This window comes from Arvicola amphibius, chromosome 1 (assembly GCF_903992535.2).
Source record: "Arvicola amphibius chromosome 1, mArvAmp1.2, whole genome shotgun sequence".
Taxonomy (NCBI): Eukaryota; Metazoa; Chordata; class Mammalia; order Rodentia; family Cricetidae; genus Arvicola; species Arvicola amphibius.
Window position 1 is genome coordinate 147,045,290 of NC_052047.1, and position 71,089 is coordinate 147,116,378.

The 71,089-nt window shown below is 51.9% G+C and overlaps 2 protein-coding genes across 7 annotated transcripts in view; one reads left to right on the top strand and one right to left on the bottom strand.

Annotated features, from left to right (window-relative positions):
* Nucleotides 1-17,815: 17,815 nt before the first annotated feature.
* Nucleotides 17,816-48,255, bottom strand: Tpcn2 (two pore segment channel 2). Of its 6 annotated transcripts, none has more exons than XM_038310259.2 (25): nt 48,131-48,255; nt 44,433-44,497; nt 43,552-43,628; nt 43,006-43,183; nt 41,872-41,988; nt 38,753-38,859; nt 37,982-38,057; nt 34,187-34,286; nt 33,386-33,451; nt 32,479-32,543; nt 31,884-31,984; nt 31,378-31,459; nt 31,154-31,237; nt 26,166-26,285; nt 25,977-26,036; nt 24,954-25,082; nt 24,154-24,203; nt 22,604-22,703; nt 22,021-22,092; nt 21,404-21,477; nt 20,958-21,039; nt 20,751-20,833; nt 20,156-20,237; nt 19,330-19,424; nt 17,816-18,555 (listed from the first exon to the last, which is right to left on the bottom strand). In XM_038310259.2, the coding sequence occupies exons 1-25, from the start codon at nt 48,186-48,188 to the stop codon at nt 18,477-18,479; spliced, it is 2,202 nt and encodes a 733-aa protein (XP_038166187.1). In that variant the 5' UTR covers nt 48,189-48,255; the 3' UTR covers nt 17,816-18,476. The 6 variants fall into 6 exon arrangements, 3 of the variants coding, with proteins under 3 accessions (XP_038166187.1, XP_038166177.1, XP_038166206.1); XM_038310249.2 differs by having other exon boundaries at nt 31,154-31,240; XR_005282986.1 differs by having other exon boundaries at nt 18,509-18,555; nt 20,096-20,237; nt 31,154-31,240.
* A 22,117-nt stretch (nt 48,256-70,372) lies between these two features.
* The window catches only part of Mrgprf (MAS related GPR family member F), an 8,103-nt gene continuing 7,386 nt past the window's right edge, over nt 70,373-71,089 (top strand). The window contains exon 1 of the mRNA XM_038317418.1: nt 70,373-70,427. The gene's annotated coding sequence lies outside the window, so the exon portion shown is untranslated. The remainder of the gene's footprint in view (nt 70,428-71,089) is intronic.

The following is a 71,089-nucleotide window of genomic DNA, read 5'->3' on the forward strand; positions in this document are numbered from 1 at the left end:
CTGGAAGCCTGATAGAACATTTGATAAATATAAAATAAGAGCTTACTTAAAGGGGGTGTGGTGGGTTGTGTCTCTAGTCCCAGTTACCTGAGACAGAAAGATTGCTAGAACCTATGAGTTCTAGACCAGCCTGGACAATACAGTGATACACACCACACACACAGACACACACACACACACACACCAAACTGTGAGCCAAAAGTAAATCTCATCCCTGAAGTTCCTTGTCAGAAATCTAATGACAACAGTGAGAAACACAGCTAAGTGGATGAAGACCAAGCCCCCGGGCCCAGAGAGGGTGCGAGGACCCCAGCTCCAGAGGATGTTCAGATAGCAATGCCTGTGCCGTTTGCAGGGACCATGCAGACATAAGGACAGAAAGAACCTAGCTGCCACCCCATCTTGGGTGAACACTGGAGGGGTGAATAGAAGGCAGCAGTTCAGGGTCATGGGCAGGCCAGACTTCCAAAAGCAGATACGAGCTTACCTCAGAGCCCGAGGGAGCCCGTGGGCCACCCCAAGGGCCCTGTCCCTGGTATCGGAGGAATTTGCACCACCACTATGGCTCAGCCATGGCCCAATGGATAGACGGAATCAAGATGCTGGACTGAGCTATCTTGAATTTGAAATGCCACACGTAGCAAACGGTTAATGATCAACTGGTCACCCCTGTTCAGAAGTCCTGGAAGTCACAAGACTATAAAATGTGTAAAATGCCTGCCCTGACCATGCCAGACATGACAACTAGGATGACGAGTATTCCTTGCTTTCTCCTCTGCATAACTTTGCACTCGAATGCAGGCCATGAGATTTGCTGTGGGAAGATCTTCCCACCACGAGCCACTGTCCTGGAGGAGCTTTCCCACGTACTCTGCTCCTCCCTGGCCAAGACCTGCTCTCCCCATGGCTGTCACCAAGAGGACATGTACCCTTCCCCAAGCTGCTAATCTGGGGAAAGAGCAGAGTGTGTGTCTTGTGTCTTGGAAGTAACAGAAGAGCGTGGGGACCGGACAGGGTTCATCCCACGGCTGCCCCGCCTGACAGCGCCGGCTACTGTAAGAGCTGCTGACTTCTGTCAATTTATATGCTAATTCCATAAATGATTCTTCCCACATTCAATCAAAGCTGAGGAATGTTCCAAAGGTCCGAACACACTGTACCCATGAACAGACAGGGAAAGACGTGCAAAAAGCTGCCCATGGGAGTTTCAGGGAGTGTTCACACCTGCCTAATTTTAGGCCCACATGTTCCTTCAGCTGACTTGGCCAGAGCAAAGTATTTGGGCATTGAGAGCCTGCAGGTGCCCATCTTGACCATGAGATCCTATTTCCCTGTACCCTCTGAGAAAACGGAGTGCAGAACAGAATGGGTGTCAGCAAGGGAGAGATGGGGAGGGAAGATGATTGGAGGGAGGGATGGAAGAGAAAGAAAGGGGAAGAAGAATTAATTTAGTTGAGTAGGTAGGTGGGTAAATAGGAGGAGGCAGGAAGAAAGGAGGAAGGGGGGAGAGAAGAGAAGAATTAATTTGGTTGGTGAGTAGTGGGTGAAAGGCTCGCTGGAGGGGTAAATGGACGGAGGAATGAATGGATAAATGTTGATGGAGAGATGGTTGTTGGAGACATGGATGGATGGATGGATGATAGTTGGATAGATGAATGTTGGGGAGATGTATGGGTGGACGGATAAAGAAGGGTTGATAATGAAGGTTGGGGAGATGAATGGATGGATGGATGCATGTTAGATGGATGAGGACAGGGAGGGAAAGGATGGTGGGTGGGGGGACAGGTGGGGAAGAGGCATGTGGATGGGTAGGTGGAGAAAATTAATCATCCCCCAAGAAAGCTCACTGTCTCCTTAAAACTGGACAAGGATCTCAATCAAGGGACAAGGCCAGGTCGCCCCCCAGTCTTGTGTTTGTCTTCTGAGCACTGTTCACAGAGTTCCCTCCTAGGACACCCGTCCCTCCACATCCTGCATCCAAGCTTCACCTCCAGTTCACGCCCTCGGGCCCAAGGACGCTGGTTTCAGACCCAGCCATAGGTGGGCAGCCACGTACCTCATACTCTCCTCCATGCCAAGACAGTGCAGAGGACACGTGCACCAAGCAGGTGACGGCACCATCCTGAGTAGTCTCGGCTGCTACTGCATGATCAGAAGTGGATAGAGACCATGGCAAAAGCATAAGAGTGGATTATACTGAGGCTCCCCAAGGGCCGAAGTGACCCAGACAGGGATTAGGAAGTGTGTATCAGCTGAGACATCAGACATGCTCAAAGAAGGCACATCGGTGGCCGTGGCAGCCATGACAAACAATTTCACACCCAACGGTCTGAAAGCAACAAATTCCTCCGTAGTCCCAGAGGTAACCAGACTGAAAACAAGCCATGGCAGAGCCACGCTCCCTCCAGAGAAAAGATCCCACCACCTACCTCCTCAGCCTCTAGTGGCTGCCTGTGTTCGTTGGCTTATGGTCACATTCTCAGTCTCTCCTCCAGTGTCCTCTTGCTCATGTCTTGTCATTGAGGACACTCGTCATTGGCTCTCAGGCTAACAAGGACGATGCAGAATGTCCTCTGTGTCCTTCTATTGTCAGCCACACAGCCGCACAGGCTGGCTGAGTTACAAAGGAAGGTTTATTTGAGCTCATGGCTCTGATAAAGGGACAGGCTGCACCTGGCATTAACCCTCTTGCTGGTGGCATCCCCAGGTAACACAAGGCATTCTGTAGAGAGGCATGGTACTTGTAGGTGTGTGGGTCTGTCTTTGATAAGGCCATCAAAATTCCCTCTCAGGTCCCTACTTTGACTTCCATAAAGCACCAGAGAAAACCTCCCGCTCTTGACATCATGCAATGGGAGCCATGAACTCAGGGGATGGGCAAAAATCCATCATGGGGTTAACCTTCATCACATGACAAAAGAGGGTCCTGACCATGGGTCCTGTGGGGTGAGGGCTTGAACAGACCACTCTCTTCTATTGGACACAGGGTCTCACTAGGTAGCCCTGGTTGGCCTTAAATCTCCGTCCTTTGCCTCCATCTCCTGAGTGCTGGGATTACAGACGTGTGTAACTGTAGGACACCTCTCTTTCAGACCCCATTTTGCATAATATAAATACGAATATAATCTGACCCTGAAGCACACTGTGGGACAGTGACGAGGCAGGGCACAGATGAAGGCATGTGGATGTGGAGGGACATATCCTCAGGGGACCCAGGACTACTGTGGCAGAAGCTCAATGCTGGGTCTGAACCAGGGAAGGACATGATCCACTGGCGTGGAAAAAGAGAGGGCAGGGGAGGAGAGGAATCAGAGTTGGCGGGGGGGGGGGGCGGGGGCTGTGACTGAAGAGTGTCTCAGACCAAGGGGCTCAGGCAGGGAGGCTAGGGAGAGGTCTAGCTGTAACAAGCCCTACAGGATAGGGCATGGGAGGGAGCTGCAACGTTGGCGCTGGGGCCTGGCATAGGAGTCAGCATGGAAGGCCCTTCTCCTGAAATGGGGGAGTGGGCATGGCCACGGATGATAGTCTACCATGCCTGGGCTCCCTGGTACTCTCATCTCATGGGGCCAGAGTCAAGAGATAGAAGCCAGGGCAAGCACCCAGCAGACTCGTGGCACAGGTACCTGGGCATCAGGGTCTTCCTAACATGGCACATTCACCCACTACAGTGCATCCCAGACCATGTGAGAGCTTTCTATATCTGCCCCAGATAAGCTTTCACTATGGGGATATCCAGCCTTCCTTCCACAGTGTGGCCATGCTTCTGCCATGCTGGGGCTAGACTTCCTGCCACAAGAGCCTCACACCTTGGTCTCTAGAGTGCCCCTCCACTTCAGGCTTCCCCAACACCATAAAGCAGATCCTTAGACGTTTGGAGAACATACTTGCTTGCTGGAGTCACCTAGTGGTCACAGCTCACCAAAAGCTCACATGGGTGACCTACACTTCCCAGGAATCAGCCCAACTGCCACAACTCAGATCTGCACAGTCCATCATGGGTGTTCGTCCCCAGCCATGGTCCCAGGCCTCGAGTGTTCCCTCTCCCCTCCCCATGGTTCCCTTTAGTCAGGAGCTGGGGTCACCTAAACTGTCCCTTGCTAATCCATCCTGTTCTTTTGTGCCTCCCTTAGATATAGCTCGGAGCTCACCTGCCTGGGACCACACAGCAGGGGAGAGCTGCACCCTGGCAGCACCTCGGCCTGTCCCCACCAGGCCAATTCAGAGGACAGGTGGCTGGGACCTGCTCCTCTCTGTGCCCACAGGCTCAGAGAATGGCCCGGAGGCATCTTCCCACGGAGGCCTGGGAGACAGGGCCAGCAGGGCTCCGGGCCGGGGTGATGTGGTTTTGTACTGTGGATCTGGATAAACTGGAAATGCAAAGGTCTGCACTGGGCACGCGGAGCCGGGCACAGGAAGGGCTTCAGAGAGCTGAGAGCAGGCCCAGGCCAAGCTCTAGCACGGTCACTGGAGCCACTGTGCACACCAGACACTCCCTCCCCCTCCCCGCTCCCAGAGCCCCTCCACAGCAGGATGCCAGGGGGGGCTAGCCAAGCACGGCCTGTGTCCACGTGGTATATTAATCAAATGCACCCTGATAGTGATCAATGAGAGCCCTTGGCAGTACCCTCCTGGCCTGGCTCCAGACTCACCTTCCAGCTTTGGGAAGGCCGAGGGTGGCAAATGTGATCTTTGGCAAGGGATGGGGCATTGTCTCCTGGCTGTGGGAAAATCATACCGTACAAACATTTCCTTAAAATGAACTTACGAGGAAATGTCCGTGATGGCCTTATTAAAGATAACTACCCTGACTGAACATGACAGAAATAAAGAACCCATGCAGGCTCGAATCTGGCTAAGTGGCCTCAGGGGATCATCCCTAAACCAATGAGGGCACAGACAGTTGGGAGAGACCCCTTGTTTGGTTGGAGCACTCAGGAAAGTTTCCAGAGGGAAATCTAGAAGCCTTTGTACGCCCTCCCATCCCAGAGTTCTAAGACAGAGTGAGTTCATGAGATCCCCAGGCTGGCAGAGACAGGGTGGCCTGTATGTGGGAGGCACTTTGGCCTCCAGGACCCTTGCACAGGAATGTCAGGGTCTGGCTTCATTTCTGAACCTGCCATATGGCCCTGCATCTTGGGACCCAGGCTAGTAACCAAGAAAGAGCCAGGGCAAGGTCTGCCACCCCACAGCTCGCTGCCTAGAGCCATTTTTCAGAGGTGTTTCCCAGGAGCTGACGAAGGAAGCGGGCTTGGGACAGGGCCAGGCAGCCGTGTCTGGGGCTCTTGGCAAAAGTGCTGCCCTCCTAAGATCAAAAGTCCTTCTCTGGGCTCCCACTGGCTTGCGAGCCAGGTGAGGGAGGCGGGTGGCACTCTGCAGGCTAGGCAACACTAGGGTTGTCTTTCGGGGCTGGAGGGGGGCTGACCACAGGTGTGCCCCTCTGATCCATGGGAACCCTGGCTCGAGGGGCTGTGGCTCATGTTACAAAGACCCACAGTGGGGCCCCTTCAAATGGGCACTCCCTGAGGACACTGCTCGACTTGTTTGGGGATCATTAGCTGTGTGACAGAGGGGCCCAGACGAAGGACATGAGAAAGCTTCAGAGTTCACAGCCCTGCCAGCTGACTTGGTACTGTCCATGAAGGCCCAAGGAGACACAAGGGGAGTGATGGGAACCCCACATATCCCGCAGGTGGAAGAGGCCTAGCAGAAGAAAACGCCCGTTGTGAATGCCATAGGCTAAGAGCTGGCTACCATGTTCTTACACTCATTCAGGGTGATCTCTTCACCATAGACAAACTGTTAGCAACCTCTTGGAATTAACACTGCTAGGTCCCCTGGCCTGCTGGCTAGAAGCAGGGAGAATGGTCCTGGGTGGTGTTGGCATGAGGACCCTAAATTTTTCACTGCTGGTTTCATATGCACTGCAGCCGGGACCAGCTCCAAGTACGTGATATAGTAGGAAACGGAGGCAATGACCAGTTTCATCTTGGGTACTAATGGGGCATTATGGGGTAGACCAGGGTTCAGAGAAAAGAAGGTCACCTTCAGAAGACACGGTCTGACACTCAGAGGAGGGGCAGCCACTATTTGTCATCTACAGATGACTGCAAAAGTACAAAAAACATGTGAGCCACCTGGCAGAGGAGACCCAATAGCAACTCTTGGCCACCTCTGAACCAAGCTGCCCAGGTCCCCCAGGAGCAACCAAGCTGCCCATGGTCCCCAGGGGCTGTCTGCTATCTCCATCTTCTTTACGAACCAGCAACTGGCTGGAGTGGTAGAGAGATCTGCACCAACCATCTATGAAGCAGTAGACGGCTGGGGCTGAGAAGGGATGCCACAGTCACCCTGTCCTGTTGTCTCTCATCTGTCCTTCCCACACCTGCCACATCTAGCAAATGTACATTCATAATAGTGCAGGGGCAGGAGCTCTCATGTGAGCCCAGAGGATCTGCCAGCAGGTAGACCCTGCTTTCGGGAGAAAACACCTGTGCTGAACCATGCTGAGCCAAGCATGTCCACAGGTTCACAGCCCACCTCAGAATAAGACTTTGTGCATCAGGGGTTTGCAGGTGCGATCAGCCAAGCTGGGGTCATACTGGAATAAGATGATCCTAAGTTCATCATTGGCATCCTTGTAAGAGGGGGAATGCCAGGCAGAAGAGGTCAGCAACAGCACAGGGAGAGGCAGGTCTGGCCAGCTACATGTCCAATGGGAAGATTTACCCGTCATCAGCCTGGCTGGATTCACAATCACCTGGGAGACACACCTATGGGTTTTGAAGGGGCTTCCAGAGAGGTTTAACCACGGGGAGACCCACCCTGAACGTGGAGGGCACCATCCCATGGGTGAGGGTTGTAGAGTGAATGAAAAGGAGAAAGTGAGCTGGTCACCAGCGTTTATCACTCTGCTTCCAGAGCCACTCCCACGGTAGCAGAGCTTCCAGGGACCGTGCCTTCCTCTTCCCGAGGGACTGTATCCCTTCAAACCGTGAACCACAATGACTTCTTCCTCCCTTAAGTTGCTTTGGTCAGGCCACAGCAACAAAGTCAGTGATGTACCAAGGGACACCAGCAACATCCAAAGCTGAAAAGTCTTTCTGCATCTTCAGAGGCTGCAGGTATCACCCCGCCTTAATCTTGAACTTCAGGCTCTCAGAATGTGAAGATGAGTTTCTGTAGCGTAAAGCCGCATGCCTATTTGGTTTCAAAGAGGTTATCCCAGGAGGTCAGAACAACACCCTATGGGTCAGCTGCTGCCCACCATGTGGACTCCATCCCTGTCACTTTAGTGACCACTCGGGGATAAGGGAAAACAAAACAGAAGCCGGTAGTCCACCATGGTGTGCCCAGAGGAGGGCTTCCTTCCCCCACCCCTCACCAGCTTCTCCTCCACTCCTGCCTGGCCTGGAGTTCCCCTCCATTGGCTACCAGCCACCAGCACTGGCAGGAGCAGAGATCACCACTCTGCATGCCGTGGTCACGAGGAGTCCCTGCCCTTTAGTTATGTGGTAGAATGGCTTGCCAGGGGAAAGCAAGGCCATCTGGTCCCTAGTGCTTCCAAACACATTCCTGGCATCTCACAAAAATGCTGAACGTATCTGACTACAGCAGTGCTTTGGACTCTAGGGACCATGAACCCTGCTTGTAGGAGGCAGTGACTTCACACCTCCACCCTACCCCCTGCCCCCACTGTGTGATCTGCCTATCACATCAACACCAGCATGGTCTCTCTGCTCATGCTCAGTCAGTGCCAGGTTGATTTCTAGAAGCATCAGATGTACATAGAAGGGAGGGGGCATTAATGTGGGAGACGTGTCGAGAAAGGCCTGAGCCTCAGTTCCTTCCTTTCAAACAGAAATAAGGATATCTTCTTGTGCATGTCAAATTGCACAGACAGAGTCCCCATGGTGGCCACTGTCACCCCAGGGTCTGCTCCAACACTGGCCTAGCCCAAGGCCAACCATTTCCTCATTCAGGCTCTAGTGTCTTCTGCCCTCTTCAATGTCCATAGAGAACAGAGAGTATGTCAGAACATGGCCAGATTTGTACCCCAAACTGGACCCCATGTAGCTGACCAGCAGTACACACCCATTCCTCCATCTGTCAATCTGCCCATTGGTTTGGTCGCTATTTACTGGGCATCTCTCTATATGCTAGCACCTCCCTGGGCACTGGAGACTTGACCAGAAGCAAAATATAGCCCCATCCTGGTGGTGTTCATATTCTAGACAAAGAAAGCCCATGATAGAGAACCCCCAAATACACATATCAGTCAAGAGGAACATGGAGGGGTGGCCTGCATATCCACTGAGGCCAGCTGCAGAGCACACAGGAAATGCTGACAGTGGCCCTCCTGTCCCCACACAGGTCCTCAGGGTCCTGTAGGCAGAAGATGGACAAGTATATGCAAATGTGGGAGGAGGGACAACAGAGAGGACATAGACATGGGCCTTGGGGGCCAGAGAGAGCTGCCCAGAGGAGGAGGCCTTTATGAAAATTATAAGGAAAACCACTTGGAAAACCACCAGCCTAGCACTAATGTGGGGAGATGAGGGCACTGGACAGGACCCACCCATTGCCACTGGAGCTCTGCTGTCCTCTGCTGGCCAGGCCAGGGATTTCAGGTGTCCTGGTCTGGATTCTCTACCATTGCCTGGACAACCTAGGCCTGCCACAGGGCCTCACCTGTATGCAAATCAGCTCTTTGCACCAGTTCATACTACCAGCTGGACCCTATGAAGGGCACCTATCTCGTTACCCAGGCCAACTCTGGGCATCTTGTGGTTTTACAAGGTACTGGTGATGTCAGCCCACCCTAGGCCCCACTAGGACTAACTTTTCACCAGCGGCCTCTGGATCTGCACACAGGTGCCTGCCGCCCCAGTGCACACCTCAGCCAGGGGAGGGACACTGCTCAGACCACTCACTGAGACAGGTGAACACAGGGCCAAGTAGCTGTATACAGACACAGGGGGAAAGAAGAGCTGCCAGGAGCCCCAAAACTGCCATGGCAAGTAGTCAGGTCCCCATCAGCCAAGAGCCCACAAGAAATGCACCCCCTTCTCTCCTCTACCGTCCTACCGGACTTCTGAAAGTCACTTCCCAGTGATGCTACACACCATAAAAAGCCTTTCTTAAGAGTGCCAGAGTGCCTACAGCCCCAGAGATCATGCCAATCCTAACTTGTACACTAGGAAACAGAGACAGCAGAAGATAACAGAACAGAGCCTTGGCCTGGAGAGCCCCCCAGCTCTTGCCCGAGTGCCACTGATAAACAGACCTGTCTTCTGAGGTCCGCAGATTCCTGAGGCTGACAGACTGACCCATGGGGGCCAGAACACTTCCCACCTAGGAAGGCAGTGCTAAGAACCGGCCAGCACGTGCTGCTCGGGGACCACTCTGGGTCAGGACAGCATGCTTTCCCTATGACACAGCCTCAGAACAAATCATGGCAGAGCTCTGTCCCATGGATGCTCGTGATCCCAGCTCCCCCAGCTTCCAGTGCTACCACCTCAGAACAAAGAGATAAGCCAATGGGGACAGAAGCCGCTTACCTGGATCACTACACAGAGACACAGCCAGAAAATGGCACTTAAGCTACTCTGTCCCCACTGACTTTCAGCTCCAGCCCCACTCCAGGAGTCTTGGTGGCCTGGGGTCCATCATCAGCATGAGATGATGCTAAGAGGCACTCACCGAGGGCTGTGCTGCCCCAAGTCGCTGTGACAGGCCACCACAAACTGGGGGACTCAGGCCAGAGACTGTCTCCCTTCACAGCTCACAAGGCCAGTCATCCATGCTTGCTGGCATCTGGGCCCTGTCCTTATGAAGGGCCTAGGGGAGGAGCCTTCCATGGCTCTGGCTTCTAGAGTCTCGGGCCTCGCTCAAGACAGAGCTATATCACGTGATGTCCACTTCCATCTCCACAGGACTCTTCTGTCTCCCCTCACAGGGACACCAGTCGTCATTCATTCTGTGAGACAGACCCTGTACCCACTGTGACTCCATCTCAAGATCTTAACTACCTCTGCAGATTCTATCCCCAGGTAAGATCACACAGTGCTTAGGGATTAGGCACTTTTGGAGGTTACTTGAGCAGGGGGTGGGGAACATGGCCACTCTCAGGGTGTATCCCCCAGGTTTGTGCATCATGGGGAGCAGTTCAGCATGGGGACTCCCAGATCAGGCTTATGAGCCAGAAATTGAGGGTGGGGCCCAGCAATCTGTCCAGCAAGCTCTCCAGGAGTTCTGGTGGATACTAAAGACTAGGGGACCATGACAACTTCCACATTCCCAGCTGTCACAGGGGGAGCCTGGCAGTGAGGTGGGGGCCTTATACCATGGTTTTCTTTCCTGGGGCTAAAGCACCCGGGGCAGGTGGCATACTTGACCATGCCTACCACACCCAGCTGTGCCAGAACAAAAAAACAGCTGCCCAAGAGGCATCTAAACGCCACCAGCATAGGTCTCCTCCCCTCAAGTCCACTGCTAAGCAAGGAAGCTAAGCCCTAGCTAAGAACTGGACAGGAGCCCGTCCAACATCACAGTCCAGCAGACAGGTCAGAACCCTACTGGCACATTCTTGGAGTCCCCAGAGGCCAGGAACCATGGACAAGAAAACCAAATGGTATCACCAACACCCCTCAATGCACACAGCATCCACAGCCTCAGCTGTGGCCCTGGGCCCACTGAGACACCATATAACCACCATTGCCAACTCTTAAAACATTATTCTCACTTTTGTATAATGATAATAGTTATTATTCATCATCACTGAGTCAGGGTCTCATGTGACCCACACTGGCTTGGAACTTACCCTTGAAATCCCACCCTCCCACTTCTACCTCCCAAGTGTTGGGATGACAGATGTGACTACATCTGGCTCTTAAACAGACATCACACATATGACAGTGTATCAGGCAGGCTGCTGGGTGCTCCCAAAATTCTGAATTCACTCTTGTGTGTGAGGCATGATCGAAAATCAGTTCCAAGAGGGAACCTGGGATCCTGCTGATATGCAAAGGTCCCAGGCACAGAAAAGTGCACAAGCCTAAGCTTTGGCTCTCATCTCTATCCTATCCAGAATGTTCTATCTTATACTAAAGTAGCTCATAAACTGTCATAGTTGGGATTGGATTTGAGGGAGGTGCTAATTCCTTCAAACATGTTTTCTGGGTACTTGGAGTGTGTTGTTGAATGGCTAAGAATACTGAGAAGCACAAGTCCAGGCCCAGGGGCCTGTAAATCTACCCTCACCTGGCAGGCTCACCTCTGTGGCTCACCTGAGCAGACACCTGCAGCACACAAGATGGCTCAGTGGGTAAAAGTACTTGCCACTCAACCCTGATGATCTGAATTCTATCCCAGGAACCCATGCTAAAAACAATAAAAAAAAAAAAAAAGAAAGAAAGAAAGCCAGATGTGGCAGTGTGCATCTGTGATACCAGCACTCCTACTGAGAGATGGGGGGGGGCAAAAGAGGAGAATCAGCAAGAAGTCTGTGGGCTGGCCAGCCTACAGCATGCTTTGCAGTGCTCCAAACATGAGACCTGGCCTCAACTGACTCCCAAAAGTTGTTCCTGATCTCCACATGCATGCTGTAACAAGCACATGCCCCCACCCCTACTCTACTACTACTACTACTACTACTACTACTACTACACACACACACACACACAATCAATAAAATACATTTAAAATAGGGATTTCCATCAGAACGTGAGATGTGGCTCTTCCAGGCATGGGCCTTCTGACATCTAGAGATCTGGGCTGTGGAGATGGCTCAGCAGTTAAGAGCACTGTTTAAATCCAGTGAACCCCAGCACCTACATGGTGGCTCACAAATGTCTGTAACTCCAGTTCCAGGGAATCCAATGTCCTCTTCTGGTCTCCAAGGATACTGCATGCACATGGTATAGACATGGATTCAGGCAAAACACCTATACACACAAAGTAATAAAAATTTGAAGGGAGAGAGGAGAGAGATGGGAGAGACTGAAGAGAGTAAACAGGCCAGTACCGGATCCCGGTTCCCAAGCCTCTCATCCACCAGAGAGAGCTAAGGGAGGGGGAGGTGGGCAACAGGGATGCCACAGCAGCAGCAGAGTGGAGTGTGTACAGGGCCAGGGGAGGGGTGTTGCCAGTCAATGTAGCAGGCACAGATTTGGGGAGGCGAGGGCAAGGATGCAATAGTGAATTATCCTAAGCCCCAACAAAGGCTCCAGGAGAGAACATGAATGTTCAGACAGGGACTCTATCAGTGTCCAGTCAGGCATGGGGAGAAGCCCAAGGTGCCAAAGGCAGCTGTCAACATCTGCCATCTTCATCACCAGGGGAGCAAAGCCTCTGCCCCAAACCACCTCCCACCAGTTCCACTGTGGCTGCCCTCGGGGGAGGGGGGCTCCAGGAGGTGCAGAAGGAAAAGGCAACAGCCTGGGGTCCTACTAAGAGCTTTGAAGGACTGAGGAGATGGCTTAGGCAGTGTGATGCTTACAGGCAAGCACGAGGGCCTGAGCTCAATGCCAGAAGCCATGTTATAATAAGTAACTAAGGGATGGTAGCGCGTACTTGTAATCCCAGTGCAAGGGAGCTGGGAGGCTACTTCTTGAGTTCCAGCCTAATGAGAGATTCTGTCTCAAAAGCAAGGTGGCTAGGTCCTGGGGAATGGATGTCTGAGGTTATCCTCTGGTCTCCGTATGCATATATGCACATATACATGCACACACATGCACCCACACACGAGCCACACAAACCCCTTCCAGGACTTAGATATCAAGACACTGGAGCCCCATCCTCTCAGTAATCACAACTGGACAGAGTCCACATTGATCATGTGCTTGGGTGTGTATGAATGGCTTCATCCCAAACACTGAAGAACATGATAAAACAATGCAATGGGATTAAAAATTCATACTTCACAGAGAGTTGAGGCTCTCCCATCATGAGCTACCATGCTTGTCACCAGGAGAGGGGGGAGGAAAGGAGGGCTTCTCCCATCCTGCATCTAGCACATCTAATGAGACCACCATGGATCAGCTCCGACAAGAGTCCAGGGTCTAACCCATTTGGACCACACAGCATCAGCAGCCTCTCTTCTCTCTGGCTTCAGTTTCCCTATCTGGAAAACAAGGGTCCTGACCTTGGTTTCTTGGGTACCTCCATACAAAAGGATGATCTGGGTGAAGCTGTTGGTGCAGAATTGCCATCCCTAAGTGCACCAGGCCCCTCCCCCAGCCCTGTCCTTGTTCTCTTCAGTGGCAAGCAGAACTCATACAAGACTACCAGGGGGTGTAGGGTAACATAACCCCTGCTGCAGAGCCTGGCTAATTAGCCTGGCTGATCCTGGCCTCTAATCACAAGTGAACAGTTTGGTATTGATGGCTCCCAGCCCAGGGTAGGAGGTGGGGAGACAGTGGACCCCAGCATCCCCCACCAACATCAGGGATGGTAACAGTCCACCCATTACCAAGGTCTGGAAACCCAGGCACCACCCGCAAGAAGTCCCTGATCAAGGCTGGGCTTCCTCACCACCTACCACCTCCTCCAGAAGAGGGACAGATGGGAGACACGCTCTGCATATCTAAGACCAAGGCAGGAAGCAAGTGGACCCGGGCTGTGGCCACCTCGAGCATGCAGCTTCAGGTAGTAGCTAAGCCGTGGGATTCAACCTCTACCCAGCAACTCCGAGTCCCTCTCCGCCCCTGCACAGGACATGCTCCAACCAGGTTCTCCATGTACAACTGGGAGGCTTGAACACAGATCCTCAGCCAAAGCGATAGAGAGGACGGTTTCCTGCTAGGACTCCGCTGACTGAGGCACACATCCCAACCTCAGTGGGGAGGGGCCCACAGCAGCACTCTTCCTTGATGAACCATTTGCTTCGTCTGACCTCTGGGGAAGGGTCTGAGGTAACTGTGCCTCTCCAAGACTGCTTTGAGAATAAACCCAACGGAAACTATGGACGTTCCTTCTGTTGGCTGAAAATAAGCAAGAGGCAAAGGAAGAAGGAAGCCAGCCACACTCCAGGAGGGACCCCTTGGCCACCTCCTCAATCAGAAGTTCTGAGGCAGGGTCCTGAACAATGCCCACACAGTCCTCCTCTTGGTGACTGCGAGGCCTTGGACTTGGGTTTAGTTAGGTAGAATGTTCTTGGGCTGTCCTCTGTGGAAGACAATGCATCTGTTAGCTGTGTCCAAAAGAAGAGGCCATAGCTGGGGCTGGGGCTTGATTGGTGGAGTACTGGTCTAGCAAGCCCTGGACTTGATCCCAGCACTACCTAAGTTGGGCTTGGTGGTACAGGACTATAATACCAATATTAGAGGGGCAAAGAAAGGAGGGCCGGAAGTTTAAGGTGAGTACAAGACCAGCGTGGGCTATATGAGAACCTCCACTTTCCATTAAAGGCCAGAGGTTCAGGGCCAAGAAGGAAAGGAAGACCTGGCTCACCTAGAAACAGGTGCTGCTGGGGCCCTGGTCCCTGCATGGATTAGCCCAACTGCTATAGGGCAGGTGCCCCACAGGTGTGTGTCCCACTCCTGCCTGGTGAGGCTCTGACTGAATGACCCAGAAGAAAAGCTCAGGCCCCAAAGTGTGATTAGAGGGCAGGGCAATGCCCGCCCGCTGCCCCCAGCGTCTGCTGGCCACTTTGATGTGAGGCGAGTCACCTGAGCCCCACGCCTCCTCTAACTTTTAAGAGCAGTGGTGTGCCCAAGCCCCGCGGGCTTTCTTTCTGAAGCAAGGTGCTGTTCTAACCTGTGAATAAAAACCGCCAATTATCTCCAAGGCTGGAAACTCAATCCGGGCTGGTCTAGGGAGAAGCAACTGCATCTAGGAGGAGCGGACCAAGACCACATCAAACGCCCTGCTCCTGGGCCCCAGCAACATATCAGGCATCGGTCCTGGATCCCAGCCAGCCACCGAGAGGAAGATATCAGGAGGCAACAGGAAGATGCCCAGTGGTCACCATCTGCTCCCACAGGTGACACTTCTGGAGAGAACAGCAGGATTCCTGCTCCAGCTAACACTGCTCTGACCCCAGGTGCAGTGGATGATATACCTACTCCAACCTCCACCAGGCTACCCTGACCCCATCCAGATGCTGCCCCGACACTCTCTCCTGCCACCACCTCCGTTCCACAGCTCTGATCGGTCACACACCACCACTCTAAGAACCCCCAGCCACACCCTCCCCAGAATGGCCAGGTCACCCCCAGCCACACCCTCCCCAGGAGGGCCAGGTCACTCCCCAGCCACACCCTCCCCAGGAGGACCAGGTCACCCTCCACCTCAGCAGTAGACTCGGTACCAAGCACACAGTCTGTCCACACAGCCACCCTTGGAGGAAAACAGAAAACTTAGCCCAGCTCTGAAGCAAAGCTGCCTGAGGACCCAACCCCGCTCCCTGCCCAGCATCTCTCTTGTTCCCCTTTCTGTCCCATGTTAATGTTCAATATGGTACAATAAAGCCAAACACATGACCGTGCATCAGGTCCAGAACCCAAGGCTCCTGCTCCCCAGCCCTATCTCCCCAAGAGATGAGTCCATCCTTTGGTCACCTCCTGTGGCACCTGGGCAGGGGCTCTCTTGTGGACCCCAAGATTACTGGCATCTCAGTAGCCTCAGGGTATGGCACCAGGCTGGCCCCGGTCGCACCAGGACACCAAGATCCACGTGAAGTGATCCGGTGTTCTCATGTCAGCCTGCACAGTTCAAACCACATCGAGAAGACATCTGCAGCTCACCCTAGCTTACTCAGTGCCTGCCATACGCCGTGGGGCAGCAGCAAGACCTGGGCATAGTCAGCCTTCAAATATTTGTGACCGTGAGCTAAAGCCAGGGCAGAGCACCCAGTCACAGAGGCCAACTGCACTGTTAACACAGACAGGCCAAACTACCAGCAGCACCCTGGAGACTCAGACCAGGGCTCATGGCTTGGTGTCTCAGCAAGGGGGGTGCTGAGGGAGAACTGCCCATGTCAATTAACAACAACAGTAATGATAATAATAAAAAGATAAAAACAGAGAAGGCTAGCATCTTCTCCCAAGGTGGGGTTTGTTTTGCTTCACAGAATTGCTCTATGTAGCCCTGGCTATCCTATGTAAACCAAGATGGCAGCTCAGAGATCACTCGCCTCTGCCTCCTGAATATTGGGATTAAAGGTGTACGCCACCATCTGGTAAGAATTTAGAAATGCATGTGATCCCACAGCAACAAAGCAGGTGAAACCTCGCCGTAATAGTGCTGCTGTTTCTAGCCAGACAGCAAAGATCCGGAGCAGTGGTTTACAGTTCCTCATGTTGTGGTGACCCCCCCCCCGCCATAAAATTATTCTGTTGCTACTTCATAACCATATTCTGCCACTGTTATGAATCGTAATGTAAATATCTGGTATGCAGGATGTGATATGTGACCCCTTTGGGTCTCTATCCCACCATGAGCTCACTGTTGCCCTGACAGGCTCAGCCTCCTGTGCCACCAGGGTCATACATGTCTCCTGCTGACCCCAGGACGCCCTGGCCATAGGGACAAAAGGCCCCTAGTGGGACTCAGACCCTAGCACCAGGCTCTTCGGCCTCAGTCACCCCCCACTCCCACCTCTTTGGACAGCCATCAGGGCTGTGACACCAGCTCTGTCTATGCTTCGTGCTTCAGGCTCCACAGCTTTTGTACCCAGTACCAAGAGGTGACCACAGCAAGCTGGGGGGAGCCTGCAGAGCCACTACAATGGCTCCCTGAGAAGCGCAAGCCCACACTCCTCAAACAGGTTGCTCCCATGGTCATCTGTGCTGCACAAAGCCCCCACAAGGCCACTGGTGACTCGCAGCATTTGAAATGGACAGGACAGTGAGCAGAGGAGGTCCCCATAATGTCGCTGGGGTTCCTCTGGTCCCTCTGCACACACTCCAGTGACGTCATCTCAGCTACCCTTACTGCAGGCAGGGCAGTCTGAGTGGAAATCATCTCCCAGCACCCAGCTCTGCCCAATTAAAATGACCTGCAGGGTAGATTTCTGCACAAAAGCAAGGGTGGGTGGCACTGGGTGGACTGGGCAGCAGAGGCAGAACCAGGGCACTGCCATCCACTCAGCAGGCACCAGACCAAGCTTACTCTGAGGTGCTGGCCAGGAAAACCAAGGAGCAGCCTCTGGGGAGTCCCAGAGGCCACCAGGCATTGGTAGCATCAGCAGAGCCATCTCACCAGCAGGTGGCACCCACGGCTTAGAGTCAAGGTCAGGAACAGAGACACCACTGCTAAATGTGGCCCATCTGGTCCAGCTCAGGACAATTGGGTGTGTTCTCCAATCCAGCCTCCTTGGGAGGGGCAGGTCTCAGACTGTTGTCAGGAGTCCCAAAGGCCCCACAAAGAGGATGTCAGGAAAAGAACCAAGATTCCCAAGTCACTCCTGAATTAGGGCACCCTGAGCCTCCTGCAGGGAGCCAGCACCTCTCTCCAGCACTCATCACCTGAGCACTGTGCTTTCCTGGCTTTTTTTTTTTTTTTTTTTTGAAGATTCTTCAATTACACTTCTTGCAGATTCCTCTCCCAGACCACGGGAAAAGCCAGAGGCTCACAGCCCCAAGAGAGCAGTACCCAAGCCCCTGATTCCTTATCATTGCCCATGGCAGACATCACCTGGAGCCAGCCTGCCGCCTGAAAGACCCCAAGAAACTCTACCACCAACCAACCCCCAGAGTTGGCATCTGAAATGAGAAAACCAAAGGCCAGTCTAGTGCCCCGAGTTAATGGATTCCCCTACCTTCCTGCCCCACCTCCCTCTGCCACAAACTCTGAGGACACACAAAACAGAACCACCTCTGGCTTAGACTTTGTGCACTAACAGATACGTCTCACACAACCTGATGCTCTTGTGTGGTCCACAAGCTAAGCAACCCTACCCGACGGCCCTGGGACAGAGAGAAGCAAGGACAGGGTAAGAACAAACTCATTCTTTACAAAACAGAAAATGATTGGCACTGCGACCCCCAGGCGTACCCGACCGCATCCACAGACACCGTGAAACACAACAGTGACATTCTGGACGTGTGAAACCACCCTGATGCCCCAAAGACCTGCCAGCTAACCCCCCACCCCCCGCAGGCCCTGTGCAGGCTTGGGTTCACAAAGGCCACCGATGCTGAAGACACAGACAGCCTGTGGGGGACAAGAGGAACGGAGGCCTTCTCGCTTCCTGGGCTTGGAGGTCCCTGCAAAATCACTCTTTCTCCTTAGTAAGTCTCACCAGAGCAGCTTGGGAGAGCAGCAACTGGAGGGAGGCTGCCCTGCAGTGCCGACCACCGGCCTGCCAAGGGCACAGACTGCACAGTGGCTACTGCTGAGCACCCACGTCCGTCCCTGAGTGGTCTGTCCCAGGCACCGTCTTTTCTTGCTTGGTCTCTACCAGCTGCTGCCTCCACAGCGTGGGCCCCAGGCCAGCATCTCTGTCCTGCCACCCTGGCTGGGAGGCCGTTCTGATGTCACCTGTACAGCTGCAAGTGCGGGTGCTTGTGCAGCTTCTCCATCAGTTCCTCCTCCTTGGGCTCTTCTAAGATGTCCCTGCAGAGTAGGGACAATCACACAAAAGCTTCAGAGAGAGATGTGGCTAGGTCTCTCAGGGGCTGCAAGCAAAGCCAGCAGGCATGGTCTACGAGTGCCCAGGACCCAGTCCCCAACCAGGAGGTACTTTCACAACGTCTGTGGCAGAGCAAGGGGACATCGGCATATAGGTCCTGCCTCAGGAAGATGCAGATGTTAAAACCTTTGTGTGCAGTGATGAGCACACTAGAGGAGGCTAAGAAGGGTTGGATGTAGAGAGTACCATGTACACAGCCCGGACTCCACCCCTGCACCAAGAAGAGTTAAATGAAAGCCTGGAAGCCTCGAGAGTCCTTCTCACACCCACTGGCATGACTACAGCTGGCACACAGCCAACGCTGGTGAACGGACATGGAGCCCATGACAGATGGCCGTGGGACAATAGCCACTCTCCTATGCAAGCAGAGGACAACCTCCATGATGCCACAGAAGGAGAAGGTGTGGCTCCTTCAGGCCACCTGGCTGTGTCCCATGGCATCAATATGAAGCTATAAGACACCAGAGGGTAGATGGTCCCTGCTACATGCTAGACCCCAAGTACAGCAGAGTCCATGTCCCTGGTGGAAGCAGAAGTGTCCACAGTTGTGTTAAGCTGTGAGCATCTCTTGCCAGCTCAGCGGCAGCCCAAGGGAATGGATGGGGGCTCAGCGCCAGCCCAGGGGACTTGGTGGAGGCTCCACCCCCACCCCTGCCCTGTCAGCTCCATGCCTGGAGGCACACTCCCAAGGCCCACACCTGAACATGAGCTCCACAGACATCTGATAGGTGATCTGCCGGGTACCACCAAGGAGCTGCTTATGACTTTGAGGGTCCCATCTGTGGAGAAAGTTCTGGAGCAAGAGGAAGGACATAAATATGGCACCAGCATCGGAGCCAGAACCCCATCGTCCAGTCTGCAGTCACAGTACAGTCACTGTGGGGAGCAGCTCACCCTGGACATCTGGATGCAGAGCCTATGAGATCTACACCCGTGAAATAACAAAATGCCCGACTCCATCCTTAAAACAGCTTGGGGTCCTGAGAACCCCAAGACCTTGTACTTGCTAGTTTTGTGTGTCAATTTGACACAAGCTAGAGTCATCAGAGGAAGGAGCCTCAGCTGAGGAAATGCCTCCATGAGATCCAGCTGGAAGGCATTTTCTTATTTAGTGATCAATGGGGGAGGGCCCAGCCCATGGAGGTTGGTGCCATCCCTGGATTGGTGGTCCTGGGTTCTATAAGAAAGCAGGCTGAGCAAGTCACTAAGCAGCACCCTCCATGGCCTCTGCATCAGCTCCTGCCTCCAAGATCCGTGCCCAGCTTGAGTTCCTGTCCCGATTCCCTTCGGTGATGAACAGTGATTTGAAAGTGTAAGTCAAATAAACCCTTTCCTCCCCAACTTGTTTTTTGATATTTTGCTGTAGCAATAGGCACTCTAAAACAGATGAGCCAGGGCAAGCAGCTCAGAGGCCCCCAGCCAGGTTCCCTTCCACCTGTAGTCTTGGTGGGTAGTGGGACTCACCCACCAAGACTCTAGACAGCTCAGTAGGCAATCTCAGGCCTGGACAGAGATATCCGGTACCTCCAGGAGCAAAGCCAGAAACAGGTTGACCCAGATGACAGAGGACACCAACCACCATAGCACAAAATACACCGTTGACCACCTGTGAAGGACAAGGAGACCAGGACCCATTTTGAGTGGGGTGAGATCATTCCAGAACGTCAAACAGCTCCCAACGCACATCGGTGAGGGCCTCATCAGACTCTGCTGCTAACTCCAGTGTAGAGTGTAGTAATGTCCCCATAATGCCAGGACTTGGAGGTGCCAGAGACACCAGAGGAAGCCTAGCATGAGGTGAAAGTTAGATTTAAACCCAGACCGCTCTGCTGAGCTGGTCAAAGTTCTCCAAGCTACGAGCTAAATGAGCTACCTTGCTGTTCCCCTAGGACTCCACCCCATGGAAATCCCCAGAAACCCCAGACGATAATATATACCATTTATTTCTCCCACACTGGCACCCCAGAGTGCACAAGCCCAGGACTGCTATCTCCCAGTATAGTGTGGATGAAGGCTGAAGCCTGCCTGGACACAGCTTGGCCAGCCTTCCAAGATCAGGGACTAAGGTCCCTTCTCAGTCTGCCCAACTCAGAGCCAGCACTGGGGCAGACAGACTTACGGGCCTGAGTAGCGCCGATAGGCGTCCAGGAATACCTGCCAATTGTTCACCACCATCACGTTCCACAGCGTGATCAGAGCGGCCTGTGGGGCGGCAGAGGTAGGGTCCAGGAGGGCCCAGGACAAGGCATGGGAGGAACCCAGGGAATGGGCAAGGCAGAGGGGTATTCCAGGTGAGCTGGACCGGGCAACAAGGCAGAGGACTTACAGCAAAGTCATCAAAGTTGTTGGACCAGTAATCTAGCTGCTCGAAGCTTCCACACGGGGCTGAGCTGTTGTTAGGTACCAGGCTGGAGACACAATGTCCCTTGGTTAGGAGCTGTAGCCAGGGGCCTGCGCAGCCAAGCACTGACCCACTCTTCAGCCCAGCATGGACTTTTAGGTCCCAGGGGAAAGGCAAAGGAAGATGCCACTTTCCAGCTACACAGGGAGAGTATATGACATGACTCAAGAGGCCCCCATCCCTGCAATCTTAGACTCCAGGTTCTGAGGATGGCACTCTACCCCCAGTCCACCACTGCACCACCATAGCCTAGACCCTCATGAAGGGGACCCTCAGGAGACCCAGGACAGGACACCTACAAGAGATGTTTAGGGAAAAGGCCCTAAGAGGTGCCCATAGGCTAATGCCCTCAGGCACAGTCAGTCCCTTACCTGCTGTTGCCAGGAGGCACAATGACACCTCGGAATAGGTCGATCCCAATGATGGCGAACACGTAATATGCCACCTGGAGGAGGAGCCACTGTCAGTGTAGCCACAGGGTCAGGCTGAGGCCAAAGGAGGGGAGTCAGGGGAGCACACAGACGACCCTGTCCTAAAGATGGAAGCCAGGGAGACCGGAAGCACCAGGCTAGCTCTCCACAGTTGTAGGTCTGCTATCAGAGAGGACAGACCAGGCCATCTGGCCTCAGCTGAGGCTCAGGCACATCTCGGCTTCTGCCCAGCACACATGGCTACAAGCCTTGAAATATGTCTACAAAGAACATCTTTCAAAATCTCAAGCTTGGGCCTATGGGGGCTGTGTGGGCCTTGGAAAGGCCATTTGTGATCTTCTCACTGTTTCTCACTGTGGTGCAAGACCCAGGAGTCATGAAGGACTGGGAAGTTACCACAAGGACCCTGGAATAGAGTGGAAATAGTAACCCCAGGTCATCTCTGGAAGGAAGGGACCAAGTCTGGCATCCTGGCACGGCTGTGAACTTCACCAGAGCAAAGCCAGGCCAGACACATGCCGCTTAGACTCCACAGAGCCAACCCAGCCAGGACTTACCACCAGGATCCCACCAAATGCCCTCAGGTTCTGGATCAGGCCTAGGATGGTGCTGGTTACTATGGCCATTGGCTGTGGGTAGGAAGAGGGTTTAGTCCGACTCTTCCTACCCCGGAGACAACAGTGCACTCCACAACACACAACTTCGCCCTGATTAGGAGAGTTGGGGGGGGGGGGGGGAGGGACCAGCAAGCTACCCATAGCCATCCACACACACTTGGACACCACCTCAAGGCCACCTACACTCTTACATACATCACACTCCCTTACATGCTGTACACATCCACCACATAAGAAACCCTACATACCCATACACGTTCACACCCACACACAAACTCACATATGCCCAGCCTCCAGTGGGGGCTGAGTCACAGGTCCCTTTTAGAGCCTGGCACCAAGACCCTGTGACCACCCTCTGCCTGCCAGCCCACTAAGACATGATTTGCATCTCTGTGACCCAGAAGCTAAAAGAAATGGAAGTATGGGCTCTTGATCCAGTGACCCCACCCCAGCAGCTCAAGAATGCTAAGAGGGCTTGAAGGTGTCTTCCCTGGTGATGAGTGCCCCTGCCCCAGATCAATACCTTCACGTTTGGGATGATGCGTAGGAAACGGAACACAATCAGTGTGTTCACCAGCCGTGTCATGTCCCACAGTGACAGTGGGCCATACTGCTTGGGCTTCCTAGGAAGACACAGAAGCCATGTTAGGAGGTCCAGGGGAACAGAGCGGCTAGGTAGCAGGGGCGAACAGACAGCAACAGTAACTGTATGGACACTAGGCAGAAAAAGCTCCCAGGAGGTGGGAGACTGAGCCTGACCATACCCTTCTCACACCTAGTGCCCAGGTAGCCAAAGCCACAGCCACACCGTAACTACAGCCATACTTAGCACAGCCACAGCCACGGTCACACCTCCTAGCAGTTACACCCATGGTCACACCTCCCAGAGCAACCCCATAACATGAAGGCAGAGATGGTATTCAATACCCAGGTCTCAGATCTGCCGAGCTCAGTTCCGAAAGAACTGACAGGAAGCTTGTTCCAACCTCAACCTATTATCTGTCCCATCACTGACCCTGTCCCTATGACTTCTGGCCCAACCTCCTATCCTATGATCTAGTTCTGACGCCCCAACTCTGTGGTTGCCAGTCCACTCTGGTGTCCCCTTGGCTTCTCTGAAGCCATTCTCGCCCCAAATGTCACCCTCACAACTCCCAAGGTGACGGGACAAAGCTTGAAGAGGGCTTGGCTCACATCAGAAACAGGATCACTGCTCTCTCACGGCTCCTGCCTGGCAACATGGGCGGACTGTCCCTGCCCATTTCCAAGCTATCCCAACAGACACCCCAGAGGCAACTCTGCAGGTCAATGCTGAACCCCCAGCCCTAAGAAGTTCCTCCCAACTGTGTAACTGTCTAAGTCAAGGCAGGGCAGGGATCCAAAGTAGACAGAAGTGGCCCCAGGCCTGTGCTAGCCAAGTCTTGGCTCATAGGAGCCTCTCACAACAATCTAATGTGCCATCCTCGGCACAGGGCAGCCTCACCCACCAAGGCACCAGTATAAGCCTAGCACCCATTGGCTATGCCAAAGGTCCTCGGACCCTACCCAGAAGTCTGCCAGTACAGTAAGAATGGGTCTCAGTGGGCTCAAACAATGCCCTAACACCTCAGGAAGTCAGGGACACCCTTTTACAAAAAGTAAACAGACACTCAGAGCACAGGGATGAGCGAAGGCCATATGCTGGGCAGGTACTAGCAAGGGGATCTTCCCACACTACAGCCAAGGGACCCAGCCCAATCCGTTTTTGACCCCAGACTCCCCAGACCTGAGCTGGGCCACATTTTTCATGCTGGATGTCAGGGGAGAAGGGACATGGCCACTTGTTAGAATACCTTACAAGGGAACGCCACTGCCCAGCAAGCCACTGCAAAGGGGACTGCCTGAACGAGGAGCGGTGTCCATCTCTGCATGTCCCCCACGCAGGGCAGACTCAGCCCACAGTCCAACAGCCCTATGGTAGAATGGCACATGCCAGTGTCCAGGGGCTCTGTGTGGTCCTGGAATCTGTCACCTGGATGCAGTGAGACAGGTCACTGCTCAGGTGGTATCCCCAGGTTCTCTGTAATCACATACCATCCTGAGTGCGGCAATTGGTATACAGCCAGAGTAGAAATCTCCAAAACCTAAACCACAGAGAGAAGGGGGCATTGTCCAGCAGTGCCAACCCGGGTGGCACCTCCAGCAGTGCCATCCTAGGCAGCGTGCAACAGAATCCCAAGACTTTAGTGCATCTCCTGAGCATGCAGTGGAACTCAAGAGCCCGGGCCTGGCCCCATACATCCAGATGTCAGACTTCTGCCAGCCAGAACACACTGGCTTCAGGAGTCAGGACTTCAGAAGCCACTTAGTCATAGATGGACCAAAATTCCTGGCTCAAGTAAGTCTCTCTATGCATGTCCTCAGGGGCCACTGGTTCTCGAAATGTCACTTGAGGTCATTGCTGTAATACCCACACCAAGTGTGAGCCCATCACTCCCAGAAAGTGGGGAAAAGAAAGTTCATGAATTCTCAAGGGCATCCTAGGTAGCTGAGACCCCTGACACTCACTTTACAGGCTGCACCAATGGCACTGGAGGGCTGTGCCAGGGGCTGCATTAGCTGCCGATAGCGCTGGGTCCTGCTGGCCCGCCCTCAGGATGAGAAGTGGCAGGCCAGCCCCTGTAGCACTCGCACACAATGGGATCAAAGTTCCTGCATCCAGTCATGCACTTCACCCTAGATCCCTCAAGCCAGGAGCCCAGCTTCCTCCTGGGGAGTCCATAATACTACCTGATATATCTATACTACACTATAAACCCAAAGGGCCCAGACAAAGCTGCCAGCCAGGCTCACACAGCTGCCAGGAGAGGTACCCCAGCTTGCATGGACTTTACCAAGAGGACAATGGTGAGGAGGCCATCAAACACGTTGCTACAGTAGGACAAGTAGCCCCGCAGGCCCAGCGCAAACACCTTGAACAGCAGCTCCAGCACGTAGTACAAGATGAAGACGTAGTCAAAAATCTGAAGAGGCAGAAGAACCCAGCACCAGCCTTACCTGATGCATCCCCAGAGCTGGTCCTAGGACACCAAGGCATGTGGCCACAGCATTCCCCCCACTTCTGCTGCTGCCCTTCCGGGACCCCGTCCCCCATGCTTACGGCATCGCTGGCATTTCTGCTTCTTTTGTCCTATTCTGAGGTCCACAGACACCCCAGGAATGTAGATCTGCACCTGACCCGCGCCTCCCCAACCAACGGGCAATGAAAGGGAACATTCTAGGCCAGCTCTTGCCTGAGGAACCTGAGCTTGCAGAAGTGTCTCCCCAACGGGACAGAGAGCTTGGGGTGAGAGCTCATCAAGGAAGATGGCCTCTCCCAGGAAGGAAACACAAGCAACTCTTCCTCTAAAGGGAGTTATATAGACTCCCCCTGCCACACACACACAGGACAGACCAAGGGGTGGCTCACTCCCCAGGTGTAAACAGTTCTGTTCACTCTGAACTGTGAGACAGCCTCCACAAAGCCACAAGCAGAATCTAACATAAACAACAGGCTTCTGCTTAAAGTTCCAAGTGGAACTTTAAATCTGACAGACCCTTTTAACATCAGAAGAGATCACGGTTAATTCTTGGAGGCAAGGCCCAAAGCCTGAAGCCACACAGTCCACAGGACCCAGTTGGCACTGCAGCCCAGCTGGTCTCTTCTCTCTACAAGACCCTCAGTCTCCTACCCCTCTAAGCAGGGGCCCATGGGACTCCCCACCCAGACACTCTGCCCATCTAACCAGAGCCTCCACCCCCATGAGGGATCTCTGCTCTGACTCAGGCCCTCTGTCCCCGCCCTGCTCCTCCTCCTCACGGCTCAGCCCCTGGCAGAGCTGACAGCTCCACAGGCCAGCAGGCGCCCCTGAACTCACCCCCAGGACAAAGTCATCACGTTCCCCGGGCAGCAGGTCTGAGTCCAGCACCAGGAACACCTGCAGAGCCACAGAGGAGGATGGCTAACCACTGTGGCCAGTCACAGTGTTAGCGGGGAGGCGAGCGCAAGGGAAGGCTGGCTGCAGGAGAGGGCCTTCCACACCACCACAGGGTAAGCCCCCACTCACACAGATAGACAGGAGGTTTCCCAGAGCTATGACGCTCCCCAGGTAGTCGAAGTAGCGGTGACTGAAGATGAACTGGACGCTCTGCAGAAACGGAGACTGGTACTGGGGCTTCGGCGGGTGCTACAAAGGGAAGCCACACTCTCAGAGCTGTGGTGAGGCAGGAGACATCCTCCTACCTTACCTCCTGCTCTGCCCCATGTAGCCTCAGAAGTAATCCCAAACACACAGCCTAATCACTGTGACCTTTATAGCAGTGGTCTTATAGAGCCACATTAGTCATTTGAAATGTATGCTTACAGGGGGAGGGGGCACTGGAAAGATGGCTTAGTGGTTAAGGGGACAGGCTGCTTCTCCAGAGGACCCAAGTTCAATTCCCAGTACACACTTGGTGGCTTACAACTATCTATAATTCTAGGAGATACAACACCCTCTTCTGGCCTCTGGAGGCACCAGCACACATATGGTGCACAGATATGCATGCAGACAAAACACCCATACACATAAAATAAATAAAATAGTTTAAAATATAAGATGCATGCTTGGGAGCTAGAGAGATGGCTCAGCAGTTAAGAACACTAGCTGCTCTTGCAGAGGATCCAGGCTCAGTTCCCATCACCACCATGGTACTTCACAGTCATCTATACTCCACTTCCAGGTGACCCAGTGCCCTCTCTGACCTCCACAGGGACCAAGCACACAAGAGGTATATACACAATGTAGACAAACCCCTCATGCACATAAAGGCCTTGTCGCTGAGCCTGATGACCTGAGCTCTACCCTTAGGACCCATATGGGAAAAGAACAGCTTCCCATAAATGGTCCTCTGACCCACACATGCACTGTGGCATGCGTGTACGCACATACATCACACAAAAGGTACATAAAATACAGTAAAAATTAAAATTGCACCAGGCAGTGGTGGCACACGCCTTTGATCCCAGCACTTGGGAGGCAGAGGCTGGCGGATCTCTGAGCTCTGAGTTCGAGGCCAGCCTGGTCTACAGAGCATGTTACAGCACAGTCAGGGCTACACAGAGAAACATTGTCTTGAAAAACAAAAATAAATAAATAATCAAATAAACAAGCAAAACTGCAAAGGCATACCGAATGGGCAATACTTTGTGAGACATTCCTAAAGCTGTCTCACCAAGTGCTAGGACAACAGAACAGCAAACCCAGGGGCACTGCGGCCGTCCAGAGTGGACAAAAGTGGAGGGCAGCCTCACAAGACCAATGTTTTCTGGGGTCCATGACTTCCTGTGACACCCCTGGCACAGGTACAGAGACAGAGTGGGAGGCGGCACAGCAGACTGACACAGAAGACCACAGGAGTGGTCTGATACGCTCTCATCCACCCTAAGGAGGCAGAGAGGATGCTCCTGCTTCCCCCTGGGTACCATGGGATAATCCTTCTGTACACTGTGAGTATGTATGACTCTCATTGGTTAACAAAGAACTGACTGAGCCGGGCAGTGGTGGCGCACGCCTTTAATCCCAGCACTCGGGAGGCAGAGGCAGGCGGATCTCTGTGAGTTCGAGACCAGCCTGGTCTACAAGAGATAGTTCCAGGAAAGGCTCTAAAAAAAGCTGCAGAGAAACCCTGTCTTGAAAAACCAAAAAAAAAAAGAAAAAAGAAAAACAAAGAACTGACTGGCTGGTAGCCAGGCAGGAAGTGTAGGCGGGACAACCAAACTAAGGATGTTGGGATGAAGAAGGGCAGAATCAGAGGAGTTGCCAGATGCAGGGAGAAGCAAGCTGGGCATGCAGTATTGAGAAAAGGTACCAAGCCACGTGGTAGAGTGTAGGTAAGAAATATGGGTTAATTTAAATGCAGGAGCCTGAGATATTGGCCATGCATTTACAATTAATATAGGCCTCGGTGTGTTTATTTGGGAGCTGCTGGTAGGACAGAAACTTCCACCTACACCCAGGGGTAGGAATACCACCACACATACCACTGAATTCTTCAGTGACTAGCAAAGGCCACATTTCAGGTGACAGCTCCAAGTGAAGAATGGTTAAGGCTACCAGCGGGGTGCAGTAGAGAGTTCATCACCAAGAGTGGTTCGCATGGAAAGATCTCAACCTTGATGAACTCCATATCAGGGACAAGCATGCCTAGGACTGCACGGGGTGCTGTCCATGGGACGATGTCAACACACTGTGCTGAACTGAATGATTCCTCTGGGGAGGGTCCTCAAAGCAGCTGCTACTTCTCAGCACCAGCTCCACTGTGAATACAGTGCCAGTCAGCATCCCTATCTACAGCAGCATGGGGTGGCTCTCAACAGACGGCGCAGGACAAGACAGCAGAGTGCAGCCCCTGCAGCTTCAGGTATCGTGCAGTGGTGTGGCGTCAGGACACCTGGTGACCCTGCAGACATGTAGTCCCGGCACCCTAGAGCTTCAGCCTGACCTGCTGACAAGTGAGCTGGTGTGCAGGGGCTGACTGCCCAGAGGCCCTTTAGCGCTCTGCACACCCCGGCCTCTGCGGCAGATAGTGTGGTCCCTGTAGCTCCCAGTACAGATGCTCTCACTTGCAAATGGCCCGCAGAGCGGCACTGGCTCAGGCAGGCCAGAGGTCTGCTCCCCAGAGATCTGGGTCATCTTCTGCACAGGAATCTCAGCCACATTCTCCACCGATGTCTGGAAACCTTCCCCAAAGAGCTCTCGACCACCTTCTTTCTACAGGTATGACCACACTTCTCCACGGAAGTCTGAGTCTGGCTGGGGAAGGGCCCCTTCTAAGGTCATTTTTGTTCAGGCACTGTCCTTCGGCCCCAGGGCTCTTCCTTCTCTAGACAGGTCTTTCATCACCTCTGAGACTTCCTCCTAGGGATGGGGCCTTGTTTACGCTCCCCTGTGGTTTCTGCCTGACTGGAAGCACACTGACACCTTGTTGAGAGAGGTTCAGCACCTCCATCATGTTCAAACTTAGCAGAACATAGCCATACACCCTTGTGCAACTGAGAGCTGAACCAACCAGTGCCCACGTGACAGCGGCTGCCTCTGGGGAAGGAAGGGAGGGGGTTTCTAGTCTTTCACATCTACAGTGGTGACTACACTCACTGAAGGGCTTTTGGAAGCTGCACAGCACCTGCACCCACCAGCATGCACTCAGCCCTCTGCTGACAAACAAGCAGATCACGCAAGCGGCCACGGCATCAGCCTACAGCAGGGCACCTCTCTGAAAGGGCTGCCCCTAAAGTTAGCAATCCCCAAATAACTGAACTCACTCACTCAGTTTTGGAGGGAAGAGGGACAGTATATACTATCAGGGCAAGGACCCAAGGCTCTCAAAACTTCCAGATTTGAGCACACATCTCAAGACCCAATCCTAGTCTTCAGATCTTGGACCACCAGTAACAGCATGGGCCACAGAGCAGATAAGTAACTGGGAAAGCCAAGTGTGTTCGTGCATTGCTTTAACTCCACCCAGCATTCTTGAGCAAAGGCAGTGAGTTTCTGTGAGTTCAAGACCAGCCTGGGCTACGTATTAAGTTCAAGGACAGCTATGGCTACACAGGAAGACTCCATCTCAAAGAATCCAGAAAGCAGCTGGGAAAGGGGCCAGAGGAAGGATATGGCTCAAGTGCTAGGCTGTCCCCAGCCTGAGCCTGCTCTACTGAGCCTCGATTGCCAGACACCGTCTGTATGTCTTTCCTCAGCAGCACTGCGACAGGAAACACCTCCTCGTGGGTAGATGCCAGAATACCCTGGCAGCGGGAGAGAGAGGAGTCAAGTTTGACAGCTGCTATGCTCCCCAGAGGTTGGCAAGCCCCAGCACAGGGAGAAGGGGCAGCCCAGCAGGCACTGGGCAAGACCAAGGAACAGAACCTACATGGAGACGGCGCTCTTGCCAGGTCTGACTGTACCTACACTAAAGGACAGCAAACCTAGCCTGTATGGATACAGTGCTCCCTGATGATACATCACCTTCACCAGACTCCTGTGTCCCAAGGTGGGGGCAGAAGCAACACCCCAAGGACATCAGCAACAAATGCATGCCTCCTGAAGGCCTGGGGAGGCCTGAGGACAACCACCCGTGATGGCGACCAGGTCACATAAGGCGACAACCCTCCCAGGGCAGCTAACAGGATGGGCTAATCCTTCATGCACCACACAATTCTCCACCCAAGCCCAGCCCTACTTCTAGAGAATGTGATGCATTTGTAGATACTGCCTTTCTGGGGTGACTGACCGTGTGAAGGTGGGGTGCTGGGGAGGGTCTTATTCCACATGACTATGTCCTTGTAAGATGATTTGGGAACACACACACAGAGGATGACCACCTGAAGCCACCATGGGCCAGCCACATGGAGAGGCCTTGAGAGGTACTGGGCCTGGAATGTCTCCGTGAGGTATTAAATGTCCACTGCTGTGGCTAAGGTGTGCCCTAAGGCAGGCTGAGCAGCCAGGTCACACAGCCCTGGAACTGTCAAGGCTTCAAGCAGCAGGACACATCTGACCCCGCTTTAGCCTGTCCAGCTTGGGACCTGCCCTGGTCCTCTCAGGGAGGGCTGGCAGGAACAATAGTCCCTCTGCCTGCCTGGGTACCTGAGCTATGCTCAGAAAGGCTGCTCATCCCAGAAACCCACACTGGAACATGCAGACATTCTCGCCCTCTGAATGGGGCTGAAGTGGAAGCCAAGACTCCCAAGGGACAGTGCACAAGCGTCCAGAGTGAGAGGCAAAGGCCTTGGAAAGGGGCAGCATTTAGACCTCCCAGAGGAATGGCCAAAGGACTTTGTTTCTGACAGAAGAATGCTGTGGAATGTTCCTCTGGTCAGGCTTGCCCAGGCCATTTCCCCAAATGATAAATGTCTCCAGCCAACAAATTCAGCCCAAATTTTCAAGAGCCAAAGGATTCCCACTGCCAACCCAGGGACCCCAGGGCAGGCAAGTCCTGGCAGTGGTCATTAGAAACAATGGGAAATGGAACCCCACTATCCCAGACTGGACAGGTGACACAGGCCAGACCTAGTTACCTCTTTGATCACACCCTTGTCAACCTCATCAAAGAGTTTCTGGAATTCATCAGCCAGCATCGGGCGGCCTTCATAGGAACGCACCTTCTGCGGAAGAAAAGCCAGGTCTGCCATTGGCAATGGGAGATGCCCAATGCCTGGGCCCCTCCCGACCCATGGGCAGTGAGCACTGGGCTGACGACCCACCCAACGAGAGCTGGGGCAGACCCAGGAGGAACAGCAACCTGCATGATAGCCTCTTTGAAGATTCTGTGCAGCTGCGTTTTCTGAAGTACTCGCAGAAAGTCCTCAGGATTTACCCCAATTCTGTGGCAAAGAAACCCCACCCCAGTGAGCATGTCCAGCACCAGTTGCCCCAGCCTGAACTTGGCTATGAATCCACCCTGCTGTATGCAAAGGAGACTTGGTGAGCTGCCAACATGGGGTGAGCTAAAGGGTCCTACAGGCCCCACCTGAGATCCCCTGGAGACGCCCCTGGAAAGAGGGACAGCAGGTCAAGCCCAGAACTTTCTCAGTGACACACCAGGGCTGTCTGTCTCCTTTCTCTTCCCACCTGGCAGTGTGGATGCCTGCCTTAGTAAACAGGATAACGGAAGCACCGAGGGCTTGGCAGTTTACACAGCTCCAAATGGACTATCCAGTCTGGCGCCAGTCAGCAGGGGCTACTCGGGAAACCCCTAGTGAGCACCCAGCTCCCCTTCCCAGAAGGAGGACCCCACCCAGCACTCACGCCTCAGGGGTGGCTCCAGTCTGCCCTGCCGTGGATGCAAGGACTTCATAGGCTGCACGGGCCCCCAGCCGCCGCCGGAACAACGAGGTCTGTAGAGACTTCTGTAAAGAGGACGGCTCTGAACACCTAGTTCTGGCTTTTCCCACACACATCACTATCCTTGTCCACCCTGCCCTGGGGAGTGAGCTAAGGGAGAGCCTAGGGAGCCAGCCCTTCACTCCTTGGGCACCACTATAGGGGACAGTCCTCAAAGGACGGAGCCCAGCTAAGGCAAGGCAGGGATGGCTGCTGACCAAAGCTCACTACAGAAGCCTCCAAGGTCTGCATTTCTTTTCTGTGTATTTAGGGTGCAGATCAGATACCCCAGGAGCTGCACCCCATGGGTGTTTCCCTCTTGGTATAAAAAGGCAGGGTAGCCATGGCAATACCTGTGCTACTGAATTGACCCATAGCATAGACAGTGTGTCTGAGCTGGTCCACAAGCAGTGACAAGCTGGCTCCCCGTCCCACCAGGGTCAGGTGACTCAGGGCCCAACCCTGCCTTGGCCTCTGGGGCCAGCTCCGGCACAGCCCAGCAGGGCTCAGGGTGGCTCACCATCAGGTAGCCACGGAACTGATTGTAGATGATGGCCGTCAGCAGGTTCATCAGAAACAAGCTTCCTGTGAAAGTACAAAACAAGCATCTGACCAGAGGCCAGTGGGGTAGAGCCTGCAGCAGCTACGCCGCAACTGTCCCTAGGCTCAAAGGTTCAGCCAGCCTGGACACGGTGGCCAGGAGCACGAGATGAGCAACCACGGTCACATTCCCAGAGTTCCCTTCTGCCTCATTAACAGGGGACACACACAACCCCAGACTCCTGCATCTGTGTCCACCCAATGGGTAAGGCCAAGCATCCCTAGTCACGGATAGGAACACAGACAGGGGCAGCAACTGTCACATATCGGGGGAAGAGCAGAGAGGGCAGGCTAAGATGGAGCTGGGGTGGGGAACAGACCGAGTTAAGTTACAGGTGCAGAGGGGCATACGCGGGCGCAGGATGGGGAACTGGGGTGAAGCTAAGGAAGTGGGCTAGGCTGGGATGAAGGATGTGTCCGTGGTATCGAGAGGGGCCCTGCTGAGGAAACGGGACAGAGCAACGAAGTATTTGGGAGGCGCGGTGAGGTAAAGATAGCAGGGTGGGAGCAGAGATGGAGCCACAGGTGGACAAGCTGAGATGAAGGATACACTGGGAGCAAGTTGAAGGAGCAGGCTGAGGTGAGGCCATGGTGGGACAGGCTGAGGTGGAATTACAGGGTAGGACACACTGAGAAGTCAGGCGAGGGTGAGGGTCTAAGGGATGAACTGCGGTAGAGCTGTAAGGAGAAAACTGGTTAATGTCAAGTTAAGGGGTGTGGGGGAGGGGAAGTTATAGGGTGCAGGCAGACGGAGGCAAAGTTCCAGGAAGAGGCAAGCTGAGGAGCATGGGGACCGTGTCACACATGGGTGACCCACCTGCACTTACCTATCAAGGTGAAGATTATGAAGAAGAGGGCAGAGACCCGGTTCTGGATATACGCAGGAATCATCACTGAGACAAAGGAAAAGTCACACTTCAGCACCTGGCCCCACTTCCATCTTGATCCTGCATCATCTTCCTTCCCAGAGGGACTGAGGACTTCATGTTCCATTAATGGTACCCTCTGGGATAGATTTTTCACCCCTTCACTGTGACCACACCCCAAGCTACACAGCTCCCCCCAGTGACCAACTTAGGGTCAGGTGCACAGCACTTCTGGGGTGGAAATCACAGGCTGCCCTCAGGGGAGGTCTCCTAGAGACCAGGATAAGACCAGCAGATAGCAGGCTGCAGCTTTCCCATCCAGGCCAGCCCACGCTAGAGTACCCAACCACGGCCAGGTAAGACCTGGGATCTCTCACACTTGGTGCTCCTGCATGGCACACAGCTCACAGCAGGCCTGGGTGGTGAGAGGAAGTGTCGCCAGGCCCCAGAGAGGCCACCATAGGAATGACTGACCAATGCCACCGCACCACATACTGCCACACACTTCCAGTGTCCCCAAGGAGTAAAGACAAAGGGAACCAAAAGAGAAAGAAGGGATTGGAAGGGACCAAGAACACAAAGGGGTGGGAGGAAAGGTAGAGGGAGACCCAGTATCATATCCCCATGCTAATGAAAAGCGTTCACACACTCAGGGCAGGCACCAAAACTCAGCATCCCAACTGGTCCTCCCAGCTCCCACACTCCACACGCACCAGGCCAGGCTCTCTGTCCTCCTCCCCAGCTCCCACACTCCACACACACCATCTGGGTTGTTGGAAGTCGTCAGCAGCACCAGGAGTGAGGTCAGCGCCTCTGGAAGGTTCTGGAAGTAGGTCAGCCTCTCCTCATTCTGTGCTTCATCCTAAGAGCAGATGAGGGAGCCACCTGGACCTCTGTCCCCCAGCTGAGGTCTAGTCTGACACAGTTCCCCCTCAGACCCACAGCCAGGACCACACAGAGGTTAGGGATGGGAGTGGGATAAGCACCCCTGACCAGCATCTGCCCATCACTTCCCAGCAGGCTTTGAACTCAGGGCCTGAAGGCACACATGCAGGCTTCTGACCACCTTGGCCTATCCAGAAGGAAACCCTGAGCCAGTCTAGCTGAGCAGAGCAGTCTGGCAGCCAAGCAACAACATGAAGGACCAGTCAGCCTCCTTGGAGCTGTGTGTACAGTGAGGAAGAGCTGGGGGCGGGATGAACAAAGACCCAGACTGGAAAGTGTGGCTGCCACGGGGTAGTGGGGTGTCTCTAGTGATTTGGGTGGGACCCCCTGGGAGAGACTCGCTGCTCCTGGTCACTCATGGCACTTAGAGGCCTTATCCACAGAGCTGTGGCTGTCAGCAGGAGTAGTCATGCCTCGACTCCCAGCCTCTGTCCTCCCTGACACAGAGGGCAGCAAATATAAGCAGTGTATCTGCCTCACAGAAACCTCGACTCCAGGCTCCTGAACTCAGGGTTGTCCCCTAAAGCTCCCCTGTGCCTACGAAGCTGCAGGCTCCAGCCAGAAAATGGGCTGGTGACATACAGGAAGCAGACTGCATGTACACAGAACCAACTTTTTCCTAAAACAACTTCAAAGACAAGTTCCACCAGCCACCCAAAGGCCAGCTCCACCAACATCCCAGCAATTAGCCACCTGATGCAGTCTCTCTGCCACACAGGATCCGGGACAAGCATTAACCATAGAACCTACTTATCTCATCTACAAAATAGCACTGCCACCCATGAGCGACCAGTGGGAACAGATGCCACAAATGACCAGAGGTGGGGGGACATGAATGTCACAAGAAGCAACAAGGTTGAGAGACATGCTGACATGCTGGGCACGGGGAGGCAAGTGCAGCTACTGGAGGACCAGGGAGCCCTCACCTGGGTTCAGGACAGGACAGCAAACACCTTCAAAGACACTGCTCAGCTAAGGAACCCAGAGGACAAGCCATCTCCCAGGGACATGTCCAGGGACAGTATCAGAGGACTGAAGTAGCCCTCCAGGGCCTGAATCAATCCCCTAACTCTCTGAGTGAGCTCAGGGAAGGTTTCGTGTTGGCTGAGGAAGGTTCTAGCACCTAAGTCAGTTTCCAGACAAGATAACTAAGGCTGGGGGACAAGGGAATGAGAAACCTCCAAGGCAGGAGCTCCCAGCCTGGCCCTTCTCCCAGCAGGTCTCTTGCAGCAGCCCCACAATTCCTTCCACAGGCTGTGTAGGCTCTTCTGAGCCATGGGCCTGCAGCAGCAGAGGGAGCACCCTGGCTATGGGGACCTGGTTCCTATCCAACTCACTGCCAACACATGGCCACAGCCCTGATGGGGCACACAGCCCGTGAGGTACAATCACAGCACTGATGCTAGGGAAAAAATGCCCCAAATCTAGCACCACGTGGCGAGGAAGATGTATCAAGCGAGCCAGCTATAGACAACGCCTACAGACGGGCTCAGACAAGGTTAGCTACTGTGTCCTCAGCTATTAAAGCCTAAAGACACCAGGCTGGGCCATGGGGACATGCAGCAGGCTTTCAACCTGTTCCCCAGGCCAGGCTGGCAAGGTTGGAGATAACCAAGGACGGGGAACTCAGCGTGGGTCGGTCCTCACATCCTCCCCATCACAACAGAAGACAGGGAATGGGATGATTGTCAAGACCACGGGATGCTTGCCATGACCATGACAGGAAGACACCCTCAATTACACAACCCTCATCCTGCTCAGCTTGGTTCCCCTTCCCAGGGCAGAAACCCAGTCTGTAGGAGGAATCTTCTGGTAGCTCTGGATATAGCACTCCTGGGGAAAGGCCCCAACATTCACCTTGTGGTTGAGGCTCTAACCACCGCCAGCCCCCACACTGCCTGCCTGCTTAGCCCGGGCTCTGAAAACAGCAGTGACCATAGTCATGTGACAGTTACACACAGATCTCGGGGGTGTGGAAGGCAGTCCAGTCCCTGCCCCTGTCCACCACAGGCATGATACACAGACCCAGGCACTTGCTAGACACATCATGGGACACCTACAAACAGAGATGGAGACATACTACACAAGGACACAGAAATAACACAAAGACACAGACATGGAGACACATCCAGACTTGTACATAGAGACATAGCCATATACATACATGGAGACACACCCAAGATATGCACACAGACACACCCATATACACACAGAGAGACACACAGAAACACACTCATACATAAACACGGAGACACACCCAGACACAGACATGCATACTCACATACACACAAAGAGACACTCACAGACATGTACACAGAGAGACATCAACAGACACACAACACATGGGACACAGGCAGGCAGGCATACAAACGGCACAAACACAGACTCACAGACATGCACATGCCACAAATGACTAAGGGTGGAAGACGCGGATGTCATAAGAAGTTACAGGGTTGGGAAACCTTCTGGACATACCCACACTGCACATCCTGAATCGCCCACAGACAAGAGTTATCCAGAGAGTCATGCAGCCACGACAGGCACACATGTGCAGAGACACTCACATGCAGGAACACATGGGACCACCCCAGCACCCCATGGTTGGAAGGCACTATCTTGCCTTCTCCCGCCCTGGCAGCACAACTCCATTATATCACCTCAGTGTCACGAGGTGACCAGCTGTGATCACACCAGCCACCCCCAAACAGAGGCAGAAATGCAGGATGGACCATGCTGGAGGACAGTGACCTGGACATAACCCTTGCTAGATGTGAGGCGAGACATACAGAACTCATAGGTGAGCAACCAAGGCAGATGTCCCCACAGATAGACAGGTAGACACCTCTCCATGGCATCAAGTTGCTGGGTCAAAGCCTCCACTGCAGCTGTGATGTGGGAGAGTCTTCTGTTTGTGTTGATTTCATTCATTAATAAAGAAACTGCCTTGGCCCATTTAATAGGCCAGCCCTTAGGTGGGTAGAGTAGACAGAACAGGAAGAAGGAAGTGAGGTAGATGGCTCAGACAGTCACCATGCCTCTCCTCTCTGAGAAGGACACAGATTAAGATCTCTCCTGGTAAGCGACCACCTCATGGTACTACACAGATTACTAAATATGGGTTAAAGCAAGATATGAGAATTAGCCAAAAAGAGGCTGAAACTAATGGGCCAGGCAGTGTTTAAAAGAATACAGTTTCCGTGTAATTATTTCAGGTGTAAAGCTAGCCGGGTGGCGGGACGCAGCCCCGCCTCTCCATCTAAACAGCTGGGCAGGGCAGGGGCCCAGAGTCAGAGGCCAGGAACTTAGCCAAGCATTGCTGGGGCTTGGAGCAGGCACCAGGAAGGGCAGCCCTGGCTGAGGCATAGTCAGACTGGAGAGGACTCTTCAAGCCACCCTCTGGAAGAGCCTGTCATACAGGGACATGGAGGAGGTCACCAGCACAGAGGGCAGGGGTGGACAAAGGCTTCAGTGATGGGAAGTTTGGACAATGCAGAGACAGCCCCTCAAGAGGTGTCATGACCCACTTCCTGGTCTGTCACCCTTGGTCATCCTGGCTGCTCCAGACCAGGCAGGCTTTGCAGGGGCCTCACCTATGGTCAAGGTCAAACTCACCTTCTCACCAATGGTGAACAGCAGCATCCCAATGATGGTGAAGAGGCACAGGTGGATGGTCAGCAGCAGCCCGACGCTGGGAGGAGGGGTGGTGCTCAGCCTGGCACGGCACAGGCCACACATCCCAAGAGGCATGACACCATCCTGCCCATGCCCTCGGGTATGAGCACAGTGCTCCCTCCTCTCCTTGGAGACACTGAGTATTTTTAGCCCTGGGATAGGGACCTGAAGCCAGGCCGACCCTGGATCCTCTGTCTGTGGTGGGACACAACCCAAGGGGCATGCCAGCCAGGGACCAGGACACAGAGGACAGAGGTCACTTCTATCTTTTGGGGCCAGACAGGCAGGTGCCCTACCAGAGAAGGCACTGGAAGCAGAGGAAGGGCATGGATGATATTTTTTCTGGCAGGAGCCAAGAGGGCTGGGAGAGGGCTGGGGAATTGAAGCTCCATAGCGCTGAACCCAAGAGCTACAGGGCTTCCAGGTCAGCACAGCTGCAAACAGTGTAAGAGGCAGCTGAACTAAACCTGCAGGTGCAGCCAACCAATGAGAGAACCCAGAGACAAGAAATGAGGCATTGCTCAACTCAGCAACGGGTGTGGCAGATATGAGTCTATAGTGTCTGACCAGGACCCCAAACACTGCCCACTGACTCCTGCAGGATGCTGGGCTGGGAGTACCCAGAGGGCTGCCCCAACCATACCCACATAGCAGTGGGCCGTCCCTCTGGTCCCTCTGGCAGAGCTTGCAGCATCTGGCCCCAGTGCTCACCTGGCCATTTCTGGCAGTGACCACCGTATGCACTTCAGGGTCTTCTTCATCATGGAGGAATTCTGAAGCAGGAAGAAGGGACGGAGTAACCGGCGTACCCGCAGGAACTAAAAGACAAGAAGCCAGCCACTGAACCAGGACCACCCATCCCTTCCTTCCAGGGATCCCAAAGCCTGGAGAAGGGAGTGAGTAGTCCTGCCAACCACTCCAGCCAGCCTAGGCCTGCTGGCCACAGCTGACAGCTCGCAGCATTCCTGCATCCTGGCCTGATGCCTCCCATCCCCTGCTCACTGTCCTGTTCCTCTCCATCACAGCACCTGTCACAAGGCCTATCAGCAGCCTCTTTCTAGCACCTGGTAACACAGGACAATGGCCCATGCGCACTTACACATGACAGGATCCTAAAGGACCCTTGTGAGGCTTGCTGGTCCTCCTGGGCTGCGCTCACACAGAAGCTTGGGACAGAACGAGAGGGCAACAGGAACCACAGCAACCAGAAAACTGCTCAGGGCTCTGGTCAACCCGGATGCCCTGCCTGTCTCCCGTGACTGAGAGGTCAGTGCCCTCAGCTCCCTGGACCACCACATACCACCAGAACCCAGGTCTCCAGTCCTCCAAAGCCTGGACCACCTCCAGGCATACGGGGACACAAAGGCTACTTATGGTCTTGCTGGCTGTGTGGGCCTAGCAATTCCACGGACTAAGGATGAGAGAAAACACAGCCAGGCGACCATCTCCAAAGATGGCGACATTGAGAATCGGAACCCAGATCCCAGAGTGGAAGCAAGCACCCGGTGATAGTGCATGCGGTCACAACCACCAGTGCCTGGCAGACCTTATGTCACCCAACCCTTCCACCATGAGGACTTAATTGGGCAGAAGCCAAACCTGGTCTGGCAAACAGGCCAGGTGCCTGGCCCTCCCCATCAAGCCACCCGGCATCTGTGGGAGTGCTTCAAGAGGGCCCTGATAGCCACAGAGGTTCTGAGTCACAAGCCACCTAACCAGAGACGGACCTCGTGTGACAGACAGCCTTAGGTGAGAAAGTCCCTCAGGAAGGTGGCAGGCAGGGTCTGCTAACTGAACACGATTCCCGAGAGCAGAGAATGTCATGGGAAGAGCTGAAGAACTGGGAACAAGGAGTTTGGAGGGCTATGGGGACAGGTCCCTCCAAACAGGCACAGGGTGCTGGGGTTCAGGCTCCAGAAGTGTGTAACCAGCACATCAACTCGGCGGGTCCTACAAACACCCTGAGCGTCTGACCTCAGCTACACATGAAGTAGCCACCAGGACAGGGGTGAAGGTTCTACCTGGGGCCAATGACACACTCACTCTGCAGAAGCAGAGCCTACCTAGCACAAGGCCCTACATGGCTCCTGGTGACAGATGGCACTGTGCCCTTCCCCAGGTGGGACACCGATCCATCCCTGGACAGACAGCTCTGCCCTTCTGTCCACGGTGTCTTACCAAGCACCCCCACCCTAGAGCCTGGAAATGGCCCAGTGAGCAGGTCTCACTACCTCAGTATGACACATGCCACTGGAAGGCAGAGGAACCCTCCTGTCCAGTGGCTACCAGATCTGGAGCCTGCAGGAAGGGTCCAGACTTTGAGGGTTCAGGCTCATGAAGCTGGGTTTCAGTGACCACATGGCTACATTCATCTTGCCATGCTTGGCCTTATTAGTCTGGAAGTACCCACTTCCAAAGGCAGAAGCCACCGAGGACATACACTGGTCCCACAACATGGAATCCTAACTTGTCCAAAGGGCAAATAATCAACGCCAGCACACAGAACAGGACACTGCCACTCAGGAGTGATAAGGAGGCCCCAAGTCCTCCAGGGAAAACTATAGCTGTGGGGCCAGGGAGTGACTCAGCAGAAGAGCATTTGCCCAGCATGCACAAGGCCCTGGAAGGGCTGACACAGCATTCCAGCTATTGGGGGGGGGAGGGGGCAGAAATAGAGAATTCAGCTCTAGGGGTGAAGGTCTTAGTATCCACGACAAACCTGGCCAGCTAACAAAGATGAGGCACAGCAACAAGAGCAGGCTGCTGAGGGTCATTATAAAGACTACGTAGGCGGCCAGGCCGCTCTATGCCCCAACCCTGGCTCATTTACCGGGTGGACTCTTTTGTGCATCACAAGGAGCTTCTTTTCCTCACCTTCCTCCCTCCTGGCAGCACATAAGAATCCTGGCAGAGGCACAGCTAGGAACCAGCCAGGTGTGGAGACTCATGGGAAGCTTCAATGAGAAATGATGGCTGTAGGGCCATCTCCCTCCTGTTCCAGGAAGGCATGGGTGCCTCTTCCTCAATCAGAAGAGGAGCTGCATCTTACAGGGGGTGAGGGGACGACACACAGGAAGTAGAAGGTGCCAAATAGCTGTAGAACTGTGCCTCCGTGCCCCTCAGTATCTGCTGGGTATGGGGGCAGGGACTCACCACCCACCACTCTCTCCCATCAGCTCCCCGTGGGGCCTGGAGGAGGCTGCAGGCTGGTGGTGAGAAACAAGCTTCCCTTCTTCCCATCACTGGCTGTCCTTATCAGGCAGGACCCACCCAAAGGGCAGAGGACAAGTCAGCTCTGCAGCTGGGATCCCAAGTGCTGTTTCCCATCAGCCCTCTAGGCTCCACTAAGTCTTAGTCCCGCTATTCAGTTCCCATCACATACTAACAGATCCATGAAGGCCCAACCAACCTGCCCCTGCCTCAGTGCCCGCACCAACTCCCAGGGTCCCGAGTGCTTCCTCGGAAGCATGGCACTATGGTCACTGCTGAGTCAGTGGATGAGGCTTGTTAGGACTAAGCTCAAACAGCTACGGGCACAGTGATGCCCTGGGATGGCTCTCTTATCAGGGACCTGACAAGGAGAGTTCACTGCAACCTGAAGGATAAGTAGTCACAGCAACTTGGACCCTGCTTCTAGGTCCTCTCACCAATGGGACACCACAGGGGAAAACTTGACTGTCAAGCCCCAGTACCTTTCCTACAATGGGGGAAACCAAGGCCCTCCAGGACATGAACAGCACTGGGCAGATGGACACATGGCTCAGGGCTCAGGGCACCTGTACATCATACCCACAGGGCTGCCTCGGTCTCGGAGCTGACACGCCACCTACCTCCTCACAAGCCAGGCTCAGTGAAACGGTCCAGTCCACCACAGACACAACCAGCACCACAAAGTAGGCCAGTAGCCACAGGTTCTCCTGTAACTGGGCCTGGCCCACCAGGTAGCCCTGCAAGAGATGGGGAAGGATGAACAGCAAGCCAGGCAGACATAGGTCTGTAGCCAGGCAGAGGACATCGGTGCACACCAAAGGCCATGGGCAACAGAGTGGGGGGGTTCACAGTCCAGTCTCCGTGCACGGATGGTAGGGAGTGAGGAGCTGAGCAGGGGTCAGGAAGCATGCATTCCTGCCAAGGCTGCTAGTGACTCGAAGCTGTTACTCAGGGGTGGCACTGAGCCTCTCCCGGGTTCCTCATGGGTATCACGGGTCCCACCAGCTTTGTGTATCTAAGTCACCGATGCGTGCCGAGCAAAAGAGCAAAAGAGCATTCCAAGACAGGAGGACTAAAGGACAAGCACCAGGTGGGCTTGACAGCCACTCCAGGAAGGCAATGCAGGAGGGGGGTCCTGCCCATCCTGCCCTCTTGGATGTCCCATCATCATGCCTGCTCCAGAGTAGATAACAATCTCTGCTCTCTTTCACATTGAGAATACACTCACACACCAGGCCATTTGGACCACTGAATACCAAATTGGCTTTTTTTTTTTTTTTTTGCATACCAAATTCTTGCCAGTTAAAACCTACATCTGGTGGGCGGTGGTGGTGCACACCTTTAATCCCAGCACTCGGGAGGCAGAGGCAGGTGGATTTCTGTGAGTTCAAGGCCAGCCTGGTCAACAGAGCAAGTTCTAAGACAGCCAGGGCTACACAGAGAACCACTGTCTCTAAAAACAAACAGAAAACAAAAACAAAAACCTAGAGCTGCCCATCACATCATGGGCAAAGATAGAAAAAAAATGAGAAACCACCCTGAACACACCAATCACTAGTGTGCATGCATGCACACACACACACACACACACACACACACACACACACGAATAGATATAAACAACCTAAGAGAGCACAACACACCACGCCTTTCATTCACATGCCAAGGCTCCCAAGCAGCCACACAATGACAGCTCAGACCATCTGGACAACACCAGGAGCTTTGTGGGTAGGACCTGATACCACCCACCTCACCTTCACGGAGAGGTCAACCAGAAAGATCAGCATGCAGAGAGCCTCAATGGTCTCCGTCAGGCCACAGGGTGGCTGCCAGGGCTGGGAGCGGTAGCGCACATCCGCCGTTCTTGTGAATGATGATGGGAACTCCACAAAAGCCAAGGCCAGGATTAAGAAAATGGTGAAGCCCAGCACTCTGGGAAGGAGACAAACACCGTCAGTGGGTAAAGGGCTGCTGCCTGTTGGGCCAGGAAGCCAACTGGGAGGTGTACTGGGGTCCAGGGGCTAGAAGGCAGCAGCTGGCATTTCTTGGCTGGGGCTACCATGCTTGGCCAAGTAACACAGCCTTGCCCAAGACTCAAGGGCTAGGCTGACCCAGCATTCTGAGGAGGAAGTCCTTACCACCACTAACTTTCTGGCCACAGTTGACTCCTCTGTGGAAGAGGGACCACGAATCATCTATGTCCGTGGATGGGGAGCACATTTAGTCCAAGACAGTGTAGGGTTGGCCCAACCCCACCAAGTAAGTCTGCACAGCCCAGTTCCACTGGGAAGCGGTCTCACCGTTGGCACAGGTTCGAGTAGTACCAGCGGTAAAGCCACAAGGAGCCAGCATCCATGCGGTGGTAGATGGAGCGGTACTGGGAACAAAGAGCACATGACCATGAGACAGGCCCCCCCCCCTGCAACACAGCCACGCCCAGAGCGAAATGAGCAGGGTCCTCCGGGGCCACAATACAGGGAAGGGACTAGGGTCCCTGGCCCAGTGTCTCCCCAAGTCTATACACAAGGAGGTTTGAGTTGTGTCTCTCCAGCACATCACACACATGGGGTGTGAGTGGATTCCCCCAGTGCTGCACACACTGGCTTGAGTGGGATTCCCCTCAGTGGCACACACAAATGGGAGTCGGAGGGGTCTCCCTTAATGCCACTTATGTGTATGTGTGGATCATACAAATATGTACCCACAGTCCACTGACTGTACCCACATACCACACATGGCCCAATTGAGTGATCCAGTCTCCCTAGAGTCAGGCCTAATCTAGGTGTGCTACAGCGAGTCTGTGTCAGCCCCTCACTGGGTCTCAGGCTTAGACCAGTACAAGCTACAGAGCTTGCCCAGTAGAGAGAGCTCCTCCCTCAGTACAGGCTAAGGGTGTGCATGGAAGGCCAGCTCCACTCTCCAATACAACTGTATCCATCCTACAGGTGTCTCCCGGACCTGGGCCTAGCACAGGGTGGCCCATGACAGGCTTCAGTACATACTAAATCAACGACACCATGACTCCAGCACTAAGGTGACAGCCTCCATCAGAGGACAAGGGAGAGCTGGGTCCAGGTACCTGCCATTGTGTCTGTCCTAAATGAAGGCCCCTGCCCCAGGACAGTAAGGAACAAAGGACAGGGCAGACTCCTGGTCAGCAGGGCAGCCACTACATACACACCTTTATGGCATCTTCAATGAAGACCACAGCCTGGTCTATGCAGAGCTCCTGTCTGGCTGTGGCACCTGCAGGTAGAGGGAACACAGCAGGTGAGCAATGGAACACAGCAGCCTCAGCTCTACAGGACGAGCACATGCAGGAAGGGAGCCGGGGACCTCCATTCTGCAGCAGCTACCTGTCCAGGCCAGAGTGTCCAGCAGGGAAAAAAAAAAAACCAAACACATGGCATGGGTGGAAGACATCAGGCCCAGAGCAAAGGCAGCTCTACCCCATGCCCACTGCTGCCCAGGGCACAGCATAGACAAGGACACAGAGGCAGTAGTGACCTGCAGGACCCTCGCACCATACTCAAGGCTCAGAGCCCCCGCCCCCATTTACTCACATGGAAAGAACAGGAATGGTCACCCTTGTCAAGTGCATGCCAGTGGCTACCTGCTTAGCTCCCGGGAGGATGCCATGCAGTGCAGGAGCCCCTGGTGCACTAATGGGCCCAATGAAGGGGCTGCCATTGTCACCCATGCCACCTTCACCTCCTGTTCTTCCACTCTGAATCGGGGCAATCTCTATCCAAGGAACACAAGATTTCACACCAAAATGGGGAGCTACGGCTAGAATGGAAGGTATCACGCTCTCTCTCCTACCAACACCAACAACCACAGAGCTCTCACGCCCTCCCTATCTTCAGGACCAGGTGGTTCCCGAATACAACCCTGAGCCGGGGAACCAGGGGACTGCACAGCTCCAACGGTTCCCATCACAGCATGCTTGAAACAGAGTGAACCATTCAGCTATCTCACTATGCAGTTCTGGGTTTTATAAAATCTGGCCTCCTGGGACCCGCGGGAGCCATGCCCTGCTAAGAACAGAGCCAACACAGCAAGAAGCCCTGAGGCAGCGCACAGCCATGTACAGAGGCAGAGCACAGCCATGTACAGAGCCCTAGCGGCAGCCTACACAGTGTGCCCTCTCTCTAAAGAGCCACCTGCTCTAGTTCTTGGGTCTCACGTCTAGGGTCACAGAACAGAGGCAGTAAACCCCAGAGGATGACCGAAGATGTACCTCACTCCTGGCTCTGTCCTTATCAACCAGGATCTCAGTTTCCCCACATGTATGCCCATGAGGCTTATCCTAAAGACATCCTAACTGCTTCTCAGAGAGGCTCTGAGGGTTGTGGGTACTGGCACTCCTGAAGGCTTCCTGGGATGGCTATGAAGAAGAAGCCATACTGCTGTATTCCCTGCATGGCAGAACTGAAAACCAACTGGCCCAATGAGAAATGTAGCTGATGGCAGCCTGGCAAAGAAAGCCTGGAAGCCCGGTCATGCCCTAGAGAGCATAGCCAGCCTGGGCCTAGAGCCATGAACCACAAAAGTTTCTCAGACAAGACACTAGCCAAGGCCCAGAGCCAACTATAAGGACTCATGTCCACTCAGACAAGCCATCACAGGTGTGGGTCAGCACCCTAGGGCTCTGTAACAGGGACCCTTCATCTAGCTTCTGCCTGCTGGTGGGAAGGTTCTGAGTCTCGCTAACTGAGCTCACCCAGGAATGAGGGGCCTGAAAAAGGTCCACCCGCTCCCATCAGCATTCTTCCTACCTGCAGCTCTAGGAAGCTTGTCACAAGCTCTAGGAAGCAGGTCATAGGTTTCTGGGGGTCCCCGATGCCCCAGGTCCACACTTCACCACATCCTGACACTTGGGAACCCATTCTGCCCACCACCCACTCTGTCTCCTGCTGCTTCACCACCCTGCCCCATCTGTGCCACAGATTCTGAACTTGACCCTGTCAAGGCCTGGTTCTCCAGAACCTCGAAGCCCAAGCCCAGGTTGTTGTCTCTGTCAGAGGATCCTCTTCCAACCTGAGGGTTCAGAGCCTCCCCCAGGGCTACCTGCCCTGCCCTAAGCTCATCAACTTAGGCAGCAATCACCTGTTGCTACCTATAACTCCAACCATGAGGGCCAGGGGACTTCTCCTGAGCACATAGGGTCAGATGAGGCAAATTGAGGGACGATGACAGGGGCTCAGACACCGTGTCCCCAACAATACCTATGGATACCTACTTCCCGACAGCCAGGTCTAGGCTTTCTCTGCCTCTCACTCTAGACTCTATACAACCAGTCTGGACCCCTGCCTAGCATGCTGTGTGACCCTGGGCAAGTCCCTTACCTCTCTGCAGCTTCCTCTCAACCCTTCCCAGCAGGATCCGATGACTAAGTTCCCCAGCTTTGCGATTAGCCCACAGCATCTATAAGCACCCTCGTCCTTTCTCATACGATCCAGAAACAAGACAAAACCACTCTATGTAATATTGGCAAGAGGAGGGGGGAACAGTCAGGTAGGCCTGACTCAGCAGGTCACAACTGCAGGAACCCCTGGGGTCCTTGGGGAGGCCTGCAGCGACAGCTCCCCACTCTGAGAGTCTAATTACAGAACAGCCAAACCCAGAGCCTGGAGACCATCTCTCACCCACAGGATGCTGTGTGGAGACTAAAGATGTATTCTCGTGGACAGCCCAGCCCAGGAGATGCAAACACCAAGAGCGTTGTCTGCGTTCTCAACAGCCCAAGCCTAAGGCACAGTGTTTGGACAAAGAGCTCTCAGGGTCTCTCATGTGATGCTGCCCAGCATTGAGTCTTGTCTCAACAGAGAAGACTGAATCTGTCACTTGTCCATTCTTCAGGGCCAGAACTTACAGACATCATGATGCTACCGTCCTGGACTTCTGTCAGGACGCACACACCAGATTACAGAATCTCTCTTTGGATGCCCGAAGTGTGTCCCCCACCTCCCCAATCCATTACTACCCCCTTATATTGAGACTCAAGCTAAGCAACCTGCCAAAGTCCCACACCCAGAAAGGTCCCCAGATGCCCCCACACAAAGCAGGTGTCCCTGAACCATATGCCTCAATACTTGGGATGGGGGTTGGGGGTTAGATGTGTGGTCACCTCAGCCTCTAACTTCCTCATCTCCATCCGTGGCCTCATTATTCAATGGCTAGGCATGAGCTATGGGCAGACAGGGACCACTGTGCCAATCTAGTCTGCTCCCAAACAGAAGAGGGAAGGAGGTCCAGAAAGGGAAGTTTAAATGGCCAGGCCTGCACACACAGGGCAGTGTACTGGCAGTGACCACACCAGAGGGCAGGACTGTGACCTTCGGTAGGGCGGGGAGGCGGGGATCCTCTCCTTTCCCCTCTCTCTTGGCCTCAGTTTTCTCATCTGGAAAATGAGAAGAACATTCTGCCTCTTGGTCATTAATCACCTAACCCTCTGAAGATGACTGGGAGGATGACCTCACTCTCCCTGAGTTCACCAATGTCCCTGACCACAGGAAGGGAAGAGAAGGAGAGAGAGGATAAGCCCCCCACCCACCGCACTTAAGGGGACAAGGAAGGAAGTTACCCTGGCCTCGGGTCCCCAGCTTCGGTCCCTAGCAGCCAGAGCAAAGTCATACTCTCAGAAGGATATTCTGCCACTTAGGCCTGGGTACTGTGGGTTGGAAAACTCTTCTCTAAGCCTCAGTTTGCCCACGAGGAAGAAGGTGAACTGGTGGTGCAGGAACACCCTCCCAGCACTCGAGAAGTGTAGGCAAGAGGATCTGGAGTTCAAAGCCAGCCTGGCTACTTGAGATCCTGTCTCAAAAAGTTAGGAGAAAAAAAAAAGAAAAGTAAAAATGAAAGTGCCACCTCACTCACCAGAGCGGGCTCCACTACCTCGATCCCTGACCAGAAGGGGCTGCGTCTCGGCCGCCATCCCACCACCAACACAAGCAGGACTTGGCCCCAGCACCAAGCCCGGCGTTCCGGAGGAGGAGCGACCGCTCTGTGATGACTCCCAGCGACAGCCAATGAGAACGGGGAGATCGTGCTGGGAGGCGGAAGCAACAAGCCCCGCCTCCAATGGGTGGAGCCCCGCTTCCTTCCCGCAGGAAAGGACAGAGGTGTGGGAAGCTGAGCTCTAAGGAAGTTTTTTTGTTTGGTTGGTTTTTGTTTTTTCGAGATAGAGTTTCTCCGTGGCTTTGGAGCCTGTCCTGGAACTAGTTCTTGTAGACCAGGCTGGCCTCGAACTCAGAGATCTGTCTGTCTCCGTCTCCTGAGTGCTGGGTTTAAAGGCATGTGCCGCCACTACCACCCTGCCCTAAGGAAATATTTTACCAGTGCAAATTACTGCTATCTTCTTTCAGCTCTAGGAAGGTCCAACTCTCTGGGCTGGACCCAGGAGTCTTGTTTTGTTTTGAGATTTTCTTGCTTCCTTGTTCGTTTTTTATTTCCAGGTCCTTATAACACGCCAACAAGCCCTCTCCCCTAGCTACGCCCAAACCCAGAGGTGTTTAAGCAAGCATTTTGCATGACGCTGACACACGTGAGTACTGTGTACAAGAGACTGACCACAGAGGTCACTACCACTACCACCTCCACCCCAAAGGAGTTTATGCTTTTCCTCTGAAATTAAGAAAAATAAATATAATTAAGGGTAAAATTGAAAATGTAAAGCGGGGCCGGGTGGTAGTGGCACACGCCTATAAATCCCAGCACTTGGAAGACAGAGGCAGGCGGATCTCTGTGAATTCGAGGCCAGCCTGGCCTACTAGAGCTAGTTCCAGGACAATTAGGACTGTTACACAGAGAAACCCTGTCTCAAAAAACCAAAAAGGGGGGAGGGGGAGGTAAATGGGAGGCAGAGAGGAGGCGGAAATTTTTCATATAAATAATAAATAAATAAATAAATAAATAAAGCAAGCCAAAAAGAGAGAGAAACATGAAGCTGGACACACTGGAATCCAGTCACTCCAGCAGCAGAGACAAGAGGATTGATACCAGTTTGAGAACCATCTGTTATTAGCTAGTTCTGGAGGAGGGGTGCAGACAGAGACAGCTGTCATCTGTTGCCTGTCAATCTCAGAGGTCAGATGTCCAAACACAGGATTCTTCTCTATCTCTTGGGGCCTCAGAAGGGTGAAACCAAAGTATGACCACCATGCTGGGATCTTTTCCATTTTTTTCTTTTCTTCTTATTTGTTGCTGTTGTGTGACGCGTTCAATGTAATGGTGTGTGTGATTGTGTGGTGTGTATTTGTGATGTGTGTCACATACCACACTGCACATGTGGAGGTCACAGGGCAACTTTCAGGAATCAGCTCTCTCCATTCCGAGTGTTCCTCTGGTTCCAGGGACTGAACCTGGGGTGTCACCACACTTGTACAGCCAACACCTTTCACCAGAGGGCCCTGTCCTCAGCCACGCTCCGGGGTATTCTTCAGGGATGTGGAAATCCACTTTGGACTCATACTGGAGACAGGCAGAGGTAAGCTCACTTGCTAGACGTATAACTGGGGTGGCCCCCAGCTCCTTGGGTCACTGTATCCATGCACAGACTGAACCCTCGGGTTCCAGATACACCACCTCCCATTTGACACAAGACCTTACAGCTCTCTGACTCACTATTGCCCATTTCTGCAAGCTGGCTCCCTGAGGAGGGTGGTTAAGACACACCCTGTCTTTTTTCCTTCTTCTTTTTGTTTGTTTGGTTGGTTTGGTTTTTTGTTTTTTGTTTGTTTGTTTGTTTGTTCGTTTGTTTTTGAGGCAGGGTTTTTCTGTGTAGCCCTGGCTATTCTGGAAGTCTGACCTCAAACTCAGAGATCTGTCTGCCTCTGTTTCCCAAGTGCTGAGATTAAAGGTGTGTGCCACCACTGCTGGGTTAAGAAATCTTGTCTTGAAAAACTGGGGGGGAAAAAAGAAGAAAGAAAATAAAAACCCCAAAAGCAAAACAGTTTTTCATAAAGTTTACCACATTCAAGTTCACGAGTCCACAGCAGTAGTGTAGAGCCGTTCACAATACTGTACAGGGTCATCCCGCTCTTAGACCTCATTCATCTCGAGATACTGACGTTCCACCCTGTCCTCAATCTGATTTTATAGTTTAATGGTATTTATTTAAAAACCATCTTGCTGAGTGGCCCAAACTGGCCTCAAACTTACAATCTTCCTGCCTAGATCCAGATAATCTCTGTCTCTTTAAAATTTATTTATTCATTTTGACAGTGTGTGTATGTGTGTGTGTGATTTTTTGCTGTTGTTTTTTGTTTTTCCAGACAAGGCTTCTCTGTGTAGTCTTGGCTATTCTGGAACTCACTTTGTAGACCAGGCTGGCCTCACACTCACAGACATCTGCCTGCCTCCATCTCCTGAGTGCTGGGCTTAAAGGAAGTAAAGGAAGGATTAACCTCCACCCTGTTGCTGGTTATTTTTACTATTTACTCTTTAGGGACCCAGCACCCAGCTCCCAAATAATTCACACATGGAGAATTATTATTCTTTTGTTTGTTTGTTTGTTTGGGTTTTTTTTGTTGTTGTTTGGTTGGTTTTTGTTTTGGTTTGGTTTTGGGGTTTTTTTTTGTTTGCTTGTTTGTTTTTTGTTTTTCGAGACAGGGTTTCTCTGTAGCTTTGGAGCCTGTCCTGGAACTAGCTCTTGTAGACCAGGCTGGCCTCGAACTTACAGAGATCTGCCAGCCTCTGACTCCCGAGTGCTGGGATTAAAGGCATGTGTTACCATCAGCTGACCAGAGGTTTATTCTTAATTATAGATGCCTGGTGTTGACTTGGCTTGTTTCTAGCCACCTTTTATTAAATGTATCCCACCTACCTTTCGCCTCTGTACTTTTTATTTTTCTTCTGTGTATCTTGCTTTCACTCTTACTCTGTGACTGTGTAGCTCAGTGGCTGGCCCCGGTGTACTCTCGTTTTTCTCGTTCCTTTCTTGATCCTCTCTTCCCAGATTTCTCCTCCCATTTATTCTCTCCGCCTGCCAACCCCGCCTATCCTTTCTCCTCCCTTGTTATTGGCCGTTCAACTCTTTATTAGACCAACCAGGTGTTTTAGACAGGCACAGTAACACAGCTTCACAGAGCTAAACAAATGCAATATAGAGGAATGCAACACATCTTTGCATCATTAAACAAATGTTCCACAGCATAAACAAATGTAACACATCTTAAAATAATATTCCACAACACCAGCCAGCTTTTTAATTTTTTTTAAAACCATCTAGCCTAATGTAAACAGGATCACAAGGAGTAAGAGTCTTATGTAGTCCGGGCTACTGAGATGGTTCAGCAGATGAAGGCACTTGCCACCAAGCCTGACAACCTAAATTTGATCCCTAGGACCAATATCCCATCCCATGTGAAAGAAGGAGAGAACCAACTCCTGAAAATTACCTCCTGACCTCTACACACACACACACACACACACACACGGCAAATGTGTGCACACACACAAAATAAATCTAATAGTTTTAGAGATCAAATTGTCTGGGCTCTGGAGAGATGGCTGAGTAGCTAAGAACACTTGTTCTTTCAGATCCAAGCACCCACCTGTCTGTTCACAACCATCTGTAACTCCAGTTCCAAGGGATCCAACACCCTCTTCTGATCTGAGGGCACTAACGTGCTGCACACACATGCAGCCAAAACACTCAGGCACAGGAAATAAAGTTTAAGATGAAACTGTCCCTAGATAGGATGGCCCAATGAACCAGATGCTCAAAGAAAAGAAATGTCAGCAAGAGGCTGGACTGTAGCTCGGTGGTAGAGCATTTGCCCAGGATGCATAAACCGCTGAATTTGAACTCAGCGTAATCCCCCAACAACTCCCACCCCCAAGCAGCTCTGCCTCATTAGAATACACACGTGCAAATTGATTCCATGGAGCCCATCAGCACATGGGGTGACTCAGTTCTTGAAGGCAGGGCTGTGGTTATCCCAGGGCAGGTAGAAAGAAGCCATGATTTCAAGGTTATCTGTTTGTTTTGATATGTTTAAACAAGAGCATGCATAATAAAGCCTGATAAAAGTAAAAATTTATTATTAATTTGGTTTAAACCAAGTCTCACATAGCTCAGGCTGCCCTCAAACTCACTGTGTGGCCTAGTTCTCCCTGAAGGAGCCTCCTGCCTGCCTCTCTGAAGTGCTGGAATCACAGGTCTGTGCTACCACACCGGGTTTACTCAGCGCTGGGTAGAACACAGGACTTAGCCACTGAGCCACCTCTCCAGCCCAAACTTTTGTTTTGTTTTGTTTTGTTTTGTTTTAAGGAAATGGGTTCACACAGCCTCGGGGAAATTGTCTAGTGCAACTAAAGAACTTCCTATGTACTTCTAGAACTCCCAGAGGCTGGAATGGAAAGTGGCTGCCATTAGTCATCCTCCATTGGGGGCCACAGGGGTCACAGAGGGGCTTTGTCACATTATAGGACACAGAAATAAACTACCAGGAGCTTTGTGGCACCACAAGAGGGCTCTGAGTCTCAGACATAGCGTGTCCTGTTCCTAGTTCAGCTAGAGTGTCCCTGGTGTGCAGACAGATGGCATCCAGGAAGTCAGTCTTGGAGTTCTCACAGGTGGTGGCAGATTCCTACCTGGCCATTCTTATATATGACTCTGCTAGCCCTGGCTTAGGACACAGCACGAGTGGGCAGTGCTGGCCACAGGGTTTGACCAGGGACTAGTCTATACTCCCTGGATACCCAATGGTGCCCTAAAACACAGTTCAATTCTGACACTGTTTCTACAGTAGAATCCATGAGTTAAACCTCAGCCACAAAAATCTACCACTTCCCATGCTAAGAGCAAGACTCCCTAGACTTCAAGGCAGCTGGTTATATATACAGAGGGTGCCCACTACCCACTCTCAAGTTAAAAAAAAAAAAAAACACCTAGACTGGCTCACAGAATTCAGGACGATATTTAACTGCATGCGTATGTGAGCATGATATTTGTGTTCCTGAGTGCAGTGCCGGAGGAGGCCAGGAGGAGCATCAGACCGCCAGAGTAAACATTAGATCCCCTCAGGCTGGAGTTACACTAGTGAGCCACCAGATATGGGTGCTGGGAACTGAACTCGGGTCCTTTGCAAGAGTGGGAAGTGCTCTTAGCCACCGACCCATCTCACCAACTCCTACTGTTGGTTTTATTTTAAAGCACAGGCTCTGGCCCAGCTGGAAGGTAGAGGCCCAGAAGATGAGGTCTGACGGGCCTGTGCTTTCTCAAGACGCATCACCTTCCTGACACTTCCAAGGTTTCTTGATCAGACTTGAAGGCGTTTGTGCCTGTTGTTCAGATCAGAAATCGGGAGCCAGATTAACATGAGACAATTGCATTTTATTATATTACAAAGCTGTGCAGCTCCCCTGGGGAAGGCCCTCCTCCACTCACACTCTGTGGCGGCTGGCTATACCGCGTCCCTTCTAGACTGTCCGCTGAAGGCCTGGTTGCCTCTTCATAAGCAGCTCCCAACAAGACAGCCAGCTCTATCATCAGAGAGAGCCAGAAGGACAGAAGGACCGCCCTCGTAACCTAGTCAAAGAAGCAATATCTGTCACTCTTGCTGTGTCCCATGGTTAGTTGCAAGTCACCAGGTTCTGGGCCAGATCCAGCCCACTGCTAATTTCAATGGTGAGAACAAGACCACTACCACAATTGGAGCCAAATTTGAAGCAAGCTTGATTTTTATTGGGGTACACTCAAGAGCTGGCCGGCCACTGCCTCCTAAGTCAGGATAAAGAGAGCAACCCCGAATCCACCTCTTGGGCCCCTTTTACGTAGTAAAATCACCAGTAGTTTTACAGAAGGGAGACATGGGAGCAATAAGCAAATACCAAAAAAAAAAAATCTTTAAATAAAATCATCATGTGGTCACCCACCATGTGATTAGGAAGGGGTCAAGGAGGGCCAGGGTATTCTCAAAAACAGATCCAGGTCATAGGTTGGGGAAGGTCAGGTTCCAGGAAAAAGAGCAACTCAGCCCTCACAATGTATAAACACTTACATTTAACAATACAGCATAATGGCTACTGCCTTCAAAAGGGGCTCAGGCAGGTTCCTCAATGTAGCCCTGGCTGTCCTGGAACTTGCTCTGTAGACCAGGCTGGCCTCAACCTCAGAGATCCACCTGCCTATGTACCCCCACACCCAGCCTGCGAATACGTTTCTAACACAGGGATTCTTGGAAATTGTCCTAATCTATGCTACTATAATTGAGTGAAGCTGAGTAAATAAAGTTTCACTGGGCACAGAGGCATCTCAATGCCACCACTCAGGAGGCAGAGGCAGGGGAATTGAGTTTGCTCATCCACACTGGAGGCCAAAGGGCCTGTCACTCCTGAGTTCCCATGAGGCTCCCCGCCAAGTCTGGATCACTGGATGGACTGGACCATGGTCCCACAACAGCTGCAGCCTACCTGCTACTCAGCCCGCAGCCCCAAGCGCAGCAGGCGAGCTGCGCCCAGCTCAACAGAAAGGGCTGTCCAGAGCTGCAGCAGGATGCTTCCTGTGGTCGGTGTGTAGGGCCAGAGGAATTCAAACAGCCTGAACCAGGAGTTCGGGGTGCAGATTAGAAAGAGGACCTTGCTGGAAACTCCCTTCCCTGCCCCCCCCCAGGCATGTAAACAGACTGGAGATTTACGCTGGGACCCAGCCCCCGCTTCCCTGTGGGCACCACACAGTGCACCCTGTCGCGCCCACTGCACACAGCTGCACTGCCCCTGAGGTACTTTTGTGACCTGCGTCTTGGATCCTGCAGTGGAGAGAAACGACCTCTTGGTGGAGACACTGGCTTGGACTCAGGCCCTCCGACACTCCTACCCTCCCAGAGTCTGCAGGAATCTTGCTTGCCCAGCCAGTGCCAGCCTTCTCTCCCAAGGGCCCTGGAGACCATGCCAAAAGTGACTCTAAGTCAGAAACACCCCCTCAGACTCCCATCACTGCTGGGGTGTTACTCGGAGCACGCCCACCACTTCAGTGCCCCTGAGTTTTAAAGGAACCCTCCAGAAATGGAACCAAAGCCTGAACCCCAACTCACCCACAACCAACTTCACAAGTATTCCTGGAGAGAGAAAGCTTGAGGGATCCAGGGAGGCTGCACCCTACAGGGTCCTTCCAAAGGGACCCAAGCATTTTCATGACCTGGACTGACAGGTTGAGGTCCAAATCGTGCCTGGTCGAAATCGTGCCTGGTCCAGATGTTCCCCTCCCAGGTAGGTACACTGGGGCCTCCTGCACACTAGAGCTAGGTTTCATGGGTGACCTGAGCAGCAAGCATGTACCCATACAGATTTAAACAGGTAGCTTTATGATTTCGTTTATTCATTCTTCCAGTTATATGTGCATTTATTGAGCATCTACCTTCTGCACACCAAGAATAATCCTTGTTGTGTATTCAAACACTGTTTTTTGTTTTTTGTTTTTGTTTTTGTTTTGTTTTTTTTTTTTTTTTTTTGGTTTTTCGAGACAGGGTTTCCCTGTAGTTTCTAGAGTCTGTCCTGGAACTAGCTCTTGTAGACCAGGCTGGCCTCGAACTCAGAGATCCGCCTGCCTCTGCCTTCTGAGTGCTGGGATTAAAGGCGTGCGCCACCACCGCCCGGCTCTCAAACACTGTTGAATAATGCTTCAAGCAGAGCAGAAGAACGTCAGGTGATTTCTAAACTCATTTGGGAGAAAGCACGCATCACCACTTCTTATCAAGTGGACAAGTTGGGGCCTTTATCACCCCCGGCCTGATGCCTTGTGGACCCTCAAGTCTGCATCCATAAACTGGGAATCACAACAACAGAGGCGTCGGTCTCTAAGCCTGTCCTCCCCACCTCCTTCCCTTCACACCCATCTTGGGGCAAACAGTCACGAGGAGTTCTAAAATCATACTCTCAAGCCACATTGTGGTACATGCCTATAATCCCAGCACTCTGGAGGCCGAGGCAGGAGGACTACCATGAGTTCCAGGCCTGGTCTACATACCAAGACTCTGTAGCAAAGAAACAAAATGGGGGTGGGGGCCTGGAGAGATGGCTCAGAGGTTAAGAGCACTGGCTATTCTTCAAAGGTCCTGAGTTCAATTCCCAGCAACCACGTGGTGGCTCACAACCATCTATAATGAGATTTGGTGCCCTCTTCTGGCATGTAGGGGTACACACCAGAATACTATATACATAATAAATAAATCTTAAAAAGAAAGAAAAACAAAACAGAGACTGGAGATAGAGTTGGTAGAGTGTTTAGCTAACATGGAAAATGCCCTGGCTTTTCCAAGACCATATAAACCAGGCATGAAATGCACACCTATAATCCCTGTGCTAGGAGGTGGAAGCAGGAGGATTAAGACTGCCAGGTCATCCTCAGCTACACAGGGGATTAAAGACCAGGATAGACTACCTGTAGCACAAATTCTAATTGGTTATGATAAATAAAACCCAGACTCAGATACTAGGGGGCAATCCTGTCTTGACTAATCCTCAGTCTGCTGCCTCAGACTGCATCTGAGTTCCTGTCTCCTCCCACCTTATATTCGTCTCTCTGTCTAGCCACATCCCATTCTGTCTCTACCTCCTTGTGCTGGGATTAAAGGTGTGGGACTCCTAAATACTGGGATTAAAGGTGTGAGCCACCCCTCTGGTGGCTTAGCTCTGCACTCCGATCTTCAGGCAAGCTTTATTTGTTAAGACACAAACTACCTGAGACCCTGCCTCAAAAACAAACAGATTCCCTTCTCTAGTGCCCTGTTTCACTTCAGCCTTTAAACCACCCCCACAAGCTGCCAGAGACAATCCGACTCCTGCATTTGGGGAGACTGAGACTCATGTCCTCATGCTCCACATGGTGGCTCAGCAGACACACTGCCTAGCCTATGCCTGGGGAGAGCATGTAGGCTGGGCCTAGAACCCAAAGCAGGGTGTTGGTAGCAACCCATACATCCGTGGCCCAAGGACTGACCCTTGCCCCTGAGGACTGACCCCCTGGGAAAGCCAAACCCTTCCCAGGCCAGGCCTGGCAGTGTGTGCTATTTTGGGCTCCTTTACCCATGACACTAGCAATGGGAATCTGGGGAGATACCCAAATGGCTTGTTTAGTTGGGAACTTACTAATGTGATGGCTGCTGAGGGAGAACTGAAGACATGGGCATGTTGTTGGTTATTTCTTTGCTCTTTGGGTTCTTTACTCTTTTGGGGAGCCTGCCACCCAGCTCCCAAATAAATACACACAGAACAACTTATTCTTACTTATGAATGTCCTACCTGTTTAAACCTGGCTTATTTCTAGTCAGCTTCTCTAAACTAATTGTCCCATCTACCTTTTGTCTCTGGGCTTTTATCTTTATCCTTTATACCTTTCTTTACTTCTCACTCTGTGGCTTGCTGTGTAGCTGGGTGGCTGGGCCCTAGAGTCCTCCTCTGATTCTCCTCCTAGATTTTTCTTCCCATTTATTCTCTCTGCCTGCCAGCCCCGCCTATCCTTTCTCCTGTCTTCCTGCTTTTTATTACAGCAATCAGGTGTTTTAGACAGGCAAAGTAACACAGCTTAACAGAGTTAAACCAATGCAACAAAAGAGAATACACACATCTTTGCATCATTAAACAAATGTTCTACAACATACACAAATGTAACACATCTCCAAATAATATTCCACAACACAAGGATGTTGTGAACCTGGTCCTTAGTGATATGTGCAGAGATGCAGGGGTACCAGGTGGAAGCAGCTGTCCTAAGTGGAGGCTGCAGGGGCTGCACCAGGCTCCACCTGCCTGCAGGCAGGAAGCACTCAGGCCCCCTCAGACCTGGATGTTGCATGAAGCTCATCAGGGGGCTCTCTCTCACATCCCTGTTCCCAAAGACTACCAGAGCTGAGCAGCCCACAGCCTCTGCATCCTTGAGTTCAGATCCCACAGGCCTTGAGGGTCTGGGTATCTGAGGATTCTGGGTGGGTCTTTGTCAGATGCCCTGGGGTGTTTTTCACATTAGTGAATTCTGTGCTTAGGGGTGGGGTATGCGCAGGTGCTGTGCTTGTAGAGACCAGAGGACAGCTTCCAGGAGCTGTTCTCTCCTCCCACCCTGTGGTCTTAGGGACTGAACTAAGGGCAGCAGCCTTGGCAGCAAGCATTTTACTCACTGAGCTGTCTCTTTGCACAATAATTCTCCTTCTAAGACCAATTTTTGCCTTTCTGTTGGGCCCTGTGTGTGACCCAGTGTGACCGTGAAACACAAAGCTACCACAAGATCCTAGTGCCCTTTCTGACTGGGGGATGCAGCTCAGTGATGGGGCACCTGTCTGGCACGTGCAAGACCCTGAGTTCCAAAACTAAACAAAACAAACAAACAAACAAACAACAACAACAACACCAAAGAGGCAGGTGTCAAGCCCACAGGTGCATAGCTCCCGCAGACAGCAAGTTGAGCTCCCTCTGACCTGGTGAAGGTGTTGGGAGCCAGGGAATTTGGGAAGGAGACAGACGTGTCTTGGGATCATGGGACCAAGGCTGCCACGGCTCCATGTGTTCCTTTCCTCCATCTGCTATGAATGTACTTGCATCAATCACCGCACTGAGGACTTTCTCAGTACCGAGACAAAGCTTAGTGTAAAATTTTTCCAGCCCAATAAGCCTCTCTGCCAACACAATAATCCAAATCAGACCAAATCAAACTGAATTAGAAAAAGTCCAGGTTTAATGGATGCCAGTGCTCCTAGGTGGACCTCTGGGAAAACACAGAGAGGGGGGAAGGAGAACCGGAGAGACCACGTGTTCATTGGGGGGGGCAGTTTAAATAATTTAAATGTGGGAGTGGTCTTGACCCTCTCTGGGGTGGGGTCACCGTTTGGCAGACTTTCTCAGAGGTGGAGTCTGGCCTGCGGCAACTCCCAGGGGAAGGGGGCTTGGGGTGGAGCTTCCAGCAAAACATCTCAGACTCCTTGGATAAAGGGGTGCCAGGGGGTTGGGGTAACACTTCCAACCAAACTCTTAAGGGAGGATGGGTTTATCTTCCAGTGTGAGAGGATCCAGTTTATCATTCAAGCGGTTGTCTCAGAAGAAAATTATCATGCCAGAGAGATGATGGCTCAAATGCTTGCTGCTAGTGCACAGCATAAGAGCTTGAGGCTGTTTGCTCGTGTCTGAGTGGACCAGGGTGCAGAGAGAAATGGGTGTTAGTGCTTAGCGGGTGTGGTGGCTTGAAGGAGAAACGTCCCCTCATAGTCTTGGGTATTTGAATATGTGCTCCCTGTTATGCCCAAATCCTCTAAGCCCCTCAAGGCCAACAAGGAAACCGAGTCCCATATGTAAAAGCAAAGAGCCTTTATTTTAATCAAGTTTGCAAACTTGGTCTCTCCTCATGTCCAACATATTATAATAACCAGAGAGCTCCTTGTTCAATTAGAATTGGGTTTTTATAGTAGTCAAGGTGAGGGTGAGGGGTTTCTGAGGTTCAGGACCCCCCTGATTGGCTGACATTTGTCTAGGGGTGTCCTGTTGAGGTGCACTGGCAGGTGTTTTTATAAATTTATTTATTCATTTATTATGTATACAGTATTCTGTGTGCATGTGCATCTTCAGGCCAGAAGAGGGCACTAGACCTCATTAGAGATGGTTGTGAACCACCATGTGGTTGCTGCGAATTGAACTCAGGACCTCTGGAAGAGCAGGCAGTGCTCTTAAACACTGAGCCATCTCTCCAGCCCCTGGCAGGTGTTTCTATCTACAGCTCTTGGAATGCCAGGCTTTTCCTTTAAATGGTCTGCTCTTGGGTGGGGGTTGGGTTATCTCAGCTTGTGGTTCTTTCCTGCTACCAGGTATTGCTTCAGGGTAAACTGAAACTCAGGCCTCTTATTAAATTTATCAAGGGCCAGAGTTCTACTCTGGCAGATGATAATGGTTGGAAGTAAAGAACTTTCTTTGGGTGACCTGCCCAGACTTAATTTATCATAGCTGACCCCCACATTCCCCAGTTTGTGGTGGTATTTGTGGAGGTTCGGGAAGCGTGGACTTGTTGGAGGAAGTGCGTCACTGGGGGTGGACCCTGAAAGTCATTCCTCATTCTCTCTTTCTGTGTTGTGTGTGTGGTTCAGGATATGAGCACTCAGCTTCCTGCTCCTGCCACTCACTGTCTCTGCTTCAGCATCATGGACTCTGTCCCTCTGCAGCAATAAGCCCAAACAAACTTCCGTCCATAAGTCACCTTGGCCCCAGGGTTTTATCACGGTGACGGAAAGTGATAAAGAGCTGGCTTTCTTCTTTCTCCCTTTTCATCTGGCCCCGAACTCTAACCCGTGCATGGTGTTGCAGTTCAGAGCAGGTCTTCCCTCCTCCTTGGTGCTCTCCCAGACACAACTCCAGGCAGCCGTGGAAAGTGCTACTACATCTAGACTGTGGGAAGCTAACTGGAGAGGGGGCTCCACCTGTGGGGCTACAAAGCCGGCATCATGTACACTGAGTGAGACTCCCAGTGTAGATGCTGTGGGTCACCCACAGCCCTGGAGGGAATTCCTTACCCGTGCTCTTTTGTTTTCATTTGGTCTTGTTTATTGCTTTTGTTTGTTTTTTGAGACAGGGTCTCTCTACATAGCCCTAGCTGTCCTAGAAGTCACTACATAGACCAGGCTGGCCTTGAACTCAGAGAGCCACTTGCCTCTGCCTCCAAAGTGCTGGGATTAAAGGCATGCACCATTATGTCCCGCCCTCAGTCATGCCCTTTTAAGTATGCCCAATAGACTCATTGGTTTACCAAGTTAGACCTTGGTGGTGTCCTGCTTTGGTTTGTCCCTGGAGCCTTATAAGGAGGGAGTAGGCATTTGCTCGTGTCTTCTTGGGGAAAGAATTCTGGCAAAATGCAACCTTATTCCCAAAATAAAACCCTATTGGAAAGGAAGGAAGAGAATGGAGGAGAGAGGAAAGGGAAGAGAAGAAAGTGTTCAGGGAGGAAGAGGAAGAGAAGAGAGGAAAGAGAGTAAAGAATGAATGACGAAGGAGGGAGAGAGGCAGGAGATGGGGGAAGAGAGGGGGTGACAGCACAGATGTAGTAGAAGACCCCATGGTTAAAAGTAGACCTGTTTGGATCCCGATTCCCACACAAATTGCAAAGATAAATGGATAAGGACAGTGGCCAGGTATTCCAGAGTTTTAGGAATAACTGGCTGACATTAACAGGAATGCTAAAGCTTCTGTGGGCCTTTCAGATGTGACTCACTATTAGGTGCATGCCAGAATGGTTACAGATTCAACCAAGAGAACACTAATGACACATGGACAGCAACTGGGCTGGTGCTCCTGTCCCCTCACAGGGACTTAGGTGACCTGCCTGGACAATCTGTCATGACGCGCCACCCCAAGACTGGACATCTGCAGTGTCCCTTTATCTACGTGTCGGGCCACTTAGTCTCAGGCTCTGATGAGGACATCAGCATCATCAGGGGACTGTCATTTAGCTGACCTCTCTCTCCATCCCCTTCCACAAGTTTTCATCATCAAGCTCGATTTCCTCATGGCACAAACCCCTGGTTAGAACTGTTGTGTTCATTTGTTTTCTGTTCAAGCCCCTGCTTACATTTCTTCATTTCTGGACTTTCTACAGTTCTGTCACCAGAACCAACATTGTCGGTGTTCATTGGTCAAATGCAGATGATAATGAATCCATGGGTGGATGGGAAGATGGATGGATGGATTTGTGCACACACATGGGTTGGTGCATATACGTGTGGGTTCATCCATTCACTGTCTGATAGAGGATGGTTGAGTGAGGGATGGATGTGTTAGTATGCGGGTGTATGAATGGGTGGATGGATGGACAGATGGATGGATAGACAGATAAGTAGATGAGTGTGGGGGTAGGGGGGTAAGAGATGTATATGTGGACAGGTGATAGATTCGGTGGTTTGAATAAGAACTGTCCCTGTAGGCTTTGTTATGTGAACACTTGGTTCCCAGTTGGTGGCACTGTTTGGGGGAGTTTAGGAAGTACATCTGGTGTAGGAGGTTTTTCTGCCTATGTGTTGCTTTCATTGGTTGAATAAAGAAACTGCCATGGCTTTTTGATAGGGCAGCACTTAGGTAGGTGGAGTAGACAGAACTGAATGCTGGGAAGAAGGGCAGGCAGAGAGCCGCTATAGAGCTGCCAGAGACAGACATGCCGAATCTTTCCCGATAGGCCACTGCCATGTGGTAATATACAGATTAACAGAAACTCTTTCTTTTTTGTCTTAGTTAGGGTTTCTATTGTTGTAAAGAATTTCTATGGCCACAGCAACTCTTACAAAGGAAAACATTTAACTAGGGTGGCTGGCTTATAGTTCAGAGGTTCAGTCCATTATCATCATGGTGGGACATGGCAGCATACAGGCAGACATAGTGCTGGAGAAGGAGCTAAGAGTCCTATATCTGGCAGGCAGCAGGAAGTGGTCTAAGACACTGGATGGTATCTAGAGCATATATGAGATCTCAAGGCCCACCCCCATAGTGACCCACTTCCTCCAGCAAGACCACACCTACTCCACCAAGGCCACACCTTCTAATAGTGTCACTCCCTATGAGATTATGGGGGCCAATTACATTCAAACTATCACACTGCTATATGTTTCTTTGGCCATGGTGTTTTATCACAGCAACAGAAAATTAACAAATGTAATAGTGTACAGTTGGACAGAAGGGTGAGTAGATAGATGTGTGGGTAGATGGATGAATGAGTCCATGAATACAAGGAGCAATGGATGGGAAGAAGGACAGGTGAATGAATGAATATGTTAGTGGATGGATGGCTGGATGGATGGATGGATGGATGGATGGATGGATGGATGGATGGATGGAGAGGTGGGTGGATGGGTAGACAAACAAACAAATGAACAAGTGAAAGAATGGCCTCTCACATGGAGGACAGAAGGAAACAGAGGCTTCTGGATTTCCTGAGCTGCACTCTTCTTCACTGGGCAGCCAACCTCACTGCAGAAAGATATCCCACACTCTCTCAAAACCAGGAAAGCCAGAGTGACCCAGGAGAGGACTTTTAATCTTGAGGCTTGAAAGCAAAGCGCTTCAAGGGTCATCCTAGGAAACAGAGGAGGCAGCTCTCCCCAGGAGAACCTTGGCTCTTCAAGGGTTAAATCAAGAGAGGAGGGCATTCAACACAGACCCCACCTGACCCAGCCCATCACCATCAGAAGGGATGCAGCACAATATGTGTTCAACTTTCCCTGATCCCAGCACTCTTGTGCTCAAAAGACCATCCACATCTTGAGGGCCTTGCCCCATTGCTTCTGCATAGCAGGTTCACATCCCTGGGTATCTGTCTGACTGTGACCAGCCTCCTTGCCCACTTGGCTCATTCCAAGGGCAGGAGTCCAGAACCTGGTACCCAGCAGGTACTCTGTAAATACCCACAGTGTGGAGATGATTTAGTGTGCTCTGCTGTGCGGCTGACTGTAGAAGGGCCTGGGTTAGCAGTTCATACCCATCCTACCATAAATCAGGGTCAATTATAACAACAGAAGCACACTGAGAGATGCCGCCTGTGCCTGAAGTGGACTCCTTGTGATGTTGGATGCCCTGCTGTATATGTGTTGCTTTTATTGGTTGACGAATAAAGCTATTTCAGCCAATGGCATAGCAGAGCAAAGTCAGGTGGGAAATCTGAACAGAGATATATATAGAATAGGCAGAGTCAGGAGACACCATGTAGCTGCCAAAAGAAAAAGATGCCCACCGGAAGTTTACCTGTCGGCCATAGCCTCATGGTGATAAATAGATTAATAAAAAATGGGTTAATTTAAAATGTAAAAGTTAGCTAAAAACCAGGCAGTGGTGGCACACACCTTTAATCCCAGCACTCAGGAGGCAGAGGCAGGTGGATCTCTGTGAGTTCAAGGCCAGCCTGGTCTACAAAACCAGGTTTTGGCCCCAAAGCTACAGAGAAATCCTATCTTGAAAAACAAAAACAAAAACAAAACAAAACAAAAAATTTAAAAATATGCCTGAGTGATTGGCCAAACAGTGTTGTAATTAATATAGTTTCTGTGTGATAATTCAGGCCTGAGTTGCCAAGAAACAAATGAGTGGTCTCTGCCTACAAAATGGTCCCCAACACGGGGCAACTACATCTACATAAAACCTGAGAGATCTTGGGGAAAAAAAACAGAGCTAAGCACAGCTTCTTGTAGCAGCATTTTCTCTGCTGGACTCTGTTTGCTGACTGTGAGTGCAACTCCTTTTTTAAAAAGGCTTCCTGACTCAGCGTTAGCAGCAAAAAGTGAGCTGCTTCTTTAAAAGTCAGCTTCCTTGTTGGTACCAGCACAAATGGCTCCAGCCTTTTAGAGAGGTCTTGCTACAGAGCACTTGCGGTTTGTGAGCCTGTTACTAGTTCCTTAATGGTGACATAGACCTGCTATGTTCCTGGAGCCAGGGTGGTGAGCATGGCTTGCAGAGGCAGTGAACAAACCTCTGCCACAGAGCGGAGGAACAAACAGGCAGGGCCACGGAGTTGGTCCTAGTCACACCTGCTTAGCATTTAAAAAAAAGTGCAACTGGGCGGTGGGGGCGCACGCCTTTAATCCCAGCACTAGGGAGGCACAGGCAGGCGGATCTCTGTGAGTTAAACACCAGCCTGGTCTACAAGAACTAGTTCCAGGACAGATTCCAAAAGCTACAGAGAAACCCTGTCTCAAAAAAAAAAAAAAAAAAACCAAAAATAAATAAATAAATAAATATAAGTGCTCCTGGTCAAAAAATAATTCAGATAAGCAATAAAGACAGATTCAGATTTTTAAAAAAAGACCTCTAAATGGATCACAGTATTGGATAAATGTACATAGACTTGGGAGAGAGAAGAAAAAGAGTAAAGATAGTTATTAAAAAAAATAGGTTTAGCCAGGCAGTGGTGGCACACACCTTTAATCCCAGCACTCTGTGAGTTCGAGGACAGCCTGGTCTACAAAAGCCACTTCCAGGACAGGTTCCAAAGCTACAGAGAAACCCTATCAAAAAAAAAAAAAGGAAAAAATAGGCTTAAAAAATAAAACAAAGTCTTTTTTAAAAAATATTTATTTATTTTTATTATGTATACAATATTCTGTTTGTGTGTATGTCCCCAGGCCAGAAGAGGGCACCAGACCTCATTACAGATGGTTGTGAGCCACCATGTGGTTGCTGGGAATTGAACTCAGGACCTTTGGAAGAGCAGGCAATGCTCTTAACCACTGAGCCATCTCTCCAGCCCTAAAACAAAGTCTTTTAAGAGACAGTAAAAGTAATATAGAAGAGTACAGACAGTCATAGATTAAAAGAGTAAAAAATAAGCCACATGAGATGGCTCAGTGGTTAAGAGCATTGCCTGCTCTTCCAAAGGTCCTGAGTTCAATTCCCGGCAACCACATGGTGGCTCACAACCATCTGTAAAGAGGTCTGGTGCCCTCTTCTGGCCTGCAGACATACAGGCAGAATATTGTATACATAATAAGTAAATAAATAAATATAAAAAAAAACAATTGTGTTTTCTTAGAATTTCTTAACTACAGAGACAGATTTCATTGTACAGGCTGCTAAGTTAAACCAACATAAAAGTATCTTGACTTCAAAATTTGGGTCTAAGGATATGTTGCTTTGAAAAAGAGGTTCTGCTTTTATTTCCACAGAATATGAGAACCTATGGATTCCTTCAGGGCTAATGTGGTTTGACGGAACAAGACCCCCCAAAAGGTCTCCACGAACCCCTAAAACTACTTTGCCTAACAAACAGCAGAAAGCAGTTTGGAAAAAAACTATACCCAAATTCCCAAAATGACTGCTTATAAATGTTTATTTTCATTTAAAGGGAGTTGATTATAGCTGATTAATGGCTACAGTTAATTTCTTTAAAAAAAAGGAGGATTATGATATAGAGATGAATAATTTGCATTGGTGTGGATCTTGACTTATTGATACAAATTTAAGTTCAATTTGTTATACTGTATATATTTCTACCCTTAGTTAAGGTATGATGTTTAGACAGCTCATGTAAAAATGTAATATATAATTAAAAATGCAGATTAATAGGTAGTCATTTTTAATAGCCAAGCTTGTAGTTGTGTTAGTTAGGTTTTCTAGATATATAGAGATATATTTCAGTTAGATAGATAATCTTCAACACTTCAAAGACCTACAGAATATGGAATTTTAAAGGTCTTAATAACTTAGACTTTTCTCAACAGTGAGACATGTCTGCTCCTGGAAGCACCAGTTACCTCAAGAGGATGATGGGCATCAAAGAGGCTCCTTATAGAGTTTGCTAGCCATTTGGGCAAGAAACTGCTCTTGCCTGGACTGCTTGATGATACGCTGTATGAACTGGACATGCAGGACCCACAGAAAAGTGACTGCTGAACACTCCAAAAGATGGGATGCCCTTCAGGGTTCCTGCTTCACAGAAGAAACTGCCAGACATTCTGCAGGATACAGAAAAAAGTGACAAACTGCCAAGACAGGTAAAACAGCCTTTCAAATTTCCTGCTTCATTAAAATGTCTGTGAGATACTATGGGCCTATAGGCTGAAGATGGATGCCCAACATTATAGAAGAACTTTGGGTGACTGTCCAGACAGCAAGATGTCTCTGTCAATTCTAGAGTTTTGGAAGTTGCTTACAATGCACTTCCTGTTTACTTAGGTAATATATCCTTCTGGGGTCTTTGAAGAATTGAAGACAGATAGTTATAAATATAATTTTCCTTAGTTATATTTTCCTTAATTTGCCAAATGTAAATGAACTTAATATTGTAACTATAATTCTTGCTTGATAACTGTTTTTGTTATATGTAATTTTACTATGTTAAAGTTAAAACCTTTCTTTTTATTTAGACAGAAAGGAAATGATGTTGGATTTCCTTCTGTATATATGTTGCTTTTATTGGTTGATGAATAAAGCTGTTTCAGCCAATGGCTTAGCAGAGCAAAGTCAAGTAGGAAATCTGAACAGAGATATATAGAGAGAGTAGGCAGAATCAGGAGAGACCATGTAGCTGCCAAAAGAGAAAGGCGCCTAGCGGAAGTTTAAGTGTAGGCCACAGCTTCATGGTGATACATATATTAATAAAATGGGTTAATTTAAGATGTAAGAGTTAGTTAAAAATATGCCTGAGTGATTGGCCAAACAGTGATTATTTGGGTCTGAGTGTCCAGGAAACAAATGAGTAGTCTCTGCCTACACTCCTGCCCTCAGGGACCCTCAGCAGGGGAGGGTCCAATCCTGAAGCCTCGAGAGGGGAAAAGCATAGACAGCTAAGTCCCTCTGCGTGAACTTTAGTAGAGGACAATTAAAAATAAATTTCCCACTGGGTGTAATGGTGTGTGCCCATAATCCCAGCACCTGGCAGTACAGACAAAAATATCTGGAGTTCAAGGTTAGCCTTGAGTACACAGACAGTTGAGGACAGCCTGGGCTACATAAAACCCTATTTAAAAGTTAACTAATGCCTGGCGGTGGTGGCACATGCCTTTAATCCCAGCACTCGGGAGGCAGAGGCAGGCGGATCTCTGAGTTCGAGGCCAGTCTGGTCTACAAGAGCTAGTTCCAGGACAGGCTCTAGAAACTACAGTGAAACCCTGTCTCGAAAAACCAAAAAAAAAAAAAAAAAGTTAACTAATTTAAATTTTTTTCCTTTTTACTGGGAGGGGCCAGGAAGACACCTAATGACAGGATGCAGTTTTTCAAAGCATGTAGGCAGGGTATTAAGAGCAAGGATGGCTCAATGGGTAAAGCGTTTGCCACCAAGCCTGGTGACCTAAATTCAGTCACTGGAACCCATTCGGCAGAAGAAATGAACTGACTTCAAGCTGTACCCTGACCTCCACGGTACTGCCGCAGCAATCACACAAGACAAATACATAAAAATACAATACATTTTTAGAAAGAACAAAAACCATGCATGCCAGCCCCATTTCTGTTCATCTCAAGTCTATGTCCTGAGCCCTGATGAGTGAGTGATTGACACCAGTCACACCTAAGCCCAGGGCACAGAATTTTTGAGGTCCAATAGGGGTGATTCTCCAGCTATCCGACCTCTCACTGCCACCCCAGAAGAAAACACGGGTCCAAAGTAAGATGTGACTTTTCCCAGGGTCTTTCAGGACTGGAGGCAGCCATGGAACTCCCACATGGGGCAAGGTCCTCTCTGCTGTCCCTGCTGGAACCCAGCCTCTGGGTCTCCTCCCCACACAGCCTCACACCATTTCTACCGGGAGACAGAAGTGGTTCCTGTAGACTACTTTGCCTGTGTCCTCTAAAACTCACTCTAAAATGCTTACCCCAACAGGGATGGTGATAGGACTTGGGTCTTTTGGAGGTAACTAGGTTATAAACATGGAACCTTCCTGAAGGGGATGGATGTCCTCATGGAAAGGGTCCTAGAGAGCTGCCGGTCCCTTGCAGTATGAGGCCAGAAGGTGTGTCTGTGACCCTGGGATGATGTGACCAACGCCAGTCTGTGGTGCTTGTGCCAGACTTTCCAGCCTGCAGCACTTCAGGTGCTTCTGGATGGGGGTCATGGCCTTCTGTGGGTCCACAGCAGCCCCAGGGGACAGGGTCAGTGGCTCCTGGGACTCTGCGAACTCAGGATAAGACAAGCTCCCTCCAGCAAGCACCTCTTCTCTTGTTTGTCAAAGAAACATATTTCCATACCAAATAAGGCCGTGGACTCCACAGCCTCTGCCCACTTCACACAATTCCTTTTAAGTGTCCAAGCGCAATTACACTTGGACGGTGCTGGGATTCGGCCTCCCCCGGCCTCTCAGTGTAAACAAGTGGCCCAGCTGGGACACAGCTGCCTGCCCTGGAGGAGGACGCTGGATCACCATCCTCCCTGCTGCCTGCCCAGCCTCTCCCAGCCTCCAGAATCCCAGAAAATCCCTGCCACCACCATCCCTCTCCCCCGCCAAGACCCGGGACACCAGCTGGTCCCAAGCGGGCAACCGTCCAAGGCTCCCTGCTCTCAGGTTTGTTCTGACCAAAGGACAGAGTGGTTTCTCCATGGGCAGAAGGAGGCAGCTCCAACACAGGTGCAGAGAGAGATCCATTTCTGGGCTCACTGCAGGATGCCCACAAAGCACACATCCCCCAGCCTGGGCGCTGTTCACTCCCATAGGAAAGCGTGGCATTCATTCCCTCAGGCTTCTTGGGTCATGAGAAAGTTGGCCCAGGGCAGAAGGAGGCCTCAGCACCCCACCCTCATGGTCAACCCTCTGTTCCCTCCGTACCCACCCAGGCTTGGGCTCCTTGCCCTGGCCACTAACTCTTTCCAGGACCCCCTCTCTGGGGAGGCTGACTCATCTTTACTGAGGAGCGCACGCACCAGGGATGGTAGCTCGCCAACTTCCCTGCTCAGCCCAAGTGAGCAAGGGCTGTGATTTTCCATTTGCGACATCTGATTGTTATTAGGGCTAGAGAGAAGGGAATTCCTGGTTCCATAGACCCCAGGAGGCCCCGAGGAAGACTCTGGGGTGGCAAGGAGGGAGCTGGTGCCATCTGGGTTGTGTGACCTTCTCTCTGCCAATTCTCCACCACTCTCCACGGGAGTCCCTCACTTGCTGCTTCCTGGCTTCTCTGTGCCAGGTTTTGAGTCCGTTCAAACAAGGGAGCGGACATTCCCTTGCCCCTGCCCCTCACCACCCCCACTACCACTACCACCACATGCCCTGAAATGCCCACTGGAAGCAGGCCAAAGTCACCAGCGAATGAGCAACCTGGAGCTCCCTCTACTGGGGCAGCCCTCTGAAGCCGCAGGATATGGGAGGTGTTAACATCTGGACTCCGGCCCCAGTGCTCGGGCCAGTGTGACGTCACCAGGCAGCAAGAGATGAGTTCCCAGTGGGGATGGGGGGGAGGCTGCTGAACAGGGCATTCCTTCCCCTAGCCTCACCGCTATCCTCCTGCTCCTCCTCCTCCTCCTTCTCCTCCTCCTCCTGCTCCTCCTCCTCCTCTTTCTCCTCCTCCCGCCCTCCCTTCCCCCTTCTGCTGGGCCTGGAATTGGGTTTGGGGCGGGTTCTGTTTCCAAAGCCATCTCCAACAGGCCTGGCGGGTGAGGGCTCGTCCTCCACCCTGAGCCCAAATTTTCCAAGGCTCCAGGCAGTACTTGGCGAGCCCGCTGCCCCGTGGGTCAGCAAGCGCAGAGTCCTGGGAGAAGATCTCCACAAAGGAAGGCTTCGGAGGATCAGGACAGCCACAGGTAGCACTCTGGGACCCAGGGACTGAGGGAGGGAGACTGGGGACAGGGGCTGCAGGGTAAAGGTTAGGCAGAGCAAACAAATGAGATTGGCGTCCTAAAGTCAGGGAAATGGTCATTGTCATGACAGCAGCTTGCAGAAGTCCCATCTCTCTGTGAAGGGAGCCCCAAGACCTGGAACGAAGCTGTCCCCAGTATGAAGACCTGTCCCACCCCTTCCGCAGAGTATCCCCAGGGATATTGGAAGGCTTTAAGAGATCCCCCGCCTTGTGTGGCAGCCCCTGACACTCACTTAGCAGGCCTTCCCCCTAGCCCCAAGACATCCTCCAACACCAGCTCCCACCCTGTCCCCTTGAGGGTGGGAGCTCCCTATCCTTCCTTCAACCTTACATCCAAGCCTGGCTTCTGGAAGAGTTTGAAGGGAACACCCAGTGGGCTATGGTTCCCACTGCTCTCAGTCATGCTGTCGGCCATGAGGACAGCAGTGGACAGCTCTTTGGGGACACTTGGAGATCAGCCACATGAGGTCGGACAGCTGATTGTCTCACCTTCTCCTGCTCTAGCCAGTCCTGGTCCTGTCCTTGGCCTCAGATGAAGCTGTTCCCTGGGGGTCTGCCAAGTCTCCATTCCCCTTAGAGAAGCCTCTTCTGTCAAGTTGTGAGCAG

Coding starts and splice junctions, on each gene's coding strand:
- Tpcn2 (XM_038310249.2), bottom strand. CDS start 48,188: ATGGCGGCCGAGACGCAGCCCCTTCTGGTCAGGGATCGAGGTAGTGGA. Junction 22,093..22,603: donor GCATCATCCCAAACGTGAAG/GTATTGATCTGG, acceptor TCCTACCCACAG/CCAATGGCCATAGTAACCAG. Junction 20,834..20,957: donor ACAACTTTGATGACTTTGCT/GTAAGTCCTCTG, acceptor GCCGCCCCACAG/GCCGCTCTGATCACGCTGTG.